This window comes from Leuresthes tenuis, unplaced genomic scaffold (genome assembly GCF_036924035.1).
Source record: "Leuresthes tenuis unplaced genomic scaffold, fLeuTen1.0.hap1 SCAF_34, whole genome shotgun sequence".
Lineage (NCBI taxonomy): Eukaryota > Metazoa > Chordata > Actinopteri > Atheriniformes > Atherinopsidae > Leuresthes > Leuresthes tenuis.
The window spans coordinates 478,157-550,245 of NW_027325388.1; the positions used below are offsets into that span (position 1 = coordinate 478,157).

At 41.9% G+C, this 72,089-nt stretch overlaps 5 non-coding genes and 4 pseudogenes across 5 annotated transcripts; 5 read left to right on the forward strand and 4 right to left on the reverse strand.

Moving 5' to 3' along the window:
- The first annotated feature begins 2,677 nt into the window (after positions 1 to 2,677).
- Positions 2,678 to 2,868, forward strand: LOC140285302 (U2 spliceosomal RNA). The gene has a single exon (XR_011910396.1). It is a non-coding gene; the product is annotated as a U2 spliceosomal RNA (small nuclear RNA).
- A 10,008-nt stretch (positions 2,869 to 12,876) lies between these two features.
- LOC140285229 (U2 spliceosomal RNA) lies at positions 12,877 to 13,053 on the reverse strand (annotated as a pseudogene).
- Positions 13,054 to 17,503: 4,450 nt separating this feature from the next.
- LOC140285319 (U2 spliceosomal RNA) lies at positions 17,504 to 17,694 on the forward strand. The gene has a single exon (XR_011910412.1). It is a non-coding gene; the product is annotated as a U2 spliceosomal RNA (small nuclear RNA).
- Positions 17,695 to 26,036: 8,342 nt separating this feature from the next.
- Positions 26,037 to 26,213, reverse strand: LOC140285230 (U2 spliceosomal RNA; annotated as a pseudogene).
- Positions 26,214 to 31,163: 4,950 nt separating this feature from the next.
- Positions 31,164 to 31,354, forward strand: LOC140285303 (U2 spliceosomal RNA). The gene has a single exon (XR_011910397.1). It is a non-coding gene; the product is annotated as a U2 spliceosomal RNA (small nuclear RNA).
- A 10,478-nt stretch (positions 31,355 to 41,832) lies between these two features.
- Positions 41,833 to 42,009, reverse strand: LOC140285231 (U2 spliceosomal RNA; annotated as a pseudogene).
- Positions 42,010 to 46,978: 4,969 nt separating this feature from the next.
- On the forward strand, positions 46,979 to 47,169 carry LOC140285304 (U2 spliceosomal RNA). The gene has a single exon (XR_011910398.1). It is a non-coding gene; the product is annotated as a U2 spliceosomal RNA (small nuclear RNA).
- A 10,204-nt stretch (positions 47,170 to 57,373) lies between these two features.
- On the forward strand, positions 57,374 to 57,564 carry LOC140285305 (U2 spliceosomal RNA). Its single transcript, XR_011910399.1, has one exon. It is a non-coding gene; the product is annotated as a U2 spliceosomal RNA (small nuclear RNA).
- Positions 57,565 to 69,086: 11,522 nt separating this feature from the next.
- Positions 69,087 to 69,263, reverse strand: LOC140285232 (U2 spliceosomal RNA; annotated as a pseudogene).
- Between the last annotated feature and the right edge of the window lie 2,826 nt (positions 69,264 to 72,089).

Genomic DNA, 72,089 nt, shown 5'->3' on the forward strand with positions numbered 1-72,089 from the left:
TTAAAGCTACCAATTCGACTGCTTGAACAGAGTAATTTTTTGGTAGTGGTTGTTTTAAGAAAACTTCAGTTTCTGTTACTACTGCAAATCCTGTAGCATTTGTGCCATCAGGGTTTTTTTCTTTGATCTGTTGAATAAATATAGTTATTTCTGCATTTTCATAATGTATATCAGTTAAGTCTGGCCTGGGTAAAACACTGATGGTTATTTCTGACATGCAATCATGAGGCTTTCCATCTGTGGGGTAGGTAGCAGTGTGGATGGATTAAGTGTAGCACATCTCTCGACAACAAGGTGTGGCTGTGAAAGAAGAACTGTTATGTAGGAGAGATGTCTGGTAAAGATATTTTGTTAAGTAACCATATCACAGCCACTGCATGAGGTACCTTAAGTGTTAATGGGTGAAATAACACCATTATTGTTGATGCCTGCACTGCCAATGGCTTCTGGCCATTGATTCAAAAGTACGATCTCGTCCCTTTTTCCCCTTTCAGTGGACACTGGCCCCTAATTACCGCAATTCAGCAGGGGGTCTTTCATTAGGAGTACTGGACTCCCCCGTGCACGGTTTCAGCTCCGACCCTGGACAGCGGAAAAAACGTTGAGATCTGGTTTGAGGACCCAATTGTTGAGAAAAGTCTCTCAATGAGACTCAGAGTTGCTGGAGTCAGTTAATGCAAAGGTTTAATCTTGCAGCAAGTTCAAGAATGTGTGTGTGTATGGGTGTATGTGTGCGAACGTGTGTGAGTTTGTGTGTGTGAGAGTTTAAAGAACCTGTAATCCACAGGCAGGCCTTAACTAGTATGGCACGGGTCCAGCCTGTCTCATCTTTTTTGGAAGGTCCAGCGCTCGGCCGTAACCCTTCTGTCTGTTTGGACTCTCACATACATTCGGTTAATCATAGAAAAACGAGAACAAAACTTTTTAGCCCCTTAAATTCATAAAACAGACATGGTGCAGTTATTTCCATTGTAGAAAATAAGAGTAATCACCACCATTCCTATAAATTCTGGATATTCTAACAATCTGAATCTTTTTTAAATGTTCGATGAAGCCCTTTGCTGTTCTGTTTAGAGACTCAGCTGATCATAAACCAAGTTTTGCTCTTGAACCAAGCTTCTAAACTCTTCACCTTTTTCATTTCTCAGTTAGTATTCACTTTAAAACTGATTAAAAGAAAAATTAAATGAATGCCTATCAACAAATGTGGGATCTAAACTCTAGTGCTTCCTCTAAAATAATTTCCTTTCTCAATTCAGAAATGTGTGTGTGTAAGTCACAACACCCGTGACACCAAAACAGCTTTCTTTTCTCTCTTTTCTCTACACTCTGCACTGTGAGCACACACAACAAATCAGAAAGGCTTTTTTCTCTCTTTTCTACATTATGGACTGTGGGGACACAAAACCGCTCTCTCTTTTTTTTTTTTTGATTGTGTGCCAGGGCGTTGTCTCACGTATTAGATTATGCTTAAGATACGAATGAGTTTATCAGTCACATCAGAATCCATATATACTGATCCTCCCGTAATAAAATGGTCGGATCTTATCAAACACACTTTGTTTCTTGTGACAAGTCAGCGAAACAGCGTATACACGTCAAGACACTGAATCAAGTTTGCCACAAGAACTCATAAGTTTGGCAGTATTGCTCTGCCGTCAGCAATCATACACCCATTTTATTTTTATGAGACATGTGCAGGCACCTGTTCATCTACTGTTCTATCACTATGAATTAGTTTATCTATTATCAATAAGGATACTTCTACAACTACTATCAAAGTATGTCCGGACTTCTTATGTTGTCAGTTGCTATATATGAATAAGTGGGTTGCTACTGAAAAGCATTAAGCATGTCACACAGCCCAAACATATAACATTTCAGGACACACCACACAGTTAACAACCACAGTGAAGCGTGTCAAAGCCCAAACATGTAACATTCAACAGGACACTTACACAACACATTCAAATCAAACAGTCAGACAACATACAAGAACCTATACCCCAGCCGGCATTGCTCCCTGCCTATTTTCCTACAACTCACTATGTGTGTGCACACCTTTATTCACAAACTCTTCAACTTATACTCTTTTACCGAAGCTGCTACAGCTCGATTGGCCAAATACCCTTAGATCCTATTTCGGTGAATTTGACATCTGCCTTGCATGTAACAGATTAGCGGTTTAGCAGTTTTAATTTAGTTTGAGTGAAGGAATTCATTTTATAGCAAAATCCGAAATCGTGAAGAACTCATGGAAGTAAGCTTATTCTCGGATTCCTGAATCTTTAGATTTGCTCTTTCTTTTACTGCAAAGTACAACGTTGAGCAGCACTAATGAGTTGTTTCTATTTTTGGCAGGCTTTACCTTTACGGATGAAGCCCTTTCTGTCTGTGCAAAAGAAATCTTGTTACTGTGCAGAGTGACTTCTCTGAGTAGAGTCGCCTTACTTGTTGCGACTGTGCCAATGTTCGAAGCTGGAGTGCAAAGTTGTTGCTTGAATGGTGCTCGCTGGAGCGTGCGGTAGTGTAAAGTTATACCATTTAAAAGGGCTGAAGAGTGCTCAGTGCAGCGGGTGGGCCGAGGTGCAAAGTGACACTATGGCCATAAAAAGAACACCGCTACAAGTGCGCATTGTGCCAGGAAGGGCCCTCGGACGTGAACCAGTGGACAGTTATCGCTTCTCGGCCTTTTGGCTAAGATCAAGTGTAGTATCTGTTCTTATCAGTTTAATGTCTGATGTGTCCTCTATGCGAGGACTACATATTAAATGGATTTGTATCAATAGGAGTTGAAAAAGGAGCTTGCTCCGTTCACTCCAAGCATCGACCCGGTACTGTAGTGCCCCTGGGAACGGTGCGCTCTCCTCTGCTCTTGTGAAAAAGCAAACAGCGGTGCAGGATGGAGGTTTCAGGGAGCCCAAGATGAAACTTTCTTTTAGTCTGCTGAGAAAAGAGAGTGAATGCGAAGTAGACTTTAACACGGCTCTGGGAGCGAGCCGAGTGCGGGCTAACCAGGCGAATTGCTTGAAAGAAACGCGACACCGAATGAGCGGTCAGAACAAAGCCTCAATACGGTGTTCCTGTGGTGTTTTTATAAAATGCGGTGAAAAAAAAGGTGTGAATGCCCCATAGAAAACTAAAAGGTGGAGCGGAAGTGTTCGGCTGCAAGAAGGTGTGAATGTCCGACTATATTTGGTGAAAAGCAGGTGAAGCAAGGTCTGAATGCCCAACCTTACATCATCAAAAGCGAGATCAGAGGTTTTTGGCTGCAAGAAGGCCATAGTTTGCCAAAAGTGGGTAAGGTGCGAATGACCGACTAAATATCAACAAAAGTGGGGGCGGAGGTCTTCGGATGCAAGTGGGTGTGAATATCCCACCATAGAAGTATGGTGGAGAGGAAGCTGTGAATGGCCGACCATAGTTTGCAAAAAGCGGGTGAGAAAAGGTGCGAATGTCCAACCATACATGATCAAAACAGGGAGCGGAGGTGTTTGGCTGCGACAAGGTGTGAATGTCCACCCATAATTAATGAAAAGCGGGCAACAAGTAGGTTCGAATGCCATACCATACATCATCAAAAGCAGGAGTGGATGTGTTCGGCTACAAGAAGGTTTGAATGTCCGAGCATAGTTTGTAAAAAGCTGGTAAGAAAAGGTTCGAATGCCTGAACATACATCATCAAAAGCAGGACTGGATGTGTTCGGCTACAAGAAGGTTTGAATGTCCGACCATAGTTGGTAAAAAGTGGGTATGAAAAGGTTCGAATGCCCAAGTTCGCCTGAAAAAAACTGTGTTCGGCTGCAAAAAGGTGTGAATGTTTGACTAAAGTTTGTAAGACAAGGTTCGAATGCCTGACAATGTATGATCAAAAGCGGGAGCGGAGGTGTTCAGCTGCAAGAAGGTCTAAATGTCCATCATTAATTGCTAGAAAACATGAAAGAAAATTTTCGAAAATCAATCTGCACATGATCATAAGTGGGAGAGGAGGTGTTCAGCTGCAAGAAGGTGTGAATGTCCTACCATAATTGCTGAAAAATGTGTTAGAAACGGTAAGAATGCCGGACCATACATCATCAAAAGCTAGAGAGGTGGTGTTCGGCTGCAAGTAGGTGTGAATGTCTGACTAAAGTTCAAATATATTAACAAAAGCGGGAGGAGAGGTCTTCGGATGAGTGGTTGAGAATTTCCAACCATAATCTATAAAATGCGGTGAAAAAAAAGGTGTGATAGAAACCTAAAAGGTGGAGCGGAAGTGTTCGGCTGCAAGAAGGTGTGAATGTCCGTCTATAGTTGGTGAAAAGCAGGAAAAGCAAGGTCTGAATGCCCAATCTTACATCATCAAAAGCGAGATCAGAGGTGTTTGGCTGCAAGAAAACGGGTAAGGTGTGAATGACCGACTAAATATCAACAAAAGTGGGGGCGGAGGTCTTCGGATGCAAGTGGGTGTGAATATCCCACCATACAAGTATGGTGGAGAGGAAGCTGTGAATGTCCGACCATGGTTTGTAAAACGCGGGTAAGACAAGGTGCGAATGTCCGACAATGTATGATCAAAAGAGGGAGCGGAGGTGTTCGGCTGCAAGGTCTGAATTTCCAACCATAATTTGTAAACACCGTTGAAGAAAAGCCTCGAAAGCCCGACTATACACCATCAAAAGCGGGAGCAGAGGTGTTCAGCTGCAAGAAGGTCTGAATGTCCACCAATAATTACTGAAAAATGGGTAAGAAGAGGTGTGAATGCCCAACTATACATCATCAAAAGCAGAAGTGGATGTGTTCGGCCACAAGAAGGTTTGAATGTCCGACCATAGTTTGTAAAAGGCGGGTAAGAAAAGGTTTGAATGCCCGAACATACACAATCAAAAGAGGGAGCGGAGGTGTTTCGCTGCAAGAAGGTGTGAATGTCCGAGCATAGTTTGTAAAAAGCGGGTAAGAAAAGGTTCGAATGCCCGAACATACACCATCAAAAGAGGGAGCGGAGGTGTTCCGCTGTAAGAAGGTGTGAATGTCCAACCATAGTTGGTAAAAAGCGGGTAAGAAAAGGTTAAAATACCCGACTCTACACAATCAATAGCGGGAGCGGAGTTGTTCGGCTAAAAGAAGGTGTGAAAGTCCGACCATGGTTTGTAAAAAGCGGGTAAGAAAAGGTTCGAATGCAAAAATATACACCATCAAAAGCGGAAGCCGAGGTGTTCGGCTGCAAGTAGGTCTGAATGTCCACCCATAATTAATGAAAAGCGGGCAACAAGTAGGTTCGAATGCCCAACCATACATCAACAAAAGCAGGAGTGGATGTGTTTGGCTACAAGAAGGTTTGAATGTCCAACCATAGTTTGTAAAAAGCGGGTAAGAAAAGGTGCGAATGCCCGAAAATACACTATCAAAAGAGGGAGCGGAGGTGTTCCGCTGTAAGATGGTGCGAATGTCCGACCATAGTTGGTAAAAAGCGGGTAAGAAAAGGTTCGAATGCCCAAATATATACCATCATAAGCGGAAGCGGAGGTGTTCGGCTGCAAGAAGGTGTGAACGTCCGACCAAAGTTTGTAAAAAGCAGTTAAGAAAAGGTTTGAATATCCAACCAAACATAATCAAAAGTGGGAGCAGAGCTGTTCGACTGCAAGTAGGTGTGAATTTCCACCCATAATTCCTGAAAAATGGGTAAGAAAAGGTGCGAATGCCCAACCATACATCATCAAAAGAAGAAGTGGATGTGTTCTGCTACAAGAAGGTTTGAATGTCCGACCATAGCTTGTAAAAAGTGGGTAAGAAAAAGTTCGAATGCTCGAACATACACCATCAAATTTGGGAGCGGAGGTGTTCCGCTGTAAGACGGTGTGAATGTCCGACCATAATTGGTAAAAAGCGGGTAAGAAAAGGTTAAAATACCCGACTGTACACAATCAATAGCGGGAGCGGAGTTGTTCGGCTACAAGAAGGTGTGAAAGTCCGACCATGGTTTGTAAAACGCGGGTAAGACAAGGTGCGAATGCCCGACAATGTATGATCAAAAGAGGGAGCGGAGGTGTTCGGCTGCAAGGTCTGAATTTCCAACCATAATTTGTAAACACCGTTGAAGAAAAGCCTCGAAAGCCCGACTATACACCATCAAAAGCGGGAGCAGAGGTGTTCAGCTGCAAGAAGGTCTGAATGTCCACCAATAATTACTGAGAAATGGGTAAGAAAAGGTGTGAATGCCCAACTATACATCATCACAAGCAGAAGTGGATGTGTTCGGCCACAAGAAGGTTTGAATGTCCGACCATAGTTTGTAAAAGGCGGGTAAGAAAAGGTTTGAATGCCCGAACATACACAATCAAAAGAGGGAGCGGAGGTGTTCCGCCATAAGAAGGTGTGAATGTCCGACCGTAGTTGCTAAAAAGTGGGTAAGAAAAGGTTAAAATACCCGACTGTACACAATCAATAGCGGGAGCGAATGTGTTCGGCTACAAGAAGGTGTGAAAGTCCGACCATGTTTTGTAAATAGCGGGTAAGAAAAGGTGCGAATGCCCGACAATGTATGATCAAAAGAGGGAGCGGAGGTTTTCGGCTAAAAGAAGGTCTGAATGTCCAACCATAATTTGTAAAAACCGGGGAAGAAAAGGCTCGAAAGCCCGACTATACACCATCAAAAGCGGGAGCAGAGGGGTTCAGCTGCAAGAAGGTCTGAATGTCCATCAATAATTGCTAGAAAACATGAAAGAAAATTTTCGAATATCAAACCGCACATGATCATAAGTGGGAGCGGAGGTGTTTAGCTGCAAGAAGGTGTGAATGTCCACCCATAATTCCTCAAAAATGGGTAAAAAAAAAGGTGCAAATGCCCAACCATACATCATCAAAAGCAGGACTGGATGTGTTCGGCTACAAGGTTTGAATGTCCGAGCATAGTTTGTTAAAAGCGGGTAAGAAAAGGTTCGAATGCCCGAACATTCACCATCAAAAGAGGGAGCGGAGGTGTTCAGCCATAAGAAGGTGTGAATGTCCGACCGTAGTTGGTAAAAAGCGGGTAAGAAAAGGTTAAAATGGCCGTCTGTACACAATCAATAGCGGGAAGGGATGTGTTCGGCTACAAGAAGGTGTGAAAGTCCGACCATGTTTTGTAAAAAGCGGTTAAGAAAAGGTGTGAATGCCCGACAATGTATGATCAAAAGAGGGAGCGGAGGTTTTCCGCTGCAAGAAGGCCTGAATGTCCAACCATAATTTGTAAAAACCGGGGAAGAAAAGGCTCGGAAGCCCGACTATACACCATCAAAAGCGGGAGCAGAGGTGTTCAGCTGCAAGAAGGTCTCAATGTCCATCAATAATTGCTAAAAAACATGAAAGAAAATTTTCGAATATCAAACCGCACATGATCATATGCGGGAGAGGAGGTGTTCAGCTGCAAGAAGGTGTGAATGTCCATCCATAATTCCTGAAAAATGGGTAAAAAAAAGGTGCGAATGCCCAACCATACATAATCAAAAGCAGGTGTGAATATCAGATCATAATTTGCAAAAACCTGATGAGAAATGGTGAGAATGCCCGACTATACACCATCAAATGCGGGAGCGGAGGTGTTCGGCTGTGAGTAGGTGTGAATGTCCGACCATACTTGCTGAAAAAAATGACAAAGCAGTTTTCACTTGGTTTGAGTGAAGGATTTCATTTTATATAGAAATCCGAAATTGTGTAGAACTCGTGGAAATAAGTTTATTCTCGGATTCCTAAAGGTTTAGTGTTGTTCTTTGGTATACTGCAAAGTAATACTTTTTATTTTGTTGAAACCGATTCAGACATGGATAAATATCAAGGAAAAAGCAGTTTTAACTTGGTTTGAGTGAAGGAATTCATTTTATATCAAAATCCGAAATTGTGTAGAACTCGTGGAAATAAGTTTATTCTCGGATTCCTAAAGGTTTAGTGTTGTTCTTTGGTATACTGCAAAGTAATACTTTCTATTTTGTTGAAACCGATTAAGTTAAAACTGCTTTGTCCTTCATATTTATCCATGTCATAATAGCTTTAAACAAAAAAGAACGTTGTACTTTGCAGGATAGGAAAGAACAACACTAAACCTTTAGGAATCCGAGAATAATCTTCTTTTCACGAGTTCTACACAATTTCGGATTTTGATATAAAATGAATGCCTTCACTCAAACCAAGTTAAAACTGCTTTGTCCTTCATATTTATTCATGTCTAAATAGCTTTAAACAAAAAAGAACGTTGTACTTTGCAGGATAGGAAAGAACAACTCTAAACCTTTTCAGGAATCCGAGAATAAGCGTCGATTGACGAGTTCTACACAATTTCGGATTTTGATATAAAATGAATTCCTTCACTCAAACCAAGTTAAAACTGCTTTGTCCTTAATATTTATCCATGTCTGAATAGGTTTCAACAAAAAAGAAAGTATTACTTTGCAGTATACCAACGAACAACACTAAACCTTTAGGAATCCGAGAATAAGCTTCTTTTCACCAGTTCTACACAATTTTGGATTTTGATATAAAATGAATTCCTTCACTCAAACCAAGTTAAAACTGCTTTGTCCTTAATATTTATCCATGTCTGAATGGGTTTCAACAAAATAGAAAGTATTACTTTGCAGTATACCAAAGAACAACACTAAACCTTTAGGAATCCGAGAATAAGCTTCTTTTCACCAGTTCTACAAAATTTTGGATTTTGATATAAAATGAATTCCTTCACTCAAACCAAGTTAAAACTGCTTTGTACTTCATATTTATCCATGTCTGAATCGGTTTCAACAAAATAGAAAGTATTACTTTGCAGTATACCAAAGAACAACACTAAACCTTTAGGAATCCGAGAATAAGCTTCTTTTCACCAGTTCTACAAAATTTTGGATTTTGATAGAAAATGAATTCCTTCACTCAAACCAAGTTAAAACTGCTTTGTCCTTCATATTTATCCATGTCTGAATGGGTTTCAACAAAATAGAAAGTATTACTTTGCAGTATACCAAAGAACAACACTAAACCTTTAGGAATCCGAGAATAAGCTTCTTTTCACCAGTTCTACAAAATTTCGGATTTTGATAGAAAATGAATTCCTTCACTCAAACCAAGTGAAAACTGCTTTGTCATATTTTTCAGCAAGTATGGTCGGACATTCACACCTACTCACAGCCGAACACCTCCGCTCCCGCATTTGATGGTGTATAGTCGGGCATTCTCACCATTTCTCATCAGGTTTTTGCAAATTATGATCTGACATTCACACCTGCTTTTGATGTTGTATGGTTGGGCATTCGCACCTTTTTTTACCCATTTTTCAGGAATTATGGGTGGACATTCACACCATCTTGCAGCTGAACACCTCCTCTCCCGCATATGATCATGTGCGGTTTGATATTCGAAAATTTTCTTTCATGTTTTCTAGCAATTATTGATGGACATTGAGACCTTCTTGCAGCTGAACACCTCCGCTCCCGCTTTTGATGATGTATAGTCGGGCTTTCGAGCCTTTTCTTCCCCGGTTTTTACGAATTATGGTTGGACATTCAGACCTTCTTGCAGCCGAAAACCTCCGCTCCCTCTTTTGATCATACATTGTCGGGCATTCGCACCTTTTCTTAACCACTTTTTACAAAACATGGTTGGACTTTCACACTTTCTTGTAGCCGAACACATCCCTTCCCGTTATTGATTGTGTACAGTCGGGTATTTTAACCTTTTCTTACCCGCTTTTTACCAACTACGGTCGGACATTCACACCTTCTTATGGCGGAACACCTCCGCTCCCTCTTTTGATGGTGTAGGTTCGGGCATTCGAACCTTTTCTTACCCGCTTTTTACAAACTATGCTCGGACATTCAAACCTTCTTGTAGCCGAACACATCCAGTCCTGCTTTTGATGATGTATGGTTGGGCATTCGCACCTTTTTTTTTACCCATTTTTGAGGAATTATGGGTGGACATTCACACCTTCTTGCAGCTGAACACCTCCTCTCCCACTTATGATCATGTGCGGTTGGATATTCGAACATTTTTTTTCATGTTTTCTAGCAATTATTGATGGACATTCAGACCTTCTTGCAGCTGAACACCTCCGCTCCCGCTTTTGATGGTGTATAGTCGGGCTTCCGAGCCTTTTCTTCCCCGGTTTTTACAAATTATGGTTGGACATTTAGACCTTCTTGCAGCCGAAAACCTCCGTTCCCTCTTTTGATCATACATTGTCCGTAATTCGCAACTTTTCTTACCCGCTTTTTACAAACCATGGTCGGACTTTCACACCTTTTAGTAGCCAAACAACTCCAATCCCGCTATTGATTGTGTACAGTCGGGTATTTTAACCTTTTCTTACCCGCTTTTTACCAATTATGGTGGGACATTCACACCTTCTTACAGCGGAACACCTCCGCTCCCTGTTTTGATCATTTATGGTCTGGCAATACTACCTTTTCTTACCCGTTTTTGAGTTATTATGGCTGGACATTCACAGCTTCTTGCAGCCGAACACCTCTTCTCCCGCTTTTGATGATGAATGGTCCGGCATTCTTACCTTTTCTAACACATTTTTCAGCAATTATTGTTGGTCATTCACACCTTTCTCATCAGCTTTTTACAAATTATGATCTGACATTCACACCTACTTGCAGCCGAACATCTCGGCTTCCGCTTTTGATGGTGTATATTTTGGCATTCGAACCTTTTCTTACCCGCTTTTTACAAACCATGGTCGGACTTTCATACCTTCTTTTAGCCGAACAACTCCGCTCCCGCTATTGATTGTGTAGAGTTGGGTATTTTAGCCTTTTCTTACCCGCTTTTTACCAACTATGGTCGGACATTCACACCTTCTTACAGCGGAACACCTCCGCTCCCTCTTTTGATGGTGTATGTTCTGGCATTCGAACCTTTTCTTACCCACTTTTTACAAACTATGCTCGGACATTCACACCTTCTTGCAGTGAAACACCTCCGCTCCCTCTTTTGATGGTGTATGTTCGGGCATTCGCACCTTTACTTACCCGCTTTTTACAAACTATGGTCGTACATTCAAACCTTGTAGCCGAAAACCTCCACTCCCTCTTTTGATCATACTTTGTCGGGCATTCGCACCTTTTCTTACCCGCTTTTTACAAACTATGCACGGACATTCAAACCTTCTTGTATCCAAACACATCCACTCCTGCTTTTGTTGATGTATGGTTGGGCATTCGAACCTACTTGTTGCCCGCTTTTCATTAATTATGGGTGGACATTCACACCTTGTCACAGCCAAACACCTCCGCTCCCTCTTTTGATCATGTATGGTTGGACATTCGCACCTTTTCTCACCCGCTTTTTGCAAACTATGGTCGGCCATTCACAGCTTCCTCTCCACCATACTTGTATGGTGGGATATTCACACCCACTTGCATCCGAAGATCTCCGCCCCCACTTTTGTTGATATTTAGTCGGTCATTCACACCTTACCTGTTTTCTTGCCGCCAAACACCTCTGATCTCGCTTTTGATGATGTAAGATTGGGCATTCAGACCTTGCTTTTCCTGCTTTTCACCAACTATAGATGGACATTCACACCTTCTTGCAGCCGAACACTTCCGCTCCACCTTTTAGGTTTCTATCACACCTTTTTTTTCACCGCATTTTATAGATTATGGTTGGAAATTCTCAACCACTCATCCGAAGACCTCTCCTCCCGCTTTTGTTAATATATTTGAACTTTAGTCAGACATTCACACCTACTTGTAGCCGAACACCACCTCTCTAGCTTTTGATGAGGTATGGTCCGGGATTCTTACCGTTTCTAACACATTTTTCAGCAATTATGGTAGGATATTCACACCTTCTTGCAGCTGAACACCTCCTCTCCCACTTATGATCATGTGCGGATTGATTTTCGAAAATTTTCTTTCATGTTTTCTAGCAATTAATTATGGACATTTAGACCTTCTTGCAGCTGAACACCTCCGCTCCCGCTTTTGATCATACATTGTCAGGCATTCGCACCTTGTCTTACCCGCTTTTTACAAACTTTAGTCGAACATTCACACCTTTTTGCAGCCGAACACAGTTTTTTGCAGCCGAATTTGGGCATTCGAACCTTTTCATACCCACTTTTTACCAACTATGCTCGGACATTCACACCGTCTTACAGCGGAACACCTCCGCTCCCTCTTTTGATGGTGTATGCTCGGACATTCAAACCTTCTTGTAGCCGAACACATCCACTCCTGCTTTTGATGATGTATGGTATGGCATTCGAACCTACTTGTTGCCCGCTTTTCATTAATTATGGGTGGACATTCACACCTTGTCGCAGCCAAACACCCTGTTTCGATCATGTATGGTTGGACATTCGCACCTTTTCTCACCCGCTTTTTGCAAACTATGGTCGGCCATTCACAGCTTCCTCTCCACCATACTTGTATGGTGGGATATTCACACCCACTTGCATCCGAAGACCTCCGCCCCCACTTTTGTTGATATTTAGTCGGTCATTCGCACCTTACCCGCTTTTGGCAAACTATGGCCTTCTTGCAGCCAAAAACCTCTGATCTCGCTTTTGATGATGTAAGGTTGGGCATTCAGACCTTGCTTCACCTGCTTTTCACCAAATATAGTCGGACATTCACACCTTCTTGCAGCCGAACACTTCCGCTCCACCTTTTAGTTTTCTATGGGGCATTCACACCTTTATTTTCACCGCATTTTATAAAAACACCACAGGAACACCGTATTGAGGCTTTGTTCTGACCGCTCATTCGGTGTCGCGTTTCTTTCAAGCATTTCTCCTGGTTAGCCCGCACTCGGCTCGCTCCCAGAGCCGTGTTAAAGTCTACTTCGCATTCACTCTCTTTTCTCAGCAGACTAAAAGAAACTTCCATCCTGCACCGCTGTTAGCTTTTTCACAAGAGCAGAGGAGAGCGCACCGTTCCCAGCGGCACTGCAGTACCGGGTCGATGCTTGGAGTGAACGGAGCAAGCTCCTTTTTCAACTCCTATTGATAAAAATCCATTTAATATGTAGTCCTTGCATAGACATATCACATATTAAACTGATAAGTACAGATGGATTATGTGCAATTAGTAAAGAGAGTAGAGGACGATCTCTCTCGTTGGAAGTCCTTACCTATATCACTTATGGGGAGAGTTACAACCATTAAAATGATGATACTACCAAAAGTTAACTATTTGTTCTCAATGATCCCCATAAAACCATCTGCTACTTGGTTTAAGTCACTAGATTCATGCATCTCCAAATTTCTGTGGAAAAACAAACCACCACGTATTAGTTTAAAAACCCTACAGAAGACCAAGGACAGTGGTGGATTAGATTTACCTCATTTTCAGCACTATTCCTTAGCCAATAGGTTACAATATATATCAAAATGGTTTAAACCTTGTTGTTGTCACAGTTCCCAGAGACGTTGTAATCGTTGAGGATTCTATATTCACCCCCTCATTAGAGGCACGTGTTGCAGATTGATGACACTGAATCTTCTCTGTTCATTGCTGGCATCATTCCCAGCATCGTAAGTGTTCGTGGCATTGTTAGCCTCTTCTTCTGGATCTTGATATCGAGCATCCTTTTGTATTTCTGGTTTGTAAGTCCTCTCTCTTCGTTCACCGGAGTCTTCGTCTCTTTGTCCTTGAGTTTGGTGATTTTTTCTTCTTTTGATGCCTTGACACAGTGTGACATGTGATACCACGTGGGAGATCCTTTAACTTGGACTGCTGTCCCTGTGCTGCGAAATGGCTGTGCTGCTCAAATGGTCTCTCCTTCATCATATACACAGTTATTTATACATCACCTTCCACCATGAAGCGTTGTCCCTTTTTGTTTCTCTCTTTGTTCTTAAAATGCTGTTATAAATGTCTAAACCAATCCATTAAACTAGATCATTTTGGCAGTAAAGCGATCTACAATGTGCTTGGTCGCAAAGCTGCTCATCTGTGGTAAACAGCTCTTCAGAAAGGCATTCTTCAATTGATTTCACTAATTCTATGTAATAATTTATGTGTAAGCTGTTCTTCTTTGCATTTATCAGCAGCAAGCAATTCTTCACTGCACATGCATATGTAAATAGTAAAACAATTCCAATGTGTTAGCGAAACCTTCTATATCACAGTGGTTTCTAAGGTCTATTTTAAGTTCTTTGCCATCAGTGAGATGACATTGTTTACAAAGTGTGTCAAATTATCACTGAAGATCTTTTCAGGAATTTCAAATCTAGAAATGAGTTATTTTACGCGTGATTTTGCTACTGAGAGTGCATCTGCTTGTGCACATGGAAATATTTCAGACCATTTGGTAAAAACCTCTGTTGTCACTGAGCAGAATCGTTTCCCTTAACATTAATTTAGTTCAATGAAATCTACAAAATAATGAAATAATGAAATCCAAACAAATATGTTGAAAAAGATACACTGGCTTAGGGAATTATCATCGTTTTGGTCTTAGATTGCCCTGTGGAATGTATTTTGCACATATTTGACCTGCTAGACAAAACTTTATTCATTTATTTATTCTAAAAAAATGTTTTTAATAATTAGTAAAACCATATGCTGTAAAAACCTGGTTCATTATTGCTTCCATCCCTCCTGTTGAGACATGACATGGTCCGTGGCTCAATACTGCAGCATATTTAAACAAATTCTTTGGCAGTATGGTTTTCCTTCCGGTCATTCATACGAGTCTATTGTAGATGGCAATTGAATAACATCTAATAATGCTAAAATATTTGTAGTTTATACATTTAGCTGTGGATGTCAACATACCTGTTTTTCCAATGCTGTGTTAACACATGTACAGTTGAGAAGGCATACTGACTGTCAGTGTAAACGTTAACAACCTTTTTGTTATTTAATTTACAAGCTTCAGTTAAAGCTACCAATTCGACTGCTTGAACAGAGTAATTTTTTGGTAGTGGTTGTTTTAAGAAAACTTCAGTTTCTGTTACTACTGCAAATCCTGTAGCATTTGTGCCATCAGGGTTTTTTTCCTTGATCTGTTGAATAAATATAGTTATTTCTGCATTTTCATAACGTATATCAGTTAAGTCTGGCCTGGGTAAAACACTGATGGTTATTTCTGGCTTTCCATCTGTGGGGTAGGTAGCAGTGTGGATGGATTAAGTGTAGCACATCTCTCGACAACAAGGTGTGGCTGTGAAAGAAGAACTGTTATGTAGGAGAGATGTCTGGTAAAGATATTTTGTTAAGTAACCATATCACAGCCACTGCATGAGGTACCTTAAGTGTTAATGGGTGAAATAACACCATTATTGTTGATGCCTGCACTGCCAATGGCTTCTGGCCATTGATTCAAAAGTACGATCTCGTCCCTTTTTCCCCCTTTCAGTGGACACTGGCCCCTAATTACCGCAATTCAGCAGGGGGTCTTTCATTAGGAGTACTGGACTCCCCCGTGCACGGTTTCAGCTCCGACCCTGGACAGCGGAAAAAACGTTGAGATCTGGTTTGAGGACCCAATTGTTGAGAAAAGTCTCTCAATGAGACTCAGAGTTGCTGGAGTCAGTTAATGCAAAGGTTTAATCTTGCAGCAAGTTCAAGAATGTGTGTGTGTATGGGTGTATGTGTGCGAACGTGTGTGAGTTTGTGTGTGTGAGAGTTTAAAGAACCTGTTATCCACAGGCAGGCCTTAACTAGTATGGCACGGGTCCAGCCTGTCTCATCTTTTTTGGAAGGTCCAGCGCTCGGCCGTAACCCTTCTGTCTGTTTGGACTCTCACATACATTCGGTTAATCATAGAAAAACGAGAACAAAACTTTTTAGACCCTTAAATTCATAAAACAGACATGGTGCAGTTATTTCCATTCTAGAAAATAAGAGTAATCACCACCATTCCTATAAATTCTGGATATTCTAACAATCTGAATCTTTTTTAAATGTTCGATGAAGCCCTTTGCTGTTCTGTTTAGAGACTCAGCTGATCATAAACCAAGTTTTGCTCTTGAACCAAGCTTCTAAACTCTTCACCTTTTTCATTTCTCAGTTAGTATTCACTTTAAAACTGATTAAAAGAAAAATTAAATGAATGCCTATCAACAAATGTGGGATCTAAACTCTAGTGCTTCCTCTAAAATAATTTCCTTTCTCAATTCAGAAATGTGTGTGTGTAAGTCACAACACCCGTGACACCAAAACGGCTTTCTTTTCTCTCTTTTCTCTACACTCTGCACTGTGAGCACACACAACAAATCAGAAAGGCTTTTTTTCTCTCTTTTCTACATTATGGACTGTGGGGACACAAAACCGCTCTCTCTTTTTTTTTTTTTTGATTGTGTGCCAGGGCGTTGTCTCACGTATTAGATTATGCTTAAGATACGAATGAGTTTATCAGTCACATCAGAATCCATACATACTGATCCTCCCGTAATAAAATGGTCGGATCTTATCAAACACACTTTGTTTCTTGTGACAAGTCAGCGAAACAGCGTATACACGTCAAGACACTGAATCAAGTTTGCCACAAGAACTCATAAGTTTGGCAGTATTGCTCTGCCGTCAGCAATCATACACCCATTTTATTTTCATGAGACATGTGCAGGCACCTGTTCATCTACTGTTCTATCACTATGAATTAGTTTATCTATTATCAATAAGGATACTTCTACAACTACTATCAAAGTATGTCCGGACTTCTTATGTTGTCAGTTGCTATATATGAATAAGTGGGTTGCTACTGAAAAGCATTAAGCATGTCACACAGCCCAAACATATAACATTTCAGGACACACCACACAGTTAACAACCACAGTGAAGCGTGTCAAAGCCCAAACATGTAACATTCAACAGGACACTTACACAACACATTCAAATCAAACAGTCAGACAACATACAAGAACCTATACCCCAGCCGGCATTGCTCCCTGCCTATTTTCCTACAACTCACTATGTGTGCGCACACCTTTATTCACAAACTCTTCAACTTATACTCTTTTACCGAAGCTGCTACAGCTCGATTGGCCAAATACCCTTAGATCCTATTTCGGTGAATTTGACATCTGCCTTGCATGTAACAGATTAGCGGTTTAGCAGTTTTAATTTAGTTTGAGTGAAGGAATTCATTTTATAGCAAAATCCGAAATCGTGAAGAACTCATGGAAGTAAGCTTATTCTCGGATTCCTGAATCTTTAGATTTGCTCTTTGTTTTACTGCAAAGTACAACGTTGAGCAGCACTAATGAGTTGTTTCTATTTTTGGCAGGCTTTACCTTTGCGGATGAAGCCCTTTCTGTCTGTGCAAAAGAAATCTTGTTACTGTGCAGAGTGACTTTTCTGAGTAGAGTCGTCTTACTTGTTGCGACTGTGCCAATGTTCGAAGCTGGAGTGCAAAGTTGTTGCTTGAATGGTGCTCGCTGGAGCGTGCGGTAGTGTAAAGTTATACCATTTAAAAGGGCTGAAGAGTGCTCAGTGCAGCGGGTGGGCCGAGGTGCAAAGTGACACTATGGCCATAAAAAGAACACCGCTACAAGTGCGCATTGTGCCAGGAAGGGCCCTCGGACGTGAACCAGTGGACAGTTATCGCTTCTCGGCCTTTTGGCTAAGATCAAGTGTAGTATCTGTTCTTATTAGTTTAATGTCTGATGTGTCCTCTATGCGAGGACTACATATTAAATGGATTTGTATCAATAGGAGTTGAAAAAGGAGCTTGCTCCGTTCACTCCAAGCATCGACCCGGTACTGTAGTGCCCCTGGGAACGGTGCGCTCTCCTCTGCTCTTGTGAAAAAGCAAACAGCGGTGCAGGATGGAAGTTTCAGGGAGCCCAAGATGAAACTTTCTTTTAGTCTGCTGAGAAAAGAGAGTGAATGCGAAGTAGACTTTAACACGGTTCTGGGAGCGAGCCGAGTGCGGGCTAACCAGGAGAATTGCTTGAAAGAAACGCGACACCGAATGAGCGGTCAGAACAAAGCCTCAATACGGTGTTCCTGTGGTGTTTTTATAAAATGCGGTGAAAAAAAAGGTGTGAATGCCCCATAGAAAACTAAAAGGTGGAGCGGAAGTGTTCGGCTGCAAGAAGGTGTGAATGTCCGACTATATTTGGTGAAAAGCAGGTGAAGCAAGGTCTGAATGCCCAACCTTACATTATCAAAAGCGAGATCAGAGGTTTTTGGCTGCAAGAAGGCCATAGTTTGCCAAAAGTGGGTAAGGTGCGAATGACCGACTAAATATCAACAAAAGTGGGGGCGGAGGTCTTCGGATGCAAGTGGGTGTGAATATCCCACCATAGAAGTATGGTGGAGAGGAAGCTGTGAATGGCCGACCATAGTTTGCAAAAAGCGGGTGAGAAAAGGTGCGAATGTCCAACCATACATGATCAAAACAGGGAGCGGAGGTGTTTGGCTGCGACAAGGTGTGAATGTCCACCCATAATTAATGAAAAGCGGGCAACAAGTAGGTTCGAATGCCCAACCATACATCATCAAAAGCAGGAGTGGATGTGTTCGGCTACAAGAAGGTTTGAATGTCCGAGCATAGTTTGTAAAAAGCGGGTAAGAAAAGGTTCGAATGCCTGAACATACATCATCAAAAGCAGGACTGGATGTGTTCGGCTACAAGAAGGTTTGAATGTCCGACCATAGTTGGTAAAAAGTGGGTATGAAAAGGTTCGAATGCCCAAAATCGGCTGAAAAAAACTGTGTTCGGCTGCAAAAAGGTGTGAATGTTTGACTAAAGTTTGTAAGACAAGGTTCGAATGCCTGACAATGTATGATCAAAAGCGGGAGCGGAGGTATTCAGCTGCAAGAAGGTCTAAATGTCCATCATTAATTGCTAGAAAACATGAAAGAAAATTTTCGAAAATCAATCTGCATATGATCATAAGTGGGAGAGGAGGTGTTCAGCTGCAAGAAGGTGTGAATGTCCTACCATAATTGCTGAAAAATGTGTTAGAAACGGTAGGAATGCCGGACCATACATCATCAAAAGCTAGAGAGGTGGTGTTCGGCTGCAAGTAGGTGTGAATGTCTGACTAAAGTTCAAATATATTAACAAAAGCGGGAGGAGAGCTCTTCGGATGAGTGGTTGAGAATTTCCAACCGTAATCTATAAAATGCGGTGAAAAAAAAGGTGTGATAGAAACCTAAAAGGTGGAGCGGAAGTGTTCGGCTGCAAGAAGGTGTGAATGTCCGTCTATAGTTGGTGAAAAGCAGGAAAAGCAAGGTCTGAATGCCCAATCTTACATCATCAAAAGCGAGATCAGAGGTGTTTGGCTGCAAGAAAACGGGTTAGGTGTGAATGACCGACTAAATATCAACAAAAGTGGGGGCGGAGGTCTTCGGATGCAAGTGGGTGTGAATATCCCACCATACAAGTATGGTGGAGAGGAAGCTGTGAATGTCCGACCATGGTTTGTAAAACGCGGGTAAGACAAGGTGCGAATGTCTGACAATGTATGATCAAAAGAGGGAGCGGAGGTGTTCGGCTGCAAGGTCTGAATTTCCAACCATAATTTGTAAACACCGTTGAAGAAAAGCCTCGAAAGCCCGACTATACACCATCAAAAGCGGGAGCAGAGGTGTTCAGCTGCAAGAAGGTCTGAATGTCCACCAATAATTACTGAAAAATGGGTAAGAAAAGGTGTGAATGCCCAACTATACATCATCAAAAGCAGAAGTGGATGTGTTCGGCCACAAGAAGGTTTGAATGTCCGACCATAGTTTGTAAAAGGCGGGTAAGAAAAGGTTTGAATGCCCGAACATACACAATCAAAAGAGGGAGCGGAGGTGTTTCTTTGCAAGAAGGTGTGAATGTCCGAGCATAGTTTGTAAAAAGTGGGTAAGAAAAGGTTCGAATGCCCGAACATACACCATCAAAAGAGGGAGCGGAGGTGTTCCGCTGCAAGAAGGTGTGAATGTCCGAGCATAGTTTGTAAAAAGCGGGTAAGAAAAGGTTCGAATGCCCGAACATACACCATCAAAAGAGGGAGCGGAGGTGTTCCGCTGTAAGAAGGTGTGAATGTCCAACCATAGTTGGTAAAAAGCGGGTAAGAAAAAGTTCGAATGCTCGAACATACACCATCAAAATTGGAAGCGGAGGTGTTCCGCTGTAAGACGGTGTGAATGTCCGACCATAATTGGTAAAAAGCGGGTAAGAAAAGGTTAAAATACCCGACTGTACACAATCAATAGCGGGAGCGGAGTTGTTCGGCTACAAGAAGGTGTGAAAGTCCGACCATGGTTTGTAAAACGCGGGTAAGACAAGGTGCGAATGCCCGACAATGTATGATCAAAAGAGGGAGCGGAGGTGTTCGGCTGCAAGGTCTGAATTTCCAACCATAATTTGTAAACACCGTTGAAGAAAAGCCTCGAAAGCCCGACTATACACCATCAAAGTCGGGAGCAGAGGTGTTCAGCTGCAAGAAGGTCTGAATGTCCACCAATAATTACTGAGAAATGGATAAGAAAAGGTGTGAATGCCCAACTATACATCATCACAAGCAGAGGTGGATGTGTTCGGCCACAAGAAGGTTTGAATGTCCGACCATAGTTTGTAAAAGGCGGGTAAGAAAAGGTTTGAATGCCCGAACATACACAATCAAAAGAGGGAGCGGAGGTGTTTCGCTGCAAGAAGGTGTGAATGTCCGACCATAGTTTGTAAAAAGTGGGTAAGAAAAGGTTCAAATGCCAGAACATACACCATCAAAAGAGGGAGCGGAGGTTTTCCGCTGTAAGAAGGTGTGAATGTCCGACCATAGTTGGTAAAAAGCGGGTAAGAAAAGGTTAAAATACCCGACTCTACACAATCAATAGCGGGAGCGGAGTTGTTCGGCTAAAAGAAGGTGTGAAAGTCCGACCATGGTTTGTAAAAAGCGGGTAAGAAAAGGTTTGAATGCAAAAATACACACCATCAAAAGCGGAAGCCGAGGTGTTCGGCTGCAAGTAGGTGTGAATGTCCACCCATAATTAATGAAAAGCGGGCAACAAGTAGGTTCGAATGCCCAACCATACATCAACAAAAGCAGGAGTGGATGTGTTTGGCTACAAGAAGGTTTGAATGTCCGAGCATAGTTTGTAAAAAGCGGGTAAGAAAAGGTGCGAATGCCCGACAATGTATGATCAAAAGAGGGAGTGGAGATTTTCAGCTACAAGAAGGTTTGAATGTCCAACCATAGTTTGTAAAAAGCGGGTAAGAAAAGGTGCGAATGCCCGAAAATACACCATCAAAAGAGGGAGTGGAGGTGTTCCGCTGTAAGATGGTGCGAATGTCCGACCATAGTTGGTAAAAAGCGGGTAAGAAAAGGTTCGAATGCCCGAATATATACCATCAAAAGCGGAAGCGGAGGTGTTCGGCTGCAAGAAGGTGTGAACGTCCGACCAAAGTTTGTAAAAAGCAGGTAAGAAAAGGTTCGAATATCCAACCAAACATAATCAAAAGTGGGAGCTGAGCTGTTCGACTGCAAATAGGTGTGAATGTCCACCCATAATTCCTGAAAAATGGGTAAGAAAAGGTGCGAATGCCCAACCATACATCATCAAAAGAAGAAGTGGATGTGTTCTGCTACAAGAAGGTTTGAATGTCCGACCATAGTTTGTAAAAAGTGGGTAAGAAAAAGTTCGAATGCCCGAACATACACCATCAAAAGAGGGAGCGGAGGTGTTCCGCTGTAAGACGGTGTGAAAGTCCGACCATAATTGGTAAAAAGCGGGTAAGAAAAGGTTAAAATACCCGACTCTACACAATCAATAGCGGGAGCGGAGTTGTTCGGCTACAAGAAGGTGTGAAAGTCCGACCATGGTTTGTAAAACGCAGGTAAGACAAGGTGCGAATGCCCGACAATGTATGATCAAAAGAGGGAGCGGTGGTGTTCGGCTGCAAGGTCTGAATTTCCAACCAATAATTACTGAAAAATGGGTAAGAAAAGGTGTGAATGCCCAACTATACATCATAAAAAGCAGAAGTGGATGTGTTCGGCTGCAAGAAGGTGTGAATGTCCGAGCATAGTTTGTAAAAAGTGGGTAAGAAAAGGTTCGAATGCCAAAATATACACCATCAAAAACGGAAGCCGAGGTGTTCGGCTGCAAGTAGGTGTGAATGTCAGATCATAATTTGCAAAAAGCTGATGAGAAAGGTGTGAATGACCGACAATAATTACTGAAAAATGTGTTAGAAAAGGTAAGAATGCCGGACTATTCATCATCAAAAGCAGAGAAGAGGTGTTCGGATGCAAGAAGCTGTGAATGTCCAGCCATAATTACTCAAAAACGGGTAAGAAAAGGTAGTATTGCCAGACCATAAATGATCAAAACAGGGAGCGGAGGTGTTCCGCTGTAAGAAGGTGTGAATGTCCGACCATAATTGGTAAAAAGCGGGTAAGAAAAGGTTAAAATACCCGACTGTACACAATCAATAGCGGGAGCGGAGTGGTTTGGCTACTAAAAGGTGTGAAAGTCCGACCATACATCCTCAAAAGCAGAACTGGATGTGTTCGGCTACAAGAAGCTTTGAATGTCTGACCATAGTTTGTAAAAAGCGGGTAAGAAAAGGTTCGAATGCCCAAACATACACCATCAAAAGAGGGAGCGGAGGTGTTCCGCCATAAGAAGGTGTGAATGTCCGACCGTAGTTGGTAAAAAGCGGGTAAGAAAAAGTTCGAATGGCCAACCATACATCATCAAAAGCAGGACTGGATGTGTTCGGCTACAAGGTTTGAATGTCCGAGCATAGTTTGTTAAAAGCGGGTAAGAAAAGGTTCGAATGCCCGAACATACACCATCAAAAGAGGGAGCGGAGGTGTTCCGCCATAAGAAGGTGTGAATGTCCGACCGTAGTTGGTAAAAAGCGGGTAAGAAAAGGTTAAAATGGCCGTCTGTACACAATCAATAGCGGGAAGGGATGTGTTCGGCTACAAGAAGGTGTGAAAGTCCGACCATGTTTTGTAAAAAGCGGTTAAGAAAAGGTGTGAATGCCCGACAATGTATGATCAAAAGAGGGAGCGGAGGTTTTCGGCTGCAAGAAGGTCTGAATGTCCAACCATAATTTGTAAAAACCGGGGAAGAAAAGGCTCGGAAGCCCGACTATACACCATCAAAAGCGGGAGCAGAGGTGTTCAGCTGCAAGAAGGTCTCAATGTCCATCAATAATTGCTAAAAAACATGAAAGAAAATTTTCGAATATCAAACCGCACATGATCATATGCGGGAGAGGAGGTGTTCAGCTGCAAGAAGGTGTGAATGTCCACCCATAATTCCTGAAAAATGGGTAAAAAAAGGTGCGAATGCCCAACCATACATCATCAAAAGCAGGTGTGAATGTCAGATCATAATTTGCAAAAACCTGATGAGAAATGGTGAGAATGCCCGACTATACACCATCAAATGCGGGAGCGGAGGTGTTCGGCTGTGAGTAGGTGTGAATGTCCGACCATACTTGCTGAAAAATATGACAAAGCAGTTTATGACATATGACATATGATATATAATAATAATAATATGACACCTCCGTTCCCTCTTTTGATCATACATTGTCCGGCATTCGCACCTTTTCTTACCCGCTTTTTACAAACCATGGTCGGACTTTCACACCTTTTAGTAGCCGAACAACTCCGCTCCCGCTATTGATTGTGTACAGTCCGGTTTTTTAACCTTTTCTTACCCGCTTTTTACCAACTATGGTCGGACATTCGCAGCATCTTACAGCGGAACACCTCCGCTCCCTCTTTTGATGGTGTATGTTCGGGCATTCGAACTTTTTCTTACCCGCTTTTTACAAACTATGGTCGGACATTCAAACCTTCTTGTAGCAGAACACATCCACTTCTTCTTTTGATGATGTATGGTTGGGCATTCGCACCTTTTCTTACCCATTTTTCAGGAATTATGGGTGGATATTCACACCTACTTGCAGTCGAACAGCTCTGCTCCCACTTTTGATTATGTTTGGTTGGATATTCGAACCTTTTCTTAACTGCTTTTTACAAACTTTGGTCGGACGTTCACACCTTCTTGCAGCCGAACACCTCCGCTTCCGCTTTTGATGGTATATATTCGGGCATTCGAACCTTTTCTTACCCACTTTTTACCAACTATGGTCGGACATTCACACCGTCTTTCAAGTGTAACACCTCCGCTCCCTCTTTTGATGGTGTATGTTCGGGCATTCGCACCTTTTCTTACCCGCTTTTTACAAACTATGGTCGTACATTCAAACCTTGTAGCCGAAAACCTCCACTCCCTCTTTTGATCATACTTTGTCGGGCATTCGCACCTTTTCTTACCCGCTTTTTACAAACTATGCTCGGACATTCAAACCTTCTTGTAGCCAAACACATCCACTCCTGCTTTTGTTGATGTATGGTTGGGCATTCGAACCTACTTGTTGCCCGCTTTTCATTAATTATGGGTGGACATTCACACCTTGTCACAGCCAAACACCTCCGCTCCCTGTTTTGATCATGTATGGTTGGACATTCGCACCTTTTCTCACCCGCTTTTTGCAAACTATGGTCGGACATTCACAGCTTCCTCTCCACCATACTTGTATGGTGGGATATTCACACCCACTTGCATCCGAAGATCTCCGCCCCCACTTTTGTTGATATTTAGTCGGTCATTCACACCTTACCCGTTTTCTTGCCGCCAAACACCTCTGATCTCGCTTTTGATGATGTAAGATTGGGCATTCAGACCTTGCTTTTCCTGCTTTTCACCAACTATAGATGGACATTCACACCTTCTTGCAGCCGAACACTTCCGCTCCACCTTTTAGGTTTCTATCACACCTTTTTTTTCACCGCATTTTATAGATTATGGTTGGAAATTCTCAACCACTCATCCGAAGACCTCTCCTCCCGCTTTTGTTAATATATTTGAACTTTAGTCAGACATTCACACCTACTTGTAGCCGAACACCACCTCTCTAGCTTTTGATGAGGTATGGTCCGGGATTCTTACCGTTTCTAACACATTTTTCAGCAATTATGGTAGGATATTCACACCTTCTTGCAGCTGAACACCTCCTCTCCCACTTATGATCATGTGCGGATTGATTTTCGAAAATTTTCTTTCATGTTTTCTAGCAATTAATTATGGACATTTAGACCTTCTTGCAGCTGAACACCTCCGCTCCCGCTTTTGATCATACATTGTCAGGCATTCGCACCTTGTCTTACCCGCTTTTTACAAACTTTAGTCGAACATTCACACCTTTTTGCAGCCGAACACAGTTTTTTGCAGCCGAATTTGGGCATTCGCACCTTTTCATACCCACTTTTTACCAACTATGGTCGGACATTCACACCGTCTTACAGCGGAACACCTCCGCTCCCTCTTTTGATGGTGTATGTTCGGGCATTCGAACCTTTTCTTACCCGCTTTTTACAAACTATGCTCGGACATTCAAACATTCTTGTAGCCAAACACATCCACTCCTGCTTTTGATGATGTATGGTATGGCATTCGAACCTACTTGTTGCCCGCTTTTCATTAATTATGGGTGGACATTCACACCTTGTCGCAGCCAAACACCCTGTTTCGATCATGTATGGTTGGACATTCGCACCTTTTCTCACCCGCTTTTTGCAAACTATGGTCGGCCATTCACAGCTTCCTCTCCACCATACTTGTATGGTGGGATATTCACACCCACTTGCATCCGAAGACCTCCGCCCCCACTTTTGTTGATATTTAGTCGGTCATTCGCACCTTACCCGCTTTTGGCAAACTATGGCCTTCTTGCAGCCAAAAACCTCTGATCTCGCTTTTGATGATGTAAGGTTGGGCATTCAGACCTTGCTTCACCTGCTTTTCACCAAATATAGTCGGACATTCACACCTTCTTGCAGCCGAACACTTCCGCTCCACCTTTTAGTTTTCTATGGGGCATTCCCACCTTTATTTTCACCGCATTTTATAAAAACACCACAGGAACACCGTATTGAGGCTTTGTTCTGACCGCTCATTCGGTGTCGCGTTTCTTTCAAGCATTTCTCCTGGTTAGCCCGCACTCGGCTCGCTCCCAGAGCCGTGTTAAAGTCTACTTCGCATTCACTCTCTTTTCTCAGCAGACTAAAAGAAACTTCCATCCTGCACCGCTGTTAGCTTTTTCACAAGAGCAGAGGAGAGCGCACCGTTCCCAGCGGCACTGCAGTACCGGGTCGATGCTTGGAGTGAACGGAGCAAGCTCCTTTTTCAACTCCTATTGATAAAAATCCATTTAATATGTAGTCCTTGCATAGACATATCACATATTAAACTGATAAGTACAGATGGATTATGTGCAATTAGTAAAGAGAGTAGAGGACGATCTCTCTCGTTGGAAGTCCTTACCTATATCACTTATGGGGAGAGTTACAACCATTAAAATGATGATACTACCAAAAGTTAACTATTTGTTCTCAATGATCCCCATAAAACCATCTGCTACTTGGTTTAAGTCACTAGATTCATGCATCTCCAAATTTCTGTGGAAAAACAAACCACCACGTCTTAGTTTAAAAACCCTACAGAAGACCAAGGACAGTGGTGGATTAGATTTACCTCATTTTCAGCACTATTCCTTAGCCAATAGGTTACAATATATATCAAAATGGTTTAAACCTTGTTGTTGTCACAGTTCCCAGAGACGTTGTAATCGTTGAGGATTCTATATTCACCCCCTCATTAGAGGCACGTGTTGCAGATTGATGACACTGAATCTTCTTCTCTGTTCATTGCTGGCATCATTCCCAGCATCGTAAGTGTTCGTGGCATTGTTAGCCTCTTCTTCTGGATCTTGATATCGAGCATCCTTTTGTATTTCTGGTTTGTAAGTCCTCTCTCTTCGTTCACCGGAGTCTTCGTCTCTTTGTCCTTGAGTTTGGTGATTTTTTCTTCTTTTGATGCCTTGACACAGTGTGACAGGTGATACCACATGGGAGATCCTTTAACTTGGACTGCTGTCCCTGTGCTGCGAAATGGCTGTGCTGCTCAAATGGTCTCTCCTTCATCATATACACAGTTATTTATACATCACCTTCCACCATGAAGCGTTGTCCCTTTTTGTTTCTCTCTTTGTTCTTATAATGCTGTTATAAATGTCTAAACCAATCCATTAAACTAGATCATTTTGGCAGTAAAGCGATCTACAATGTGCTTGGTCGCAAAGCTGCTCATCTGTGGTAAACAGCTCTTCAGAAAGGCATTCTTCAATTGATTTCACTCATTTTATGTAATAATTTTGTGATTTCCTACAAAACTACACTTCTTCTCCCATCTGTCTGAGTATTTAATATTGTCTGGGTCCCGTTAAAACATGTATTTTTCCCATCTAATTCCTTGTTTGCTTTAAAACAAGTATTCCCCATTTTATATCCCTTCAGTAGCCAACCAGTTTGTATGGAGTACACTGGAGCAACTTGACTGATCAGTAAAACACTGCTTTTGTTGTCACCGCAAGGCTTCCCCCGTCGGTTGTTTCACTGAGACACTACTGAGTAACTACAACTCAACACAGTTTATACACATAACATTCATATACATACTAACAAACAAACAAACAATAATTTATCGCAATTTTCTCATCTCTGTTTGAACGTACACCCAGGTAAATATTCCTGTAGTCTTCTCATACCGACTGTGGACCCATTCATTGTTTAACTTCACTGTTTTGCAAATCCTAATTGAATATTACACATTGACATTGAACTTTACTGGATAAGCAGGTCTTCATTGCATTCAGCAGCCTATATGTGAGCATTTATTTGTAAGCTGTTCTTCTTTGCATTTATCAGCAGCAAGCAATTCTTCACTGCACATGCATATGTAAATAGTAAAACAATTCCAATGTGTTAGCGAAACCTTCTATATCACAGTGGTTTCTAAGATCTATTTTAAGTTCTTTGCCATCAGTGAGATGACATTGTTTACAAAGTGTGTCAAATTATCACTGAAGATCTTTTCAGGAATTTCAAATCTAGAAATGAGTTATTTTACGCGTGATTTTGCTACTGAGAGTGCATCTGCTTGTGCACATGGAAATATTTCAGACCATTTGGTAAAAACCTCTGTTGTCACTGAGCAGAATCGTTTCCCTTAACATTAATTTAGTTCAATGAAATCTACAAAATAATGAAATAATGAAATCCAAACAAATATGTTGAAAAAGATACACTGGCTTAGGGAATTATCTTCGTTTTGGTCTTAGATTGCCCTGTGGAATGTATTTTGCACATATTTGACCTGCTAGACAAAACTTTATTCATTTATTTATTCTAAAAAAATGTTTTTAATAATTATGCTGTAAAAACCTGGTTCATTATTGCTTCCATCCCTCCTGTTGAGACATGACATGGTCCGTGGCTCAATACTGCAGCATATTTAAACAAATTCTTTGGCAGTATGGTTTTCCTTCCGGTCATTCATACGAGTCTATTGTAGATGGCAATTGAATAACATCTAATAATGCTAAAATATTTGTAGTTTATACATTTAGCTGTGGATGTCAACATACCTGTTTTCCCAATGCTGTGTTAACACATGTACAGTTGAGAAGGCATACTGACTGTCAGTGTAAACGTTAACAACCTTTTTGTTATTTAATTTACAAGCTTCAGTTAAAGCTACCAATTCGACTGCTTGAACAGAGTAATTTTTTGGTAGTGGTTGTTTTAAGAAAACTTCAGTTTCTGTTACTACTGCAAATCCTGTAGCATTTGTGCCATCAGGGTTTTTTTCCTTGATCTGTTGAATAAATATAGTTATTTCTGCATTTTCATAACGTATATCAGTTAAGTCTGGCCTGGGTAAAACACTGATGGTTATTTCTGGCTTTCCATCTGTGGGGTAGGTAGCAGTGTGGATGGATTAAGTGTAGCACATCTCTCGACAACAAGGTGTGGCTGTGAAAGAAGAACTGTTATGTAGGAGAGATGTCTGGTAAAGATATTTTGTTAAGTAACCATATCACAGCCACTGCATGAGGTACCTTAAGTGTTAATGGGTGAAATAACACCATTATTGTTGATGCCTGCACTGCCAATGGCTTCTGGCCATTGATTCAAAAGTACGATCTCGTCCCTTTTTCCCCCTTTCAGTGGACACTGGCCCCTAATTACCGCAATTCAGCAGGGGGTCTTTCATTAGGAGTACTGTGCACGGTTTCAGCTCCGACCCTGGACAGCGGAAAAAACGTTGAGATCTGGTTTGAGGACCCAATTGTTGAGAAAAGTCTCTCAATGAGACTCAGAGTTGCTGGAGTCAGTTAATGCAAAGGTTTAATCTTGCAGCAAGTTCAAGAATGTGTGTGTGTATGGGTGTATGTATGCGAACGTGTGTGAGTTTGTGTGTGTGAGAGTTTAAAGAACCTGTTATCCACAGGCAGGCCTTAACTAGTATGGCACGGGTCCAGCCTGTCTCATCTTTTTTGGAAGGTCCAGCGCTCGGCCGTAACCCTTCTGTCTGTTTGGACTCTCACATACATTCGGTTAATCATAGAAAAACGAGAACAAAACTTTTTAGCCCCTTAAATTCATAAAACAGACATGGTGCAGTTATTTCCATTCTAGAAAATAAGAGTAATCACCACCATTCCTATAAATTCTGGATATTCTAACAATCTGAATCTTTTTTAAATGTTCGATGAAGCCCTTTGCTGTTCTGTTTAGAGACTCAGCTGATCATAAACCAAGTTTTGCTCTTGAACCAAGCTTCTAAACTCTTCACCTTTTTCATTTCTCAGTTAGTATTCACTTTAAAACTGATTAAAAGAAAAATTAAATGAATGCCTATCAACAAATGTGGGATCTAAACTCTAGTGCTTCCTCTAAAATAATTTCCTTTCTCAATTCAGAAATGTGTGTGTGTAAGTCACAACACCCGTGACACCAAAACGGCTTTCTTTTCTCTCTTTTCTCTACACTCTGCACTGTGAGCACACACAACAAATCAGAAAGGCTTTTTTCTCTCTTTTCTACATTATGGACTGTGGGGACACAAAACCGCTCTCTCTTTTTTTTTTTTTGATTGTGTGCCAGGGCGTTGTCTCACGTATTAGATTATGCTTAAGATACGAATGAGTTTATCAGTCACATCAGAATCCATACATACTGATCCTCCCGTAATAAAATGGTCGGATCTTATCAAACACACTTTGTTTCTTGTGACAAGTCAGCGAAACAGCGTATACACGTCAAGACACTGAATCAAGTTTGCCACAAGAACTCATAAGTTTGGCAGTATTGCTCTGCCGTCAGCAATCATACACCCATTTTATTTTCATGAGACATGTGCAGGCACCTGTTCATCTACTGTTCTATCACTATGAATTAGTTTATCTATTATCAATAAGGATACTTCTACAACTACTATCAAAGTATGTCCGGACTTCTTATGTTGTCAGTTGCTATATATGAATAAGTGGGTTGCTACTGAAAAGCATTAAGCATGTCACACAGCCCAAACATATAACATTTCAGGACACACCACACAGTTAACAACCACAGTGAAGCGTGTCAAAGCCCAAACATGTAACATTCAACAGGACACTTACACAACACATTCAAATCAAACAGTCAGACAACATACAAGAACCTATACCCCAGCCGGCATTGCTCCCTGCCTATTTTCCTACAACTCACTATGTGTGCGCACACCTTTATTCACAAACTCTTCAACTTATACTCTTTTACCGAAGCTGCTACAGCTCGATTGGCCAAATACCCTTAGATCCTATTTCGGTGAATTTGACATCTGCCTTGCATGTAACAGATTAGCGGTTTAGCAGTTTTAATTTAGTTTGAGTGAAGGAATTCATTTTATAGCAAAATCCGAAATCGTGAAGAACTCATGGAAGTAAGCTTATTCTCGGATTCCTGAATCTTTAGATTTGCTCTTTCTTTTACTGCAAAGTACAACGTTGAGCAGCACTAATGAGTTGTTTCTATTTTTGGCAGGCTTTACCTTTGCGGATGAAGCCCTTTCTGTCTGTGCAAAAGAAATCTTGTTACTGTGCAGAGTGACTTCTCTGAGTAGAGTCGCCTTACTTGTTGCGACTGTGCCAATGTTCGAAGCTGGAGTGCAAAGTTGTTGCTTGAATGGTGCTCGCTGGAGCGTGCGGTAGTGTAAAGTTATACCATTTAAAAGGGCTGAAGAGTGCTCAGTGCAGCGGGTGGGCCGAGGTGCAAAGTGACACTATGGCCATAAAAATAACACCGCTACAAGTGCGCATTGTGCCAGGAAGGGCCCTCGGACGTGAACCAGTGGACAGTTATCGCTTCTCGGCCTTTTGGCTAAGATCAAGTGTAGTATCTGTTCTTATCAGTTTAATGTCTGATGTGTCCTCTATGCGAGGACTACATATTAAATGGATTTGTATCAATAGGAGTTGAAAAAGGAGCTTGCTCCGTTCACTCCAAGCATCGACCCGGTACTGTAGTGCCCCTGGGAACGGTGCGCTCTCCTCTGCTCTTGTGAAAAAGCAAACAGCGGTGCAGGATGGAGGTTTCAGGGAGCCCAAGATGAAACTTTCTTTTAGTCTGCTGAGAAAAGAGAGTGAATGCGAAGTAGACTTTAACACGGCTCTGGGAGCGAGCCGAGTGCGGGCTAACCAGGAGAATTGCTTGAAAGAAACGCGACACCGAATGAGCGGTCAGAACAAAGCCTCAATACGGTGTTCCTGTGGTGTTTTTATAAAATGCGGTGAAAATAAAGGTGTGAATGCCCCATAGAAAACTAAAAGGTGGAGCGGAAGTGTTCGGCTGCAAGAAGGTGTGAATGTCCGACTATATTTGGTGAAAAGCAGGTGAAGCAAGGTCTGAATGCCCAACCTTACATCATCAAAAGCGAGATCAGAGGTTTTTGGCTGCAAGAAGGCCATAGTTTGCCAAAAGTGGGTAAGGTGCGAATGACCGACTAAATATCAACAAAAGTGGGGGCGGAGGTCTTCGGATGCAAGTGGGTGTGAATATCCCACCATAGAAGTATGGTGGAGAGGAAGCTGTGAATGGCCGACCATAGTTTGCAAAAAGCGGGTGAGAAAAGGTGCGAATGTCCAACCATACATGATCAAAACAGGGAGCGGAGGTGTTTGGCTGCGACAAGATGTGAATGTCCACCCAAAATTAATGAAAAGCGGGCAACAAGTAGGTTCGAATGCCCAACCATACATCATCAAAAGCAGGAGTGGATGTGTTCGGCTACAAGAAGGTTTGAATGTCCGAGCATAGTTTGTAAAAAGCTGGTAAGAAAAGGTTCGAATGCCTGAACATACATCATCAAAAGCAGGACTGGATGTGTTCGGCTACAAGAAGGTTTGAATGTCCGACCATAGTTGGTAAAAAGTGGGTATGAAAAGGTTCGAATGCCCAAGTTCGGCTGAAAAAAACTGTGTTCGGCTGCAAAAAGGTGTGAATGTTTGACTAAAGTTTGTAAGACAAGGTTCGAATGCCTGACAATGTATGATCAAAAGCGGGAGCGGAGGTGTTCAGCTGCAAGAAGGTCTAAATGTCCATCATTAATTGCTAGAAAACATGAAAGAAAATTTTCGAAAATCAATCTGCACATGATCATAAGTGGGAGAGGAGGTGTTCAGCTGCAAGAAGGTGTGAATGTCCTACCATAATTGCTGAAAAATGTGTTAGAAACGGTAAGAATGCCGGACCATACATCATCAAAAGCTAGAGAGGTGGTGTTCGGCTGCAAGTAGGTGTGAATGTCTGACTAAAGTTCAAATATATTAACAAAAGCGGGAGGAGAGGTCTTCGGATAAGTGGTTGAGAATTTCCAACCATAATCTATAAAATGCGGTGAAAAAAAAGGTGTGATAGAAACCTAAAAGGTGGAGCGGAAGTGTTCGGCTGCAAGAAGGTGTGAATGTCCGTCTATAGTTGGTGAAAAGCAGGAAAAGCAAGGTCTGAATGCCCAATCTTACATCATCAAAAGCGAGATCAGAGGTGTTTGGCGGCAAGAAAACGGGTAAGGTGTGAACGACCGACTAAATATCAACAAAAGTGGGGGCGGAGGTCTTCGGATGCAAGTGGGTGTGAATATCCCACCATACAAGTATGGTGGAGAGGAAGCTGTGAATGTCCGACCATGGTTTGTAAAACGCGGGTAAGACAAGGTGCGAATGTCCGACAATGTATGATCAAAAGAGGGAGCGGAGGTGTTCGGCTGCAAGGTCTGAATTTCCAACCATAATTTGTAAACACCGTTGAAGAAAAGCCTCGAAAGCCCGACTATACACCATCAAAAGCGGGAGCAGAGGTGTTCAGCTGCAAGAAGGTCTGAATGTCCACCAATAATTACTGAAAAATGGGTAAGAAGAGGTGTGAATGCCCAACTATAGATCATCAAAAGCAGAAGTGGATGTGTTCGGCCACAAGAAGGTTTGAATGTCCGACCATAGTTTGTAAAAGGCGGGTAAGAAAAGGTTTGAATGCGCGAACATACACAATCAAAAGAGGGAGCGGAGGTGTTTCGCTGCAAGAAGGTGTGAATGTCCGAGCATAGTTTGTAAAAAGCGGGTAAGAAAAGGTTCGAATGCCCGAACATACACCATCAAAAGAGGGAGCGGAGGTGTTCCGCTGTAAGAAGGTGTGAATGTCCAACCATAGTTGGTAAAAAGCGGGTAAGAAAAGGTTAAAATACCCGACTCTACACAATCAATAGCGGGAGCGGAGTTGTTCGGCTAAAAGAAGGTGTGAAAGTCCGACCATGGTTTGTAAAAAGCGGGTAAGAAAAGGTTCGAATGCAAAAATATACACCATCAAAAGCGGAAGCCGAGGTGTTCAGCTGCAAGTAGGTCTGAATGTCCACCCATAATTAATGAAAAGCGGGCAACAAGTAGGTTCGAATGCCCAACCATACATCAACAAAAGCAGGAGTGGATGTGTTTGGCTACAAGAAGGTTTGAATGTCCGAGCATAGTTTGTAAAAAGCGGGTAAGAAAAGGTGCGAATGCCCGACAATGTATGATCAAAAGAGGGAGTGGAGGTTTTCGGCTACAAGAAGGTTTGAATGTCCAACCATAGTTTGTAAAAAGCGGGTAAGAAAAGGTGCGAATGCCCGAAAATACACCATCAAAAGAGGGAGCGGAGGTGTTCCGCTGTAAGATGGTGCGAATGTCCGACCATAGTTGGTAAAAAGCGGGTAAGAAAAGGTTCGAATGCCCGAATATATACCATCATAAGCGGAAGCGGAGGTGTTCGGCTGCAAGAAGGTGTGAACGTCCGACCAAAGTTTGTAAAAAGCAGTTAAGAAAAGGTTCGAATATCCAACCAAACATAATCAAAAGTGGGAGCAGAGCTGTTCGACTGCAAGTAGGTGTGAATTTCCACCCATAATTCCTGAAAAATGGGTAAGAAAAGGTGCGAATGCCCAACCATACATCATCAAAAGAAGAAGTGGATGTGTTCTGCTACAAGAAGGTTTGAATGTCCGACCATAGCTTGTAAAAAGTGGGTAAGAAAAAGTTCGAATGCTCGAACATACACCATCAAAATTGGGAGCGGAGGTGTTCCGCTGTAAGACGGTGTGAATGTCCGACCATAATTGGTAAAAAGCGGGTAAGAAAAGGTTAAAATACCCGACTGTACACAATCAATAGCGGGAGCGGAGTTGTTCGGCTACAAGAAGGTGTGAAAGTCCGACCATGGTTTGTAAAACGCGGGTAAGACAAGGTGCGAATGCCCGACAATGTATGATCAAAAGAGGGAGCGGAGGTGTTCGGCTGCAAGGTCTGAATTTCCAACAAATAATTACTGAAAAGTGGGTAATAAAAGGTGTGAATGCCCAACTATACATCATAAAAAGCAGAAGTGGATGTGTTCGGCCACAAGAAGGTTTGAATGTCCGACCATAGTTTGTAAAAAGCGGGTAAGAAAAGGTTCGAATGCCCGAACATACACAATCAAAAGAGGGAGCGGAGGGGTTTCGCTGCAAGAAGGTGTGAATGTCCGAGCATAGTTTGTAAAAAGTGGGTAAGAAAAGGTTCGAATGCCAAAATATACACCATCAAAAACGGAAGCCGAGGTGTTCGGCTGCAAGTAGGTGTGAATGTCAGATCATAATTTGCAAAAAGCTGATGAGAAAGGTGTGAATGACCGACAATAATTACTGAAAAATGTGTTAGAAAAGGTAAGAATGCCGGACTATTCATCATCAAAAGCAGAGAAGAGGTGTTCGGATGCAAGAAGCTGTGAATGTCCAGCCATAATTACTCAAAAACGGGTAAGAAAAGGTAGTATTGCCAGACCATAAATGATCAAAACAGGGAGCGGAGGTGTTCCGCTGTAAGAAGGTGTGAATGTCCGACCATAATTGGTAAAAAGGTAAAATACCCGACTGTACACAATCAATAGCGGGAGCGGAGTTGTTTGGCTACTAAAAGGTGTGAAAGTCCGACCATACATCCTCAAAAGCAGAACTGGATGTGTTCGGCTACAAGAAGGTTTGAATGTCCGACCATAGTTTGTAAAAAGCGGGTAAGAAAAGGTTCGAATGCCCAAACATACACCATCAAAAGAGGGAGTGGAGGTGTTCCGCCATAAGAAGGTGTGAATGTCCGACCGTAGTTGGTAAAAAGTTGGTAAGAAAAGGTTAAAATACCCGACTGCACACAATCAATAGCGGGAGCGAATGTGTTCGGCTACAAGAAGGTGTGAAAGTCCGACCATGTTTTGTAAAAAGCGGGTAAGAAAAGGTGCGAATGCCCGACAATGTATGATCAAAAGAGGGAGCGGAGGTTTTCGGCTAAAAGAAGGTCTGAATGTCCAACCATAATTTGTAAAAACCGGGGAAGAAAAGGCTTGAAAGCCCGACTATACACCATCAAAAGCGGGAGCAGAGGGGTTCAGCTGCAAGAAGGTCTGAATGTCCATCAATAATTGCTAGAAAACATGAAAGAAAATTTTCGAATATCAAACCGCACATGATCATAAGTGGGAGCGGAGGTGTTTAGCTGCAAGAAGGTGTGAATGTCCACCCATAATTCCTCAAAAATGGGTAAAAAAAAAAGGTGCGAATGCCCAACCATACATCATCAAAAGCAGGTGTGAATGTCAGATCATAATTTGCAAAAACCTGATGAGAAATGGTGAGAATGCCCGACTATACACCATCAAATGCGGGAGCGGAGGTGTTCGGCTGTGAGTAGGTGTGAATGTCCGACCATACTTGCTGAAAAATATGACAAAGCAGTTTTCACTTGGTTTGAGTGAAGGATTTCATTTTATATCAAAATCCGAAATTGTGTAGAACTCGTGGAAATAAGTTTATTCTCGGATTCCTAAAGGTTTAGTGTTGTTCTTTGGTATACTGCAAAGTAATACTTTTTATTTTGTTGAAACCGATTCAGACATGGATAAATATCAAGGACAAAGCAGTTTTAACTTGGTTTGAGTGAAGGAATTCATTTTATATCAAAATCCGAAATTGTGTAGAACTCGTGGAAATAAGTTTATTCTCGGATTCCTAAAGGTTTAGTGTTGTTCTTTAGTATACTGCAAAGTAATACTTTCTATTTTGTTGAAACCGATTAAGTTAAAACTGCTTTGTCCTTCATATTTATCCATGTCATAATAGCTTTAAACAAAAAAGAACGTTGTACTTTGCAGGATAGGAAAGAACAACTCTAAACCTTTTCAGGAATCCGAGAATAAGCTTCTTATCACCAGTTCTACACAATTTCGGATTTTGATATAAAATGAATTCCTTCACTCAAACCAAGTTAAAACTGCTTTGTCCTTCATATTGATCCATGTCTGAATAGGTTTCAACAAAAAAGAAAGTATTAATTTGCAGTATACCAAAGAACAACACTAAACCTTTAGGAATCCGAGAATAAGCTTCTTATCACCAGTTCTACACAATTTCGGATTTTGATATAAAATGAATTCCTTCACTCAAACCAAGTTAAAACTGCTTTGTCCTTAATATTTATCCATGTCTGAATAGGTTTCAACAAAAAAGAAAGTATTACTTTGCAGTATACCAAAGAACAACACTAAACCTTTAGGAATCCGAGAATAAGCTTCTTATCGCCAGTTCTACACAATTTCGGATTTTGACATAAAATGAATTCCTTCACTCAAACCAAGTTAAAACTGCTTTGTCCTTAATATTTATCCGTGTCTGAATAGGTTTCAACAAAAAAGAAAGTATTACTTTACAGTATACCAAAGAACAACACTAAACCTTTAGGAATCCGAGAATAAGCTTCTTATCACCAGTTCTACACAATTTCGGATTTTGATATAAAATGAATTCCTTCACTCAAACCAAGTTAAAACTGCTTTGTCCTTCATATTTATCCATGTCTGAATGGGTTTCAACAAAATAGAAAGTATTACTTTGCAGTATACCAAAGAACAACACTAAACCTTTAGGAATCCGAGAATAAACTTATTTCCACGAGTTCTACACAATTTCGGATTTTGATATAAAATGAATTCCTTCACTCAAACCAAGTGAAAACTGCTTTGTCATATTTTTCAGCAAGTATGGTCGGACATTCACACCTACTCACAGCCGAACACCTCCGCTCCCGCATTTGATGGTGTATAGTCGGGCATTCTCACCATTTCTCATCAGGTTTTTGCAAATTATGATGACATTCACACCTGCTTTTGATGTTGTATGGTTGGGCATTCGCACCTTTTTTTACCCATTTTTCAGGAATTATGGATGGACATTCACACCATCTTACAGCTGAACACCTCCTCTCCCGCATATGATCATGTGCGGTTTGATATTCGAAAAATTTTCTTTCATGTTTTCTAGCAATTATTGATGGACATTGAGACCTTCTTGCAGCTGAACACCTCTGCTCCCGCTTTTGATGGTGTATAGTTGGGCTTTCGAGCCTTTTCTTCCCCGGTTTTTACAAATTATGGTTGGACATTCAGACCTTCTTGCAGCCGAAAACCTCCGCTCCCTCTTTTGATCATACATTGTCGGGCATTCGCACCTTTTCTTACCCGCTTTTTACAAACCATGGTCGGACTTTCACACCTTCTTGTAGCCGAACACATCCCTTCCCGCTATTGATTGTGTACAGTCGGGTATTTTAACCTTTTCTTACCCGCTTTTTACCAATTATGGTGGGACATTCACACCTTCTTACAGCGGAACACCTCCGCTCCCTGTTTTGATCATTTATGGTCTGGCAATACTACCTTTTCTTACCCGTTTTTGAGTTATTATGGCTGGACATTCACAGCTTCTTGCAGCCGAACACCTCTTCTCCGGCTTTTGATGATGAATGGTCCGGCATTCTTACCTTTTCTAACACATTTTTCAGCAATTATTGTCGGTCATTCACACCTTTCTCATCAGCTTTTTACAAATTATGATCTGACATTCACACCTACTTGCAGCCGAACACCTCGGCTTCCGCTTTTGATGGTGTATACTTTGGCATTCGAACCTTTTCTTACCCGCTTTTTACAAACCATGGTCGGACTTTCATACCTTCTTTTAGCCGAACAACTCCGCTCCCGCTATTGATTGTGTAGAGTTGGGTATTTTAGCCTTTTCTTACCCGCTTTTTACCAACTATGGTCGGACATTCACACCTTCTTACAGCGGAACACCTCCGCTCCCTCTTTTGATGGTGTATGTTCTGGCATTCGAACCTTTTCTTACCCACTTTTTACAAACTATGCTCGGACATTCACACCTTCTTGCAGTGAAACACCTCCGCTCCCTCTTTTGATTGTGTATGTTCGGGCATTCGAACCTTTTCTTACCCGCCTTTTACAAACTATGGTCGGACATTTAAACCTTCTTGTGGCCGAACACATCCACTTCTGCTTGTGATGATGTATAGTTGGGCATTCACACCTTTTCTTACCCATTTTTCAGTAATTATTGGTGGACATTCAGACCTTCTTGCAGCTGAACACCTCCGCTCCCGCTTTTGATGGTGTATAGTCGGGCTTTCGAGCCTTTTCTTCAACGGTGTTTACAAATTATGGTTGGAAATTCAGACCTTGCAGCCGAACAACTCCGCTCCCTCTTTTGATCATACATTGTCGGGCATTCGCACCTTGTCTTACCCGCTTTTTACAAACCATGGTCGGACTTTCACACCTTCTTGTAGCCGAACAACTCCGCTCCCGCTATTGATTGTGTACAGTCCGGTTTTTTAACCTTTTCTTACCCGCTTTTTACCAACTATGGTCGGACATTCGCAGCATCTTACAGCGGAACACCTCCGCTCCCTCTTTTGATGGTGTATGTTCGGGCAATCGAACTTTTTCTTACACGCTTTTTACAAACTATGGTTGGACATTCAAACCTTCTTGTAGCAGAACACATCCACTTCTTCTTTTGATGATGTATGGTTGGGCATTCGCACCTTTTCTTACCCATTTTTCAGGAATTATGGGTGGATATTCACACCTACTTGCAGTCGAACAGCTCTGCTCCCACTTTTGATTATGTTTGGTTGGATATTCGAACCTTTTCTTAACTGCTTTTTACAAACTTTGGTCGGACGTTCACACCTTCTTGCAGCCGAACACCTCCGCTTCCGCTTTTGATGGTATATATTCGGGCATTCGAACCTTTTCTTACCCACTTTTTACCAACTATGGTCGGACATTCACACCGTCTTTCAAGTGTAACACCTCCGCTCCCTCTTTTGATGGTGTATGTTCAGGCATTCGCACCTTTTCTTACCCGCTTTTTACAAACTATGGTCGTACATTCAAACCTTCTTGTAGCCGAAAACCTCCGTTCCCGCTTTTGATGGTGTATAGTCGGGCTTCCGAGCCTTTTCTTCCCCGGTTTTTACAAATTATGGTTGGACATTTAGACCTTCTTGCAGCCGAAAACCTCCGTTCCCTCTTTTGATCATACATTGTCGGGCATTCGCACCTTTTCTTACCCGCTTTTTACAAACCATGGTCGGACTTTCACACCTTCTTGCAGCCGAACACCTCCGCTTCCGCTTTTGATGGTATATATTCGGGCATTCGAACCTTTTCTTACCCACTTTTTACCAACTATGGTCGGACATTCACACCGTCTTTCAAGTGTAACACCTCCGCTCCCTCTTTTGATGGTGTATGTTCGGGCATTCGCACCTTTTCTTACCCGCTTTTTACAAACTATGCTCGGACATTCAAACCTTCTTGTAGCCAAACACATCCACTCCTGCTTTTGTTGATGTATGGTTGGGCATTCGAACCTACTTGTTGCCCGCTTTTCATTAATTATGGGTGGACATTCACACCTTGTCACAGCCAAACACCTCCGCTCCCTGTTTTGATCATGTATGGTTGGACATTCGCACCTTTTCTCACCCGCTTTTTGCAAACTATGGTCGGCCATTCACAGCTTCCTCTCCACCATACTTGTATGGTGGGATATTCACACCCACTTGCATCCGAAGATCTCCGCCCCCACTTTTGTTGATATTTAGTCGGTCATTCACACCTTACCCGTTTTCTTGCCGCCAAACACCTCTGATCTCGCTTTTGATGATGTAAGATTGGGCATTCAGACCTTGCTTTTCCTGCTTTTCACCAACTATAGATGGACATTCACACCTTCTTGCAGCCGAACACTTCCGCTCCACCTTTTAGGTTTCTATCACACCTTTTTTTTCACCGCATTTTATAGATTATGGTTGGAAATTCTCAACCACTCATCCAAAGACCTCTCCTCCCGCTTTTGTTAATATATTTGAACTTTAGTCAGACATTCACACCTACTTGTAGCCGAACACCACCTCTCTAGCTTTTGATGAGGTATGGTCCGGGATTCTTACCGTTTCTAACACATTTTTCAGCAATTATGGTAGGATATTCACACCTTCTTGCAGCTGAACACCTCCTCTCCCACTTATGATCATGTGCGGATTGATTTTCGAAAATTTTCTTTCATGTTTTCTAGCAATTAATTATGGACATTTAGACCTTCTTGCAGCTGAACACCTCCGCTCCCGCTTTTGATCATACATTGTCAGGCATTCGCACCTTGTCTTACCCGCTTTTTACAAACTTTAGTCGAACATTCACACCTTTTTGCAGCCGAACACAGTTTTTTGCAGCCGAATTTGGGCATTCGCACCTTTTCATACCCACTTTTTACCAACTATGGTCGGACATTCACACCGTCTTACAGCGGAACACCTCCGCTCCCTCTTTTGATGGTGTATGTTCGGGCATTCGAACCTTTTCTTACCCGCTTTTTACAAACTATGCTCGGACATTCAAACCTTCTTGTAGCCGAACACATCCACTCCTGCTTTTGATGATGTATGGTATGGCATTCGAACCTACTTGTTGCCCGCTTTTCATTAATTATGGGTGGACATTCACACCTTGTCGCAGCCAAACACCCTGTTTCGATCATGTATGGTTGGACATTCGCACCTTTTCTCACCCGCTTTTTGCAAACTATGGTCGGCCATTCACAGCTTCCTCTCCACCATACTTGTATGGTGGGATATTCACACCCACTTGCATCCGAAGACCTCCGCCCCCACTTTTGTTGATATTTAGTCGGTCATTCGCACCTTACCCGCTTTTGGCAAACTATGGCCTTCTTGCAGCCAAAAACCTCTGATCTCGCTTTTGATGATGTAAGGTTGGGCATTCAGACCTTGCTTCACCTGCTTTTCACCAAATATAGTCGGACATTCACACCTTCTTGCAGCCGAACACTTCCGCTCCACCTTTTAGTTTTCTATGGGGCATTCACACCTTTATTTTCACCGCATTTTATAAAAACACCACAGGAACACCGTATTGAGGCTTTGTTCTGACCGCTCATTCGGTGTCGCGTTTCTTTCAAGCATTTCTCCTGGTTAGCCCGCACTCGGCTCGCTCCCAGAGCCGTGTTAAAGTCTACTTCGCATTCACTCTCTTTTCTCAGCAGACTAAAAGAAACTTCCATCCTGCACCGCTGTTAGCTTTTTCACAACAGCAGAGGAGAGCGCACCGTTCCCAGCGGCACTGCAGTACCGGGTCGATGCTTGGAGTGAACGGAGCAAGCTCCTTTTTCAACTCCTATTGATAAAAATCCATTTAATATGTAGTCCTTGCATAGACATATCACATATTAAACTGATAAGTACAGATGGATTATGTGCAATTAGTAAAGAGAGTAGAGGACGATCTCTCTCGTTGGAAGTCCTTACCTATATCACTTATGGGGAGAGTTACAACCATTAAAATGATGATACTACCAAAAGTTAACTATTTGTTCTCAATGATCCCCATAAAACTATCTGCTACTTGGTTTAAGTCACTAGATTCATGCATCTCCAAATTTCTGTGGAAAAACAAACCACCACGTATTAGTTTAAAAACCCTACAGAAGACCAAGGACAGTGGTGGATTAGATTTACCTCATTTTCAGCACTATTCCTTAGCCAATAGGTTACAATATATATCAAAATGGTTTAAACCTTGTTGTTGTCACAGTTCCCAGAGACGTTGTAATCGTTGAGGATTCTATATTCACCCCCTCATTAGAGGCACGTGTTGCAGATTGATGACACTGAATCTTCTTCTCTGTTCATTGCTGGCATCATTCCCAGCATCGTAAGTGTTCGTGGCATTGTTAGCCTCTTCTTCTGGATCTTGATATCGAGCATCCTTTTGTATTTCTGGTTTGTAAGTCCTCTCTCTTCGTTCACCGGAGTCTTCGTCTCTTTGTCCTTGAGTTTGGTGATTTTTTCTTCTTTTGATGCCTTGACAGTGTGACAGGTGATACCACATGGGAGATCCTTTAACTTGAACTGCTGTCCCTGTGCTGCGAAATGGCTGTGCTGCTCAAATGGTCTCTCCTTCATCATATACACAGTTATTTATACATCACCTTCCACCATGAAGCGTTGTCCCTTTTTGTTTCTCTCTTTGTTCTTAAAATGCTGTTATAAATGTCTAAACCAATCCATTAAACTAGATCATTTTGGCAGTAAAGCGATCTACAATGTGCTTGGTCGCAAAGCTGCTCATCTGTGGTAAACAGCTCTCCAGAAAGGCATTCTTCAATTGATTTCACTCATTTTATGTAATAATTTTGTGATTTCCTACAAAACTACACTTCTTCTCCCATCTGTCTGAGTATTTAATATTGTCTGGGTCCCGTTAAAACATGTATTTTTCCCATCTAATTCCTTGTTTGCTTTAAAACAAGTATTCCCCATTTTCTATCCCTTCAGTAGCCAACCAGTTTGTATGGAGTACAGTGGAGCAACTTGACTGATCAGTAAAACACTGCTTTTGTTGTCACCGCAAGGCTTCCCCCGTCGGTTGTTTCACTGAGACACTACTGAGTAACTACAACTCAACACAGTTTATACACATAACATTCATATACATACTAACAAACAAACAAACAATAATTTACAATAATTTGAACGTACACCCAGGTAAATATTCCTGTAGTCTTCTCATACCGACTATGGACCCATTCATTGTTTAACTTCACTGTTTTGCAAATCCTAATTGGATATTACACATTGACATTGAACTTTACTGGATACGCAGGTCTTCATTGCATTCAGCAGCCTATATGTGAGCATTTATGTGTAAGCTGTTCTTCTTTGCATTTATCAGCAGCAAGCAATTCTTCACTGCACATGCATATGTAAATAGTAAAACAATTCCAATGTGTTAGCGAAACCTTCTATATCACAGTGGTTTCTAAGGTCTATTTTAAGTTCTTTGCCATCAGTGAGATGACATTGTTTACAAAGTGTGTCAAATTATCACTGAAGATCTTTTCAGGAATTTCAAATCTAGAAATGAGTTATTTTACGCGTGATTTTGCTACTGAGAGTGCATCTGCTTGTGCACATGGAAATATTTCAGACCATTTGGTAAAAACCTCTGTTGTCACTGAGCAGAATCGTTTCCCTTAACATTAATTTAGTTCAATGAAATCTACAAAATAATGAAATAATGAAATCCAAACAAATATGTTGAAAAAGATACACTGGCTTAGGGAATTATCTTCGTTTTGGTCTTAGATTGCCCTGTGGAATGTATTTTGCACATATTTGACCTGCTAGACAAAACTTTATTCATTTATTTATTCTAAAAAAATGTTTTTAATAATTAGTAAAACCATATGCTGTAAAAACCTGGTTCATTATTGCTTCCATCCCTCCTGTTGAGACATGACATGGTCCGTGGCTCAATACTGCAGCATATTTAAACAAATTCTTTGGCAGTATGGTTTTCCTTCCGGTCATTCATACGAGTCTATTGTAGATGGCAATTGAATAACATCTAATAATGCTAAAATATTTGTAGTTTATACATTTAGCTGTGGATGTCAACATACCTGTTTTTCCAATGCTGTGTTAACACATGTACAGTTGAGAAGGCATACTGACTGTCAGTGTAAACGTTAACAACCTTTTTGTTATTTAATTTACAAGCTTCAGTTAAAGCTACCAATTCGACTGCTTGAACAGAGTAATTTTTTGGTAGTGGTTGTTTTAAGAAAACTTCAGTTTCTGTTACTACTGCAAATCCTGTAGCATTTGTGCCATCAGGGTTTTTTTCCTTGATCTGTTGAATAAATATAGTTATTTCTGCATTTTCATAATGTATATCAGTTAAGTCTGGCCTGGGTAAAACACTGATGGTTATTTCTGACATGCAATCATGAGGCTTTCCATCTGTGGGGTAGGTAGCAGTGTGGATGGATTAAGTGTAGCACATCTCTCGACAACAAGGTGTGGCTGTGAAAGAAGAACTGTTATGTAGGAGAGATGTCTGGTAAAGATATTTTGTTAAGTAACCATATCACAGCCACTGCATGAGGTACCTTAAGTGTTAATGGGTGAAATAACACCATTATTGTTGATGCCTGCACTGCCAATGGCTTCTGGCCATTGATTCAAAAGTACGATCTCGTCCCTTTTTCCCCTTTCAGTGGACACTGGCCCCTAATTACCGCAATTCAGCAGGGGGTCTTTCATTAGGAGTACTGGACTCCCCCGTGCACGGTTTCAGCTCCGACCCTGGACAGCGGAAAAAACTTTGAGATCTGGTTTGAGGACCCAATTGTTGAGAAAAGTCTCTCAATGAGACTCAGAGTTGCTGGAGTCAGTTAATGCAAAGGTTTAATCTTGCAGCAAGTTCAAGAATGTGTGTGTGTATGGGTGTATGTGTGCGAACGTGTGTGAGTTTGTGTGTGTGAGAGTTTAAAGAACCTGTAATCCACAGGCAGGCCTTAACTAGTATGGCACGGGTCCAGCCTGTCTCATCTTTTTTGGAAGGTCCAGCGCTCGGCCGTAACCCTTCTGTCTGTTTGGACTCTCACATACATTCGGTTAATCATAGAAAAACGAGAACAAAACTTTTTAGCCCCTTAAATTCATAAAACAGACATGGTGCAGTTATTTCCATTCTAGAAAATAAGAGTAATCACCACCATTCCTATAAATTCTGGATATTCTAACAATCTGAATCTTTTTTAAATGTTCGATGAAGCCCTTTGCTGTTCTGTTTAGAGACTCAGCTGATCATAAACCAAGTTTTGCTCTTGAACCAAGCTTCTAAACTCTTCACCTTTTTCATTTCTCAGTTAGTATTCACTTTAAAACTGATTAAAAGAAAAATTAAATGAATGCCTATCAACAAATGTGGGATCTAAACTGTAGTGCTTCCTCTAAAATAATTTCCTTTCTCAATTCAGAAATGTGTGTGTGTAAGTCACAACACCCGTGACACCAAAACGGCTTTCTTTTCTCTCTTTTCTCTACACTCTGCACTGTGAGCACACACAACAAATCAGAAAGGCTTTTTTCTCTCTTTTCTACATTATGGACTGTGGGGACACAAAACCGCTCTCTCTTTTTTTTTTTTTGATTGTGTGCCAGGGCGTTGTCTCACGTATTAGATTATGCTTAAGATACGAATGAGTTTATCAGTCACATCAGAATCCATACATACTGATCCTCCCGTAATAAAATGGTCGGATCTTATCAAACACACTTTGTTTCTTGTGACAAGTCAGCGAAACAGCGTATACACGTCAAGACACTGAATCAAGTTTGCCACAAGAACTCATAAGTTTGGCAGTATTGCTCTGCCGTCAGCAATCATACACCCATTTTATTTTCATGAGACATGTGCAGGCACCTGTTCATCTACTGTTCTATCACTATGAATTAGTTTATCTATTATCAATAAGGATACTTCTACAACTACTATCAAAGTATGTCCGGACTTCTTATGTTGTCAGTTGCTATATATGAATAAGTGGGTTGCTACTGAAAAGCATTAAGCATGTCACACAGCCCAAACATATAACATTTCAGGACACACCACACAGTTAACAACCACAGTGAAGCGTGTCAAAGCCCAAACATGTAACATTCAACAGGACACTTACACAACACATTCAAATCAAACAGTCAGACAACATACAAGAACCTATACCCCAGCCGGCATTGCTCCCTGCCTATTTTCCTACAACTCACTATGTGTGCGCACACCTTTATTCACAAACTCTTCAACTTATACTCTTTTACCGAAGCTGCTACAGCTCGATTGGCCAAATACCCTTAGATCCTATTTCGGTGAATTTGACATCTGCCTTGCATGTAACAGATTAGCGGTTTAGCAGTTTTAATTTAGTTTGAGTGAAGGAATTCATTTTATAGCAAAATCCGAAATCGTGAAGAACTCATGGAAGTAAGCTTATTCTCGGATTCCTGAATCTTTAGATTTGCTCTTTCTTTTACTGCAAAGTACAACGTTGAGCAGCACTAATGAGTTGTTTCTATTTTTGGCAGGCTTTACCTTTGCGGATGAAGCCCTTTCTGTCTGTGCAAAAGAAATCTTGTTACTGTGCAGAGTGACTTCTCTGAGTAGAGTCGCCTTACTTGTTGCGACTGTGCCAATGTTCGAAGCTGGAGTGCAAAGTTGTTGCTTGAATGGTGCTCGCTGGAGCGTGCGGTAGTGTAAAGTTATACCATTTAAAAGGGCTGAAGAGTGCTCAGTGCAGCGGGTGGGCCGAGGTGCAAAGTGACACTATGGCCATAAAAAGAACACCGCTACAAGTGCGCATTGTGCCAGGAAGGGCCCTCGGACGTGAACCAGTGGACAGTTATCGCTTCTCGGCCTTTTGGCTAAGATCAAGTGTAGTATCTGTTCTTATCAGTTTAATGTCTGATGTGTCCTCTATGCGAGGACTACATATTAAATGGATTTGTATCAATAGGAGTTGAAAAAGGAGCTTGCTCCGTTCACTCCAAGCATCGACCCGGTACTGTAGTGCCCCTGGGAACGGTGCGCTCTCCTCTGCTCTTGTGAAAAAGCAAACAGCGGTGCAGGATGGAGGTTTCAGGGAGCCCAAGATGAAACTTTCTTTTAGTCTGCTGAGAAAAGAGAGTGAATGCGAAGTAGACTTTAACACGGCTCTGGGAGCGAGCCGAGTGCGGGCTAACCAGGAGAATTGCTTGAAAGAAACGCGACACCGAATGAGCGGTCAGAACAAAGCCTCAATACGGTGTTCCTGTGGTGTTTTTATAAAATGCGGTGAAAAAAAAGGTGTGAATGCCCCATAGAAAACTAAAAGGTGGAGCGGAAGTGTTCGGCTGCAAGAAGGTGTGAATGTCCGACTATATTTGGTGAAAAGCAGGTGAAGCAAGGTCTGAATGCCCAACCTTACATCATCAAAAGCGAGATCAGAGGTTTTTGGCTGCAAGAAGGCCATAGTTTGCCAAAAGTGGGTAAGGTGCGAATGACCGACTAAATATCAACAAAAGTGGGGGCGGAGGTCTTCGGATGCAAGTGGGTGTGAATATCCCACCATAGAAGTATGGTGGAGAGGAAGCTGTGAATGGCCGACCATAGTTTGCAAAAAGCGGGTGAGAAAAGGTGCGAATGTCCAACCATACATGATCAAAACAGGGAGCGGAGGTGTTTGACTGCGACAAGGTGTGAATGTCCACCCATAATTAATGAAAAGCGGGCAACAAGTAGGTTCGAATGCCCAACCATACATCATCAAAAGCAGGAGTGGATGTGTTCGGCTACAAGAAGGTTTGAATGTCCGAGCATAGTTTGTAAAAAGTGGGTATGAAAAGGTTCGAATGCCCAAGTTCGGCTGAAAAAAACTGTGTTCGGCTGCAAAAAGGTGTGAATGTTTGACTAAAGTTTGTAAGACAAGGTTCGAATGCCTGACAATGTATGATCAAAAGCGGGAGCGGAGGTGTTCAGCTGCAAGAAGGTCTAAATGTCCATCATTAATTGCTAGAAAACATGAAAGAAAATTTTCGAAAATCAATCTGCACATGATCATAAGTGGGAGAGGAGGTGTTCAGCTGCAAGAAGGTGTGAATGTCCTACCATAATTGCTGAAAAATGTGTTAGAAACGGTAAGAATGCCGGACCATACATCATCAAAAGCTAGAGAGGTGGTGTTCGGCTGCAAGTAGGTGTGAATGTCTGACTAAAGTTCAAATATATTAACAAAAGCGGGAGGAGAGGTCTTCGGATGAGTGGTTGAGAATTTCCAACCATAATCTATAAAATGCGGTGAAAAAAAAGGTGTGATAGAAACCTAAAAGGTGGAGCGGAAGTGTTCGGCTGCAAGAAGGTGTGAATATCCGTCTATAGTTGGTGAAAAGCAGGAAAAGCAAGGTCTGAATGCCGAATCTTACATCATCAAAAGCGAGATCAGAGGTGTTTGGCTGCAAGAAAACGGGTAAGGTGTGAACGACCGACTAAATATCAACAAAAGTGGGGGCGGAGGTCTTCGGATGCAAGTGGGTGTGAATATCCCACCATACAAGTATGGTGGAGAGGAAGCTGTGAATGTCCGACCATGGTTTGTAAAACGCGGGTAAGACAAGGTGCGAATGTCCGACAATGTATGATCAAAAGAGGGAGCGGAGGTGTTTGGCTGCAAGGTCTGAATTTCCAACCATAATTTGTAAACACCGTTGAAGAAAAGCCTCGAAAGCCCGACTATACACCATCAAAAGCGGGAGCAGAGGTGTTCAGCTGCAAGAAGGTCTGAATGTCCACCAATAATTACTGAAAAATGGGTAAGAAGAGGTGTGAATGCCCAACTATACATCATCAAAAGCAGAAGTGGATGTGTTCGGCCACAAGAAGGTTTGAATGTCCGACCATAGTTTGTAAAAGGCGGGTAAGAAAAGGTTTGAATGCCCGAACATACACAATCAAAAGAGGGAGCGGAGGTGTTTCGCTGCAAGAAGGTGTGAATGTCCGAGCATAGTTTGTAAAAAGCGGGTAAGAAAAGGTTCGAATGCCCGAACATACACCATCAAAAGAGGGAGCGGAGGTGTTCCGCTGTAAGAAGGTGTGAATGTCCAACCATAGTTGGTAAAAAGCGGGTAAGAAAAGGTTAAAATACCCGACTCTACACAATCAATAGCGGGAGCGGAGTTGTTCGGCTAAAAGAAGGTGTGAAAGTCCGACCATGGTTTGTAAAAAGCGGGTAAGAAAAGGTTCGAATGCAAAAATATACACCATCAAAAGCGGAAGCCGAGGTGTTCGGCTGCAAGTAGGTCTGAATGTCCACCCATAATTAATGAAAAGCGGGCAACAAGTAGGTTCGAATGCCCAACCATACATCAACAAAAGCAGGAGTGGATGTGTTTGGCTACAAGAAGGTTTGAATGTCCGAGCATAGTTTTTAAAAAGCGGGTAAGAAAAGGTGCGAATGCCCGACAATGTATGATCAAAAGAGGGAGTGGAGGTTTTCGGCTACAAGAAGGTTTGAATGTCCAACCATAGTTTGTAAAAAGCGGGTAAGAAAAGGTGCGAATGCCCGAAAATACACCATCAAAAGAGGGAGCGGAGGTGTTCCGCTGTAAGATGGTGCGAATGTCCGACCATAGTTGGTAAAAAGCGGGTAAGAAAAGGTTCGAATGCCCGAATATATACCATCATAAGCGGAAGCGGAGGTGTTCGGCTGCAAGAAGGTGTGAACGTCCGACCAAAGTTTGTAAAAAGCAGTTAAGAAAAGGTTCGAAAATCCAACCAAACATAATCAAAAGTGGGAGCAGAGCTGTTCGACTGCAAGTAGGTGTGAATTTCCACCCATAATTCCTGAAAAATGGGTAAGAAAAGGTGCGAATGCCCAACCATACATCATCAAAAGAAGAAGTGGATGTGTTCTGCTACAAGAAGGTTTGAATGTCCGACCATAGCTTGTAAAAAGTGGGTAAGAAAAAGTTCGAATGCTCGAACATACACCATCAAAATTGGGAACGGAGGTGTTCCGCTGTAAGACGGTGTGAATGTCCGACCATAATTGGTAAAAAGCGGGTAAGAAAAGGTTAGAATACCCGACTGTACACAATCAATAGCGGGAGCGGAGTGTTTCGGCTACAAGAAGGTGTGAAAGTCCGACCATGGTTTGTAAAACGCGGGTAAGACAAGGTGCGAATGCCCGACAATGTATGATCAAAAGAGGGAGCGGAGGTGTTCGGCTGCAAGGTCTGAATTTCCAACCATAATTTGTAAACACCGTTGAAGAAAAGCCTCGAAAGCCCGACTATACACCATCAAAAGCGGGAGCAGAGGTGTTCAGCTGCAAGAAGGTCTGAATGTCCACCAATAATTACTGAGAAATGGGTAAGAAAAGGTGTGAATGCTCAACTATACATCATCACAAGCAGAGGTGGATGTGTTCGGCCACAAGAAGGTTTGAATGTCCGACCATAGTTTGTAAAAGGCGGGTAAGAAAAGGTTTGAATGCCCGAACATACACAATCAAAAGAGGGAGCGGAGGTGTTTCGCTGCAAGAAGGTGTGAATATCCGAGCATAGTTTGTAAAAAGTGGGTAAGAAAAGGTTCGAATGCCAGAACATACACCATCAAAAGAGGGAGCGGAGGGTTTCCGCTGTAAGAAGGTGTGAATGTCCGACCATAGTTGGTAAAAAGCGGGTAAGAAAAGGTTAAAATACCCGACTCTACACAATCAATAGCGGGAGCGGAGTTGTTCGGCTAAAAGAAAGTGTGAAAGTCCGACCATGGTTTGTAAAAAGCGGGTAAGAAAAGGTTCGAATGCAAAAATACACACCATCAAAAGCGGAAGCCGAGGTGTTCGGCTGCAAGTAGGTGTGAATGTCCACCCATAATTAATGAAAAGCGGGCAACAAGTAGGTTCGAATGCCCAACCATACATCAACAAAAGCAGGAGTGGATGTGTTTGGCTACAAGAAGGTTTGAATGTCCGAGCATAGTTTGTAAAAAGCGGGTAAGAAAAGGTGCGAATGCCCGACAATGTATGATCAAAAGAGGGAGTGGAGGTTTTCGGCTACAAGAAGGTTTGAATGTCCAACCATAGTTTGTAAAAAGCGGGTAAGAAAAGGTGCGAATGCCCGAAAATACACCATCAAAAGAGGGAGCGGAGGTGTTCCGCTGTAAGATGGTGCGAATGTCCGACCATAGTTGGTAAAAAGCGGGTAAGAAAAGGTTCGAATGCCCGAATATATACCATCAAAAGCGGAAACGGAGGTGTTCGGCTGCAAGAAGGTGTGAACGTCCGACCAAAGTTTGTAAAAAGCAGTTAAGAAAAGGTTCGAATATCCAACCAAACATAATCAAAAGTGGGAGCAGAGCTGTTCGACTGCAAGTAGGTGTGAATGTCCACCCATAATTCCTGAAAAATGGGTAAGAAAAGGTGCGAATGCCCGAACATACACCATCAAAAGAGGGAGCGGAGGTGTTCCGCTGTAAGACGGTGTGAAAGTCCGACCATAATTGGTAAAAAGCGGGTAAGAAAAGGTTAAAATACCCGACTGTACACAATCAATAGCGGGAGCGGAGTTGTTCGGCTACAAGAAGGTGTGAAAGTCCGACCATGGTTTGTAAAACGCGGGTAAGACAAGGTGCGAATGCCCGACAATGTATAATCAAAAGAGGGAGCGGAGGTGTTCGGCTGCAAGGTCTGAATTTCCAACCAATAATTACTGAAAAATGGGTAAGAAAAGGTGTGAATGCCCAACTATACATCATAAAAAGCAGAAGTGGATGTGTTCGGCCACAAGAAGGTTTGAATGTCCGACCATAGTTTGTAAAAAGCGGGTAAGAAAAGGTTCGAATGCCCGAACATACACAATCAAAAGAGGGAGCGGAGGGGTTTCGCTGCAAGAAGGTGTGAATGTCCGAGCATAGTTTGTAAAAAGTGGGTAAGAAAAGGTTCGAATGCCAAAATATACACCATCAAAAACGGAAGCCGAGGTGTTCGGCTGCAAGTAGGTGTGAATGTCAGATCATAATTTGCAAAAAGCTGATGAGAAAGGTGTGAATGACCGACAATAATTACTGAAAAATGTGTTAGAAAAGGTAAGAATGCCGGACTATTCATCATCAAAAGCAGAGAAGAGGTGTTCGGATGCAAGAAGCTGTGAATGTCTAGCCATAATTACTCAAAAACGGTTAAGAAAAGGTAGTATTGCCAGACCATAAATGATCAAAACAGGGAGCGGAGGTGTTCCGCTGTAAGAAGGTGTGAATGTCCAACAATAATTGGTAAAAAGCGGGTAAGAAAAGGTTAAAATACCCGACTGTACACAATCAATAGTGGGAGCGGAGTTGTTTGGCTACTAAAAGGTGTGAAAGTCCGACCATACATCCTCAAAAGCAGAACTGGATGTGTTCGGCTACAAGAAGGTTTGAATGTCCGACCATAGTTTGTAAAAAGCGGGTAAGAAAAGGTTCGAATGCCCAAACATACACCATCAAAAGAGGGAGCGGAGGTGTTCCGCCATAAGAAGGTGTGAATGTCCGACCGTAGTTGCTAAAAAGTGGGTAAGAAAAGGTTAAAATACCCGACTGTACACAATCAATAGCGGGAGCGAATGTGTTCGGCTACAAGAAGGTGTGAAAGTCCGACCATGTTTTGTAAATAGCGGGTAAGAAAAGGTGCGAATGCCCGACAATGTATGATCAAAAGAGGGAGCGGAGGTTTTCGGCTAAAAGAAGGTCTGAATGTCCAACCATAATTTGTAAAAACCGGGGAAGAAAAGGCTCGAAAGCCCGACTATACACCATCAAAAGCGGGAGCAGAGGGGTTCAGCTGCAAGAAGGTCTGAATGTCCATCAATAATTGCTAGAAAACATGAAAGAAAATTTTCGAATATCAAACCGCACATGATCATAAGTGGGAGCGGAGGTGTTTAGCTGCAAGAAGGTGTGAATGTCCACCCATAATTCCTCAAAAATGGGTAAAAAAAAAGGTGCGAATGCCCAACCATACATCATCAAAAGCAGGACTGGATGTGTTCGGCTACAAGGTTTGAATGTCCGAGCATAGTTTGTTAAAAGCGGGTAAGAAAAGGTTCGAATGCCCGAACATACACCATCAAAAGAGGGAGCGGAGGTGTTCCGCCATAAGAAGGTGTGAATGTCCGACCGTAGTTGGTAAAAAGCGGGTAAGAAAAGGTTAAAATGGCCGTCTGTACACAATCAATAGCGGGAAGGGATGTGTTCGGCTACAAGAAGGTGTGAAAGTCCGACCATGTTTTGTAAAAAGCGGTTAAGAAAAGGTGTGAATGCCCGACAATGTATGATCAAAAGAGGGAGCGGAGGTTTTCGGCTGCAAGAAGGTCTGAATGTCCAACCATAATTTGTAAAAACCGGGGAAGAAAAGGCTCGGAAGCCCGACTATACACCGTCAAAAGCGGGAGCAGAGGTATTCAGCTGCAAGAAGGTCTCAATGTCCATCAATAATTGCTAAAAAACATGAAAGAAAATTTTCGAATATCAAACCGCACATGATCATATGCGGGAGAGGAGGTGTTCAGCTGCAAGAAGGTGTGAATGTCCACCCATATCTCCTGAAAAATGGGTAAAAAAAGGTGCGAATGCCCAACCATACATCATCAAAAGCAGGTGTGAATGTCAGATCATAATTTGCAAAAACCTGATGAGAAATGGTGAGAATGCCCGACTATACACCATCAAATGCGGGAGCGGAGGTGTTCGGCTGTGAGTAGGTGTGAATGTCCGACCATACATACAAAAATATGACAAAGCAGTTTTCACTTGGTTTGAGTGAAGGATTTCATTTTATATAGAAATCCGAAATTGTGTAGAACTCGTGGAAATAAGTTTATTCTCGGATTCCTAAAGGTTTAGTGTTGTTCTTTGGTATACTGCAAAGTAATACTTTTTATTTTGTTGAAACCGATTCAGACATGGATAAATATCAAGGAAAAAGCAGTTTTAACTTGGTTTGAGTGAAGGAATTCATTTTATATCAAAATCCGAAATTGTGTAGAACTCGTGGAAATAAGTTTATTCTCGGATTCCTAAAGGTTTAGTGTTGTTCTTTGGTATACTGCAAAGTAATACTTTCTATTTTGTTGAAACCGATTAAGTTAAAACTGCTTTGTCCTTCATATTTATCCATGTCATAATAGCTTTAAACAAAAAAGAACGTTGTACTTTGCAGGATAGGAAAGAACAACACTAAACCTTTTCAGGAATCCGAGAATAAGCGTCGATTGACGAGTTCTACACAATTTCGGATTTTGATATAAAATGAATTCCTTCACTCAAACCAAGTGAAAACTGCTTTGTCATATTTTTCAGCAAGTATGGTCGGACATTCACACCTACTCACAGCCGAACACCTCCGCTCCCGCATTTGATGGTGTATAGTCGGGCATTCTCACCATTTCTCATCACGTTTTTGCAAATTATGATCTGACATTCACACATGCTTTTGATGTTGTATGGTTGGGCATTCGCACCTTTTTTTACCCATTTTTCAGGAATTATGGGTGGACATTCACACCATCTTGCAGCTGAACACCTCCTCTCCCGCATATGATCATGTGCGGTTTGATATTCGAACATTTTCTTTCATGTTTTCTAGCAATTATTGATGGACATTGAGACCTTCTTGCAGCTGAACACCTCTGCTCCCGCTTTTGATGGTGTATAGTCGGGCTTTCGAGCCTTTTCTTCCCCGGTTTTTACAAATTATGGTTGGACATTCAGACCTTCTTGCAGCCGAAAACCTCCGCTCCCTCTTTTGATCATACATTGTCGGGCATTCGCACCTTTTCTTAACCACTTTTTACAAAACATGGTTGGACTTTCACACTTTCTTGTAGCCGAACACATCCCTTCCCGCTATTGATTGTGTACAGTCGGGTATTTTAACCTTTTCTTACCCGCTTTTTACCAACTACGGTCGGACATTCACACCTTCTTATGGCGGAACACGAGGTACCTTAAGTGTTAATGGGTGAAATAACACCATTATTGTTGATGCCTGCACTGCCAATGGCTTCTGGCCATTGATTCAAAAGTACGATCTCGTCCCTTTTTCCCCCTTTCAGTGGACACTGGCCCCTAATTACCGCAATTCAGCAGGGGGTCTTTCATTAGGAGTACTGTGCACGGTTTCAGCTCCGACCCTGGACAGCGGAAAAAACGTTGAGATCTGGTTTGAGGACCCAATTGTTGAGAAAAGTCTCTCAATGAGACTCAGAGTTGCTGGAGTCAGTTAATGCAAAGGTTTAATCTTGCAGCAAGTTCAAGAATGTGTGTGTGTATGGGTGTATGTATGCGAACGTGTGTGAGTTTGTGTGTGTGAGAGTTTAAAGAACCTGTTATCCACAGGCAGGCCTTAACTAGTATGGCACGGGTCCAGCCTGTCTCATCTTTTTTGGAAGGTCCAGCGCTCGGCCGTAACCCTTCTGTCTGTTTGGACTCTCACATACATTCGGTTAATCATAGAAAAACGAGAACAAAACTTTTTAGCCCCTTAAATTCATAAAACAGACATGGTGCAGTTATTTCCATTCTAGAAAATAAGAGTAATCACCACCATTCCTATAAATTCTGGATATTCTAACAATCTGAATCTTTTTTAAATGTTCGATGAAGCCCTTTGCTGTTCTGTTTAGAGACTCAGCTGATCATAAACCAAGTTTTGCTCTTGAACCAAGCTTCTAAACTCTTCACCTTTTTCATTTCTCAGTTAGTATTCACTTTAAAACTGATTAAAAGAAAAATTAAATGAATGCCTATCAACAAATGTGGGATCTAAACTCTAGTGCTTCCTCTAAAATAATTTCCTTTCTCAATTCAGAAATGTGTGTGTGTAAGTCACAACACCCGTGACACCAAAACGGCTTTCTTTTCTCTCTTTTCTCTACACTCTGCACTGTGAGCACACACAACAAATCAGAAAGGCTTTTTTCTCTCTTTTCTACATTATGGACTGTGGGGACACAAAACCGCTCTCTCTTTTTTTTTTTTTGATTGTGTGCCAGGGCGTTGTCTCACGTATTAGATTATGCTTAAGATACGAATGAGTTTATCAGTCACATCAGAATCCATACATACTGATCCTCCCGTAATAAAATGGTCGGATCTTATCAAACACACTTTGTTTCTTGTGACAAGTCAGCGAAACAGCGTATACACGTCAAGACACTGAATCAAGTTTGCCACAAGAACTCATAAGTTTGGCAGTATTGCTCTGCCGTCAGCAATCATACACCCATTTTATTTTCATGAGACATGTGCAGGCACCTGTTCATCTACTGTTCTATCACTATGAATTAGTTTATCTATTATCAATAAGGATACTTCTACAACTACTATCAAAGTATGTCCGGACTTCTTATGTTGTCAGTTGCTATATATGAATAAGTGGGTTGCTACTGAAAAGCATTAAGCATGTCACACAGCCCAAACATATAACATTTCAGGACACACCACACAGTTAACAACCACAGTGAAGCGTGTCAAAGCCCAAACATGTAACATTCAACAGGACACTTACACAACACATTCAAATCAAACAGTCAGACAACATACAAGAACCTATACCCCAGCCGGCATTGCTCCCTGCCTATTTTCCTACAACTCACTATGTGTGCGCACACCTTTATTCACAAACTCTTCAACTTATACTCTTTTACCGAAGCTGCTACAGCTCGATTGGCCAAATACCCTTAGATCCTATTTCGGTGAATTTGACATCTGCCTTGCATGTAACAGATTAGCGGTTTAGCAGTTTTAATTTAGTTTGAGTGAAGGAATTCATTTTATAGCAAAATCCGAAATCGTGAAGAACTCATGGAAGTAAGCTTATTCTCGGATTCCTGAATCTTTAGATTTGTTCTTTCTTTTACTGCAAAGTACAACGTTGAGCAGCACTAATGAGTTGTTTCTATTTTTGGCAGCCTTTACCTTTGCGGATGAAGCCCTTTCTGTCTGTGCAAAAGAAATCTTATTACTGTGCAGAGTGACTTCTCTGAGTAGAGTCGCCTTACTTGTTGCGACTGTGCCAATGTTCGAAGCTGGAGTGCAAAGTTGTTGCTTGAATGGTGCTCGCTGGAGCGTGCGGTAGTGTAAAGTTATACCATTTAAAAGGGCTGAAGAGTGCTCAGTGCAGCGGGTGGGCCGAGGTGCAAAGTGACACTATGGCCATAAAAATAACACCGCTACAAGTGCGCATTGTGCCAGGAAGGGCCCTCGGACGTGAACCAGTGGACAGTTATCGCTTCTCGGCCTTTTGGCTAAGATCAAGTGTAGTATCTGTTCTTATCAGTTTAATGTCTGATGTGTCCTCTATGCGAGGACTACATATTAAATGGATTTGTATCAATAGGAGTTGAAAAAGGAGCTTGCTCCGTTCACTCCAAGCATCGACCCGGTACTGTAGTGCCCCTGGGAACGGTGCGCTCTCCTCTGCTCTTGTGAAAAAGCAAACAGCGGTGCAGGATGGAGGTTTCAGGGAGCCCAAGATGAAACTTTCTTTTAGTCTGCTGAGAAAAGAGAGTGAATGCGAAGTAGACTTTAACACGGCTCTGGGAGCGAGCCGAGTGCGGGCTAACCAGGAGAATTGCTTGAAAGAAACGCGACACCGAATGAGCGGTCAGAACAAAGCCTCAATACGGTGTTCCTGTGGTGTTTTTATAAAATGCGGTGAAAAAAAAGGTGTGAATGCCCCATAGAAAACTAAAAGGTGGAGCGGAAGTGTTCGGCTGCAAGAAGGTGTGAATGTCCGACTATATTTGGTGAAAAGCAGGTGAAGCAAGGTCTGAATGCCCAACCTTACATCATCAAAAGCGAGATCAGAGGTTTTTGGCTGCAAGAAGGCCATAGTTTGCCAAAAGTGGGTAAGGTGCGAATGACCGACTAAATATCAACAAAAGTGGGGGCGGAGGTCTTCGGATGCAAGTGGGTGTGAATATCCCACCATAGAAGTATGGTGGAGAGGAAGCTGTGAATGGCCGACCATAGTTTGCAAAAAGCGGGTGAGAAAAGGTGCGAATGTCCAACCATACATGATCAAAACAGGGAGCGGAGGTGTTTGGCTGCGACAAGGTGTGAATGTCCACCCATAATTAATGAAAAGCGGGCAACAAGTAGGTTCGAATGCCCAACCATACATCATCAAAAGCAGGAGTGGATGTGTTCGGCTACAAGAAGGTTTGAATGTCCGAGCATAGTTTGTAAAAAGCTGGTAAGAAAAGGTTCGAATGCCTGAACATACATCATCAAAAGCAGGACTGGATGTGTTCGGCTACAAGAAGGTTTGAATGTCCGACCATAGTTGGTAAAAAGTGGGTATGAAAAGGTTCGAATGCCCAAGTTCGGCTGAAAAAAACTGTGTTCGGCTGCAAAAAGGTGTGAATGTTTGACTAAAGTTTGTAAGACAAGGTTCGAATGCCTGACAATGTATGATCAAAAGCGGGAGCGGAGGTGTTCAGCTGCAAGAAGGTCTAAATGTCCATCATTAATTGCTAGAAAACATGAAAGAAAATTTTCGAAAATCAATCTGCACATGATCATAAGTGGGAGAGGAGGTGTTCAGCTGCAAGAAGGTGTGAATGTCCTACCATAATTGCTGAAAAATGTGTTAGAAACGGTAAGACCATACATCATCAAAAGCTAGAGAGGTGGTGTTCGGCTGCAAGTAGGTGTGAATGTCTGACTAAAGTTCAAATATATTAACAAAAGCAGGAGGAGAGGTCTTCGGATGAGTGGTTGAGAATTTCCAACCATAATCTATAAAATGCGGTGAAAAAAAAGGTGTGATAGAAACCTAAAAGGTGGAGCGGAAGTGTTCGGCTGCAAGAAGGTGTGAATGTCCGTCTATAGTTGGTGAAAAGCAGGAAAAGCAAGGTCTGAATGCCCAATCTTACATCATCAAAAGCGAGATCAGAGGTGTTTGGCGGCAAGAAAACGGGTAAGGTGTGAACGACCGACTAAATATCAACAAAAGTGGGGGCGGAGGTCTTCGGATGCAAGTGGGTGTGAATATCCCACCATACAAGTATGGTGGAGAGGAAGCTGTGAATGTCCGACCATGGTTTGTAAAACGCGGGTAAGACAAGGTGCGAATGTCCGACAATGTATGATCAAAAGAGGGAGCGGAGGTGTTCGGCTGCAAGGTCTGAATTTCCAACCATAATTTGTAAACACCGTTGAAGAAAAGCCTCGAAAGCCCGACTATACACCATCAAAAGCGGGAGCAGAGGTGTTCAGCTGCAAGAAGGTCTGAATGTCCACCAATAATTACTGAAAAATGGGTAAGAAGAGGTGTGAATGCCCAACTATACATCATCAAAAGCAGAAGTGGATGTGTTCGGCCACAAGAAGGTTTGAATGTCCGACCATAGTTTGTAAAAGGCGGGTAAGAAAAGGTTTGAATGCCCGAACATACACAATCAAAAGAGGGAGCGGAGGTGTTTCGCTGCAAGAAGGTGTGAATGTCCGAGCATAGTTTGTAAAAAGCGGGTAAGAAAAGGTTCGAATGCCCGAACATACACCATCAAAAGAGGGAGCGGAGGTGTTCCGCTGTAAGAAGGTGTGAATGTCCAACCATAGTTGGTAAAAAGCGGGTAAGAAAAGGTTAAAATACCCGACTCTACACAATCAATAGCGGGAGCGGAGTTGTTCGGCTAAAAGAAGGTGTGAAAGTCCGACCATGGTTTGTAAAAAGCGGGTAAGAAAAGGTTCGAATGCAAAAATATACACCATCAAAAGCGGAAGCCGAGGTGTTCGGCTGCAAGTAGGTCTGAATGTCCACCCATAATTAATGAAAAGCGGGCAACAAGTAGGTTCGAATGCCCAACCATACATCAACAAAAGCAGGAGTGGATGTGTTTGGCTACAAGAAGGTTTGAATGTCCGAGCATAGTTTGTAAAAAGCGGGTAAGAAAAGGTGCGAATGCCCGACAATGTATGATCAAAAGAGGGAGTGGAGGTTTTCGGCTACAAGAAGGTTTGAATGTCCAACCATAGTTTGTAAAAAGCGGGTAAGAAAAGGTGCGAATGCCCGAAAATACACCATCAAAAGAGGGAGCGGAGGTGTTCCGCTGTAAGATGGTGCGAATGTCCGACCATAGTTGGTAAAAAGCGGGTAAGAAAAGGTTCGAATGCCCGAATATATACCATCATAAGCGGAAGCGGAGGTGTTCGGCTGCAAGAAGGTGTGAACGTCCGACCAAAGTTTGTAAAAAGCAGTTAAGAAAAGGTTCGAATATCCAACCAAACATAATCAAAAGTGGGAGCAGAGCTGTTCGACTGCAAGTAGGTGTGAATTTCCACCCATAATTCCTGAAAAATGGGTAAGAAAAGGTGCGAATGCCCAACCATACATCATCAAAAGAAGAAGTGGATGTGTTCTGCTACAAGAAGGTTTGAATGTCCGACCATAGCTTGTAAAAAGTGGGTAAGAAAAAGTTCGAATGCTCGAACATACACCATCAAAATTGGGAGCGGAGGTGTTCCGCTGTAAGACGGTGTGAATGTCCGACCATAATTGGTAAAAAGCGGGTAAGAAAAGGTTAAAATACCCGACTGTACACAATCAATAGCGGGAGCGGAGTTGTTCGGCTACAAGAAGGTGTGAAAGTCCGACCATGGTTTGTAAAACGCGGGTAAGACAAGGTGCGAATGCCCGACAATGTATGATCAAAAGAGGGAGCGGAGGTGTTCGGCTGCAAGGTCTGAATTTCCAACCATAATTTGTAAACACCGTTGAAGAAAAGCCTCGAAAGCCCGACTATACACCATCAAAAGCGGGAGCAGAGGTGTTCAGCTGCAAGAAGGTCTGAATGTCCACCAATAATTACTGAGAAATGGGTAAGAAAAGGTGTGAATGCCCAACTATACATCATCACAAGCAGAAGTGGATGTGTGCGGCCACAAGAAGGTTTGAATGTCCGACCATAGTTTGTAAAAGGCGGGTAAGAAAAGGTTTAAATGCCCGAACATACACAATCAAAAGAGGGAGCGGAGGTGTTTCGCTGCAAGAAGGTGTGAATGTCCGAGCATAGTTTGTAAAAAGTGGGTAAGAAAAGGTTCGAATGCCAGAACATACACCATCAAAAGAGGGAGCGGAGGTTTTCCGCTGTAAGAAGGTGTGAATGTCCAACCATAGTTGGTAAAAAGCGGGTAAGAAAAGGTTCGACTGCCCGAATATATACCATCAAATGCGGAAACGGAGGTGTTCGGCTGCAAGAGGGTGTGAACGTCCGACCAAAGTTTGTAAAAAGCAGTTAAGAAAAGGTTCGAATATCCAACCAAACGTAATCAAAAGTGGGAGCAGAGCTGTTCGACTGCAAGTAGGTGTGAATATCCACCCATAATTCCTGAAAAATGGGTAAGAAAAGGTGCGAATGCCCAACCATACATCATCAAAAGAAGAAGTGGATGTGTTCTGCTACAAGAAGGTTTGAATGTCCAACCATAGTTTGTAAAAAGCGTGTAAGAAAAAGTTCGATTGCCCGAACATACACCATCAAAAGAGGGAGCGGAGGTGTTCCGCTGTAAGATGCTGCGAATGTCCGACCATAGTTGGTAAAAAGCGGGTAAGAAAAGGTTAAAAAACCGGACTGTACACAATCAATAGCGGGAGCGGAGTTGTTCGGCTACAAGAAGGTGTGAAAGTCCGACCATGGTTTGTAAAACGCGGGTAAGACAAGGTGCGAATGCCCGACAATGTATGATCAAAAGAGGGAGCGGAGGTGTTCGGCTGCAAGGTCTGAATTTCCAACAAATAATTACTGAAAAATGGGTAATAAAAGGTGTGAATGCCCAACTATACATCATAAAAAGCAGAAGTGGATGTGTTCGGCCACAAGAAGGTTTGAATGTCCGACCATAGTTTGTAAAAAGCGGGTAAGAAAAGGTTCGAATGCCCGAACATACACAATCAAAAGAGGGAGCGGAGGGGTTTCGCTGCAAGAAGGTGTGAATGTCCGAGCATAGTTTGTAAAAAGTGGGTAAGAAAAGGTTCGAATGCCAAAATATACACCATCAAAAACGGAAGCCGAGGTGTTCGGCTTCAAGTAGGTGTGAATGTCAGATCATAATTTGCAAAAAGCTGATGAGAAAGGTGTGAATGACCGACAATAATTACTGAAAAATGTGTTAGAAAAGGTAAGAATGCCGGACTATTCATCATCAAAAGCAGAGAAGAGGTGTTCGGATGCAAGAAGCTGTGAATGTCCAGCCATAATTACTCAAAAACGGGTAAGAAAAGGTAGTATTGCCAGACCATAAATGATCAAAACAGGGAGCGGAGGTGTTCCGCTGTAAGAAGGTGTGAATGTCCGACCATAATTGGTAAAAAGCGGGTAAGAAAAGGTTAAAATACCCGACTGTACACAATCAATAGCGGGAGCGGAGTTGTTTGGCTACTAAAAGGTGTGAAAGTCCGACCATACATCCTCAAAAGCAGAACTGGATGTGTTCGGCTACAAGAAGGTTTGAATGTCCGACCATAGTTTGTAAAAAGCGGGTAAGAAAAGGTTCGAATGCCCAAACATACACCATCAAAAGAGGGAGTGGAGGTGTTCCGCCATAAGAAGGTGTGAATGTCCGACCGTAGTTGGTAAAAAGTTGGTAAGAAAAGGTTAAAATACCCGACTGCACACAATCAATAGCGGGAGCGAATGTGTTCGGCTACAAGAAGGTGTGAAAGTCCGACCATGTTTTGTAAAAAGCGGGTAAGAAAAGGTGCGAATGCCCGACAATGTATGATCAAAAGAGGGAGCGGAGGTTTTCGGCTAAAAGAAGGTCTGAATGTCCAACCATAATTTGTAAAAACCGGGGAAGAAAAGGCTTGAAAGCCCGACTATACACCATCAAAAGCGGGAGCAGAGGGGTTCAGCTGCAAGAAGGTCTGAATGTCCATCAATAATTGCTAGAAAACATGAAAGAAAATTTTCGAATATCAAACCGCACATGATCATAAGTGGGAGCGGAGGTGTTTAGCTGCAAGAAGGTGTGAATGTCCACCCATAATTCCTCAAAAATGGGTAAAAAAAAAAAGGTGCGAATGCCCAACCATACATCATCAAAAGCAGGTGTGAATGTCAGATCATAATTTGCAAAAACCTGATGAGAAATGGTGAGAATGCCCGACTATACACCATCAAATGCGGGAGCGGAGGTGTTCGGCTGTGAGTAGGTGTGAATGTCCGACCATACTTGCTGAAAAATATGACAAAGCAGTTTTCACTTGGTTTGAGTGAAGGATTTCATTTTATATCAAAATCCGAAATTGTGTAGAACTCGTGGAAATAAGTTTATTCTCGGATTCCTAAAAGTTTAGTGTTGTTCTTTGGTATACTGCAAAGTAATACTTTTTATTTTGTTGAAACCGATTCAGACATGGATAAATATCAAGGACAAAGCAGTTTTAACTTGGTTTGAGTGAAGGAATTCATTTTATATCAAAATCCGAAATTGTGTAGAACTCGTGGAAATAAGTTTATTCTCGGATTCCTAAAGGTTTAGTGTTGTTCTTTAGTATACTGCAAAGTAATACTTTCTATTTTGTTGAAACCGATTAAGTTAAAACTGCTTTGTCCTTCATATTTATCCATGTCATAATAGCTTTAAACAAAAAAGAACGTTGTACTTTGCAGGATAGGAAAGAACAACTCTAAACCTTTTCAGGAATCCGAGAATAAGCTTCTTATCACCAGTTCTACACAATTTCGGATTTTGATATAAAATGAATTCCTTCACTCAAACCAAGTTAAAACTGCTTTGTCCTTCATATTTATCCATGTCTGAATAGGTTTCAACAAAAAAGAAAGTATTAATTTGCAGTATACCAAAGAACAACACTAAACCTTTAGGAATCCGAGAATAAGCTTCTTATCACCAGTTCTACACAATTTCGGATTTTGATATAAAATGAATTCCTTCACTCAAACCAAGTTAAAACTGCTTTGTCCTTAATATTTATCCATGTCTGAATAGGTTTCAACAAAAAAGAAAGTATTACTTTGCAGTATACCAAAGAACAACACTAAACCTTTAGGAATCCGAGAATAAGCTTCTTATCGCCAGTTCTACACAATTTCGGATTTTGACATAAAATGAATTCCTTCACTCAAACCAAGTTAAAACTGCTTTGTCCTTAATATTTATCCGTGTCTGAATAGGTTTCAACAAAAAAGAAAGTATTACTTTACAGTATACCAAAGAACAACACTAAACCTTTAGGAATCCGAGAATAAGCTTCTTATCACCAGTTCTACACAATTTCGGATTTTGATATAAAATGAATTCCTTCACTCAAACCAAGTTAAAACTGCTTTGTCCTTCATATTTATCCATGTCTGAATGGGTTTCAACAAAATAGAAAGTATTACTTTGCAGTATACCAAAGAACAACACTAAACCTTTAGGAATCCGAGAATAAACTTATTTCCACGAGTTCTACACAATTTCGGATTTTGATATAAAATGAATTCCTTCACTCAAACCAAGTGAAAACTGCTTTGTCATATTTTTCAGCAAGTATGGTCGGACATTCACACCTACTCACAGCCGAACACCTCCGCTCCCGCATTTGATGGTGTATAGTCGGGCATTCTCACCATTTCTCATCAGGTTTTTGCAAATTATGATGACATTCACACCTGCTTTTGATGTTGTATGGTTGGGCATTCGCACCTTTTTTTACCCATTTTTCAGGAATTATGGATGGACATTCACACCATCTTACAGCTGAACACCTCCTCTCCCGCATATGATCATGTGCGGTTTGATATTCGAAAAATTTTCTTTCATGTTTTCTAGCAATTATTGATGGACATTGAGACCTTCTTGCAGCTGAACACCTCTGCTCCCGCTTTTGATGGTGTATAGTTGGGCTTTCGAGCCTTTTCTTCCCCGGTTTTTACAAATTATGGTTGGACATTCAGACCTTCTTGCAGCCGAAAACCTCCGCTCCCTCTTTTGATCATACATTGTCGGGCATTCGCACCTTTTCTTACCCGCTTTTTACAAAACATGGTCGGACTTTCACACCTTCTTGTAGCCGAACACATCCCTTCCCGCTATTGATTGTGTACAGTCGGGTATTTTAACCTTTTCTTACCCGCTTTTTACCAATTATGGTGGGACATTCACACCTTCTTACAGCGGAACACCTCCGCTCCCTGTTTTGATCATTTATGGTCTGGCAATACTACCTTTTCTTACCCGTTTTTGAGTTATTATGGCTGGACATTCACAGCTTCTTGCAGCCGAACACCTCTTCTCCGGCTTTTGATGATGAATGGTCCGGCATTCTTACCTTTTCTAACACATTTTTCAGCAATTATTGTCGGTCATTCACACCTTTCTCATCAGCTTTTTACAAATTATGATCTGACATTCACACCTACTTGCAGCCGAACAACTCGGCTTCCGCTTTTGATGGTGTATATTTTGGCATTCGAACCTTTTCTTACCCGCTTTTTACAAACCATGGTCGGACTTTCATACCTTCTTTTAGCCGAACAACTCCGCTCCCGCTATTGATTGTGTAGAGTTGGGTATTTTAGCCTTTTCTTACCCGCTTTTTACCAACTATGGTCGGACATTCACACCTTCTTACAGCGGAACACCTCCGCTCCCTCTTTTGATGGTGTATGTTCTGGCATTCGAACCTTTTCTTACCCACTTTTTACAAACTATGCTCGGACATTCACACCTTCTTGCAGTGAAACACCTCCGCTCCCTCTTTTGATTGTGTATGTTCGGGCATTCGAACCTTTTCTTACCCGCCTTTTACAAACTATGGTCGGACATTTAAACCTTCTTGTGGCCGAACACATCCACTTCTGCTTGTGATGATGTATAGTTGGGCATTCACACCTTTTCTTACCCATTTTTCAGTAATTATTGGTGGACATTCAGACCTTCTTGCAGCTGAACACCTCCGCTCCCGCTTTTGATGGTGTATAGTCGGGCTTTCGAGCCTTTTCTTCAACGGTGTTTACAAATTATGGTTGGAAATTCAGACCTTGCAGCCGAACAACTCCGCTCCCTCTTTTGATCATACATTGTCGGGCATTCGCACCTTGTCTTACCCGCTTTTTACAAACCATGGTCGGACTTTCACACCTTCTTGTAGCCGAACAACTCCGCTCCCGCTATTGATTGTGTACAGTCCGGTTTTTTAACCTTTTCTTACCCGCTTTTTACCAACTATGGTCGGACATTCGCAGCATCTTACAGCGGAACACCTCCGCTCCCTCTTTTGATGGTGTATGTTCGGGCAATCGAACTTTTTCTTACACGCTTTTTACAAACTATGGTTGGACATTCAAACCTTCTTGTAGCAGAACACATCCACTTCTTCTTTTGATGATGTATGGTTGGGCATTCGCACCTTTTCTTACCCATTTTTCAGGAATTATGGGTGGATATTCACACCTACTTGCAGTCGAACAGCTCTGCTCCCACTTTTGATTATGTTTGGTTGGATATTCGAACCTTTTCTTAACTGCTTTTTACAAACTTTGGTCGGACGTTCACACCTTCTTGCAGCCGAACACCTCCGCTTCCGCTTTTGATGGTATATATTCGGGCATTCGAACCTTTTCTTACCCACTTTTTACCAACTATGGTCGGACATTCACACCGTCTTTCAAGTGTAACACCTCCGCTCCCTCTTTTGATGGTGTATGTTCAGGCATTCGCACCTTTTCTTACCCGCTTTTTACAAACTATGGTCGTACATTCAAACCTTCTTGTAGCCGAAAACCTCCGTTCCCGCTTTTGATGGTGTATAGTCGGGCTTCCGAGCCTTTTCTTCCCCGGTTTTTACAAATTATGGTTGGACATTTAGACCTTCTTGCAGCCGAAAACCTCCGTTCCCTCTTTTGATCATACATTGTCGGGCATTCGCACCTTTTCTTACCCGCTTTTTACAAACCATGGTCGGACTTTCACACCTTCTTGCAGCCGAACACCTCCGCTTCCGCTTTTGATGGTATATATTCGGGCATTCGAACCTTTTCTTACCCACTTTTTACCAACTATGGTCGGACATTCACACCGTCTTTCAAGTGTAACACCTCCGCTCCCTCTTTTGATGGTGTATGTTCGGGCATTCGCACCTTTTCTTACCCGCTTTTTACAAACTATGCTCGGACATTCAAACCTTCTTGTAGCCAAACACATCCACTCCTGCTTTTGTTGATGTATGGTTGGGCATTCGAACCTACTTGTTGCCCGCTTTTCATTAATTATGGGTGGACATTCACACCTTGTCACAGCCAAACACCTCCGCTCCCTGTTTTGATCATGTATGGTTGGACATTCGCACCTTTTCTCACCCGCTTTTTGCAAACTATGGTCGGCCATTCACAGCTTCCTCTCCACCATACTTGTATGGTGGGATATTCACACCCACTTGCATCCGAAGATCTCCGCCCCCACTTTTGTTGATATTTAGTCGGTCATTCACACCTTACCCGTTTTCTTGCCGCCAAACACCTCTGATCTCGCTTTTGATGATGTAAGATTGGGCATTCAGACCTTGCTTTTCCTGCTTTTCACCAACTATAGATGGACATTCACACCTTCTTGCAGCCGAACACTTCCGCTCCACCTTTTAGGTTTCTATCACACCTTTTTTTTCACCGCATTTTATAGATTATGGTTGGAAATTCTCAACCACTCATCCAAAGACCTCTCCTCCCGCTTTTGTTAATATATTTGAACTTTAGTCAGACATTCACACCTACTTGTAGCCGAACACCACCTCTCTAGCTTTTGATGAGGTATGGTCCGGGATTCTTACCGTTTCTAACACATTTTTCAGCAATTATGGTAGGATATTCACACCTTCTTGCAGCTGAACACCTCCTCTCCCACTTATGATCATGTGCGGATTGATTTTCGAAAATTTTCTTTCATGTTTTCTAGCAATTAATTATGGACATTTAGACCTTCTTGCAGCTGAACACCTCCGCTCCCGCTTTTGATCATACATTGTCAGGCATTCGCACCTTGTCTTACCCGCTTTTTACAAACTTTAGTCGAACATTCACACCTTTTTGCAGCCGAACACAGTTTTTTGCAGCCGAATTTGGGCATTCGCACCTTTTCATACCCACTTTTTACCAACTATGGTCGGACATTCACACCGTCTTACAGCGGAACACCTCCGCTCCCTCTTTTGATGGTGTATGTTCGGGCATTCGAACCTTTTCTTACCCGCTTTTTACAAACTATGCTCGGACATTCAAACCTTCTTGTAGCCGAACACATCCACTCCTGCTTTTGATGATGTATGGTATGGCATTCGAACCTACTTGTTGCCCGCTTTTCATTAATTATGGGTGGACATTCACACCTTGTCGCAGCCAAACACCCTGTTTCGATCATGTATGGTTGGACATTCGCACCTTTTCTCACCCGCTTTTTGCAAACTATGGTCGGCCATTCACAGCTTCCTCTCCACCATACTTGTATGGTGGGATATTCACACCCACTTGCATCCGAAGACCTCCGCCCCCACTTTTGTTGATATTTAGTCGGTCATTCGCACCTTACCCGCTTTTGGCAAACTATGGCCTTCTTGCAGCCAAAAACCTCTGATCTCGCTTTTGATGATGTAAGGTTGGGCATTCAGACCTTGCTTCACCTGCTTTTCACCAAATATAGTCGGACATTCACACCTTCTTGCAGCCGAACACTTCCGCTCCACCTTTTAGTTTTCTATGGGGCATTCACACCTTTATTTTCACCGCATTTTATAAAAACACCACAGGAACACCGTATTGAGGCTTTGTTCTGACCGCTCATTCGGTGTCGCGTTTCTTTCAAGCATTTCTCCTGGTTAGCCCGCACTCGGCTCGCTCCCAGAGCCGTGTTAAAGTCTACTTCGCATTCACTCTCTTTTCTCAGCAGACTAAAAGAAACTTCCATCCTGCACCGCTGTTAGCTTTTTCACAACAGCAGAGGAGAGCGCACCGTTCCCAGCGGCACTGCAGTACCGGGTCGATGCTTGGAGTGAACGGAGCAAGCTCCTTTTTCAACTCCTATTGATAAAAATCCATTTAATATGTAGTCCTTGCATAGACATATCACATATTAAACTGATAAGTACAGATGGATTATGTGCAATTAGTAAAGAGAGTAGAGGACGATCTCTCTCGTTGGAAGTCCTTACCTATATCACTTATGGGGAGAGTTACAACCATTAAAATGATGATACTACCAAAAGTTAACTATTTGTTCTCAATGATCCCCATAAAACTATCTGCTACTTGGTTTAAGTCACTAGATTCATGCATCTCCAAATTTCTGTGGAAAAACAAACCACCACGTATTAGTTTAAAAACCCTACAGAAGACCAAGGACAGTGGTGGATTAGATTTACCTCATTTTCAGCACTATTCCTTAGCCAATAGGTTACAATATATATCAAAATGGTTTAAACCTTGTTGTTGTCACAGTTCCCAGAGACGTTGTAATCGTTGAGGATTCTATATTCACCCCCTCATTAGAGGCACGTGTTGCAGATTGATGACACTGAATCTTCTTCTCTGTTCATTGCTGGCATCATTCCCAGCATCGTAAGTGTTCGTGGCATTGTTAGCCTCTTCTTCTGGATCTTGATATCGAGCATCCTTTTGTATTTCTGGTTTGTAAGTCCTCTCTCTTCGTTCACCGGAGTCTTCGTCTCTTTGTCCTTGAGTTTGGTGATTTTTTCTTCTTTTGATGCCTTGACAGTGTGACAGGTGATACCACATGGGAGATCCTTTAACTTGAACTGCTGTCCCTGTGCTGCGAAATGGCTGTGCTGCTCAAATGGTCTCTCCTTCATCATATACACAGTTATTTATACATCACCTTCCACCATGAAGCGTTGTCCCTTTTTGTTTCTCTCTTTGTTCTTAAAATGCTGTTATAAATGTCTAAACCAATCCATTAAACTAGATCATTTTGGCAGTAAAGCGATCTACAATGTGCTTGGTCGCAAAGCTGCTCATCTGTGGTAAACAGCTCTCCAGAAAGGCATTCTTCAATTGATTTCACTCATTTTATGTAATAATTTTGTGATTTCCTACAAAACTACACTTCTTCTCCCATCTGTCTGAGTATTTAATATTGTCTGGGTCCCGTTAAAACATGTATTTTTCCCATCTAATTCCTTGTTTGCTTTAAAACAAGTATTCCCCATTTTCTATCCCTTCAGTAGCCAACCAGTTTGTATGGAGTACAGTGGAGCAACTTGACTGATCAGTAAAACACTGCTTTTGTTGTCACCGCAAGGCTTCCCCCGTCGGTTGTTTCACTGAGACACTACTGAGTAACTACAACTCAACACAGTTTATACACATAACATTCATATACATACTAACAAACAAACAAACAATAATTTACAATAATTTGAACGTACACCCAGGTAAATATTCCTGTAGTCTTCTCATACCGACTATGGACCCATTCATTGTTTAACTTCACTGTTTTGCAAATCCTAATTGGATATTACACATTGACATTGAACTTTACTGGATACGCAGGTCTTCATTGCATTCAGCAGCCTATATGTGAGCATTTATGTGTAAGCTGTTCTTCTTTGCATTTATCAGCAGCAAGCAATTCTTCACTGCACATGCATATGTAAATAGTAAAACAATTCCAATGTGTTAGCGAAACCTTCTATATCACAGTGGTTTCTAAGGTCTATTTTAAGTTCTTTGCCATCAGTGAGATGACATTGTTTACAAAGTGTGTCAAATTATCACTGAAGATCTTTTCAGGAATTTCAAATCTAGAAATGAGTTATTTTACGCGTGATTTTGCTACTGAGAGTGCATCTGCTTGTGCACATGGAAATATTTCAGACCATTTGGTAAAAACCTCTGTTGTCACTGAGCAGAATCGTTTCCCTTAACATTAATTTAGTTCAATGAAATCTACAAAATAATGAAATAATGAAATCCAAACAAATATGTTGAAAAAGATACACTGGCTTAGGGAATTATCTTCGTTTTGGTCTTAGATTGCCCTGTGGAATGTATTTTGCACATATTTGACCTGCTAGACAAAACTTTATTCATTTATTTATTCTAAAAAAATGTTTTTAATAATTAGTAAAACCATATGCTGTAAAAACCTGGTTCATTATTGCTTCCATCCCTCCTGTTGAGACATGACATGGTCCGTGGCTCAATACTGCAGCATATTTAAACAAATTCTTTGGCAGTATGGTTTTCCTTCCGGTCATTCATACGAGTCTATTGTAGATGGCAATTGAATAACATCTAATAATGCTAAAATATTTGTAGTTTATACATTTAGCTGTGGATGTCAACATACCTGTTTTTCCAATGCTGTGTTAACACATGTACAGTTGAGAAGGCATACTGACTGTCAGTGTAAACGTTAACAACCTTTTTGTTATTTAATTTACAAGCTTCAGTTAAAGCTACCAATTCGACTGCTTGAACAGAGTAATTTTTTGGTAGTGGTTGTTTTAAGAAAACTTCAGTTTCTGTTACTACTGCAAATCCTGTAGCATTTGTGCCATCAGGGTTTTTTTCCTTGATCTGTTGAATAAATATAGTTATTTCTGCATTTTCATAATGTATATCAGTTAAGTCTGGCCTGGGTAAAACACTGATGGTTATTTCTGACATGCAATCATGAGGCTTTCCATCTGTGGGGTAGGTAGCAGTGTGGATGGATTAAGTGTAGCACATCTCTCGACAACAAGGTGTGGCTGTGAAAGAAGAACTGTTATGTAGGAGAGATGTCTGGTAAAGATATTTTGTTAAGTAACCATATCACAGCCACTGCATGAGGTACCTTAAGTGTTAATGGGTGAAATAACACCATTATTGTTGATGCCTGCACTGCCAATGGCTTCTGGCCATTGATTCAAAAGTACGATCTCGTCCCTTTTTCCCCTTTCAGTGGACACTGGCCCCTAATTACCGCAATTCAGCAGGGGGTC